This window comes from Haliotis rufescens, unplaced genomic scaffold (genome assembly GCF_023055435.1).
Source record: "Haliotis rufescens isolate VD_foot unplaced genomic scaffold, xgHalRufe1.0.p SCAF_4, whole genome shotgun sequence".
NCBI lineage: Eukaryota > Metazoa > Mollusca > Gastropoda > Lepetellida > Haliotidae > Haliotis > Haliotis rufescens.
In genome coordinates, this window is record NW_025964112.1 from 51052647 (window position 1) to 51124735 (window position 72089).

General features: G+C 39.6%; 1 protein-coding gene across 1 annotated transcript; it reads left to right on the forward strand.

Moving 5' to 3' along the window:
- The first annotated feature begins 11053 nt into the window (after window positions 1-11053).
- Window positions 11054-30141, forward strand: LOC124150930. The gene is made up of 5 exons (XM_046523134.2): window positions 11054-11210; window positions 25671-25790; window positions 26490-26847; window positions 27921-27984; window positions 29085-30141. Exons 2-4 carry the CDS (start codon window positions 25686-25688, stop codon window positions 27980-27982), a joined length of 525 nt encoding a protein of 174 aa, XP_046379090.1. The 5' UTR covers window positions 11054-11210; window positions 25671-25685; the 3' UTR covers window positions 27983-27984; window positions 29085-30141.
- The last annotated feature ends 41948 nt before the right edge of the window (window positions 30142-72089 follow it).

Below are 72089 nucleotides of genomic sequence, written 5' to 3' on the forward strand. Positions count from 1 at the left end.
GTTTCACCGAAGTGGTAAACGTCTGAAACCTGCATCACTTCGGGCTTTCCTCCCACATCAAGCTGACACGCCGTGATATAACTGGAATAATGTTAAAAGCGGCGTTAAACCAAACTCACTCACTCACTCCAGCTATATGAAGGCGGTCTGTAAATAATCGAGTCTGGACTAGGCAGTCTAGTGAATGACATGATGAGCATCAATCTACGCAACTGACCGCCCGATCCCGTTAGTCTCCTATTACTACGCGCATAGTTTGCTGGAGATCATTTCAAACTCGGATCTTCACGGGTCCATCGTTAAGTAAAGTTACAGAACCTCGCCATGGACACACCGATATCCATATGCAGAACGACGGTAAAGCATGGGAAACAGGGAGTGTCAATCTTGTGTTCTAAGAGTGGAAAAGGAAGCAACCATCAATCCTCATTTTGGGCATTCATAGCAGTATGAAGTTATAGCTCAGTGTGTCAGTTTAAATTGACGTTCATTGCACGTATATAAATAGATATTGGATGATTCGTCGCGCGTACATTAATAGATATTGGATATCCTATTGGTAACACCTTTACATACAGACATAAATAACCCGATTCACACTATAGGAGTATTTACAAAAGATCCTTGATTATTATTGAATGTCCCCCACGACGCTCCTCTCAGTCTCCTACAAATACTCGTAACGCAACAAATACGGCAATCACTATTGTTTCGGATACCTTTGACCTATGCGATACAAATAGCTGAGGTGGATGCTGGTGTTGACAAATGACAACTGCCTAACCTTTCCTGACTCATCTCGGTTCTATTGATGCGCCCGATCCTTAAACTGTAGCCATGTTATAAAGCCATATTTGATTGATCGATATATTGGCCTCCAGAAGCCGAGCGTCGTATCATTGCCATTGTAACATGATTACTGACCTCATTACATCTTTGTACATGTGCACGGGCATGCCATGCGTTTATTGTGGTGCTAATGGGTGTGCATAGTGTGATAAACAGGCAATTCAGACAGCCAGTGCCCAATGACTGCAACTTCCGGCGTGGATCAAGCCGGCAATCGCTGGTAGATCTAGTCTGTTGCGACATGTGAGAACCTTCTCTATTTCTAGCCCTTGCTTCTCCGGATCAGATGTGCCAGACACACGACCATTTTCATCATTTGATATATAACGTATCCCCTTTAAATTACGGTAATAATTTAGAACTAGAAATCGTACTCACCAATTTTCAAACTTAAATCGACGAGTGTTGATATATTTCATATCAGGCGACACAATGGTTAGATTATTTATCATACAAAACCATTCTTCCAACTATCTCAGTTTGTAAACAGTAAGAACAGTGTATGGAGTGAAAACCGTTCAGGTAACCAGCTTCAGCAGAGAGATTAGCCATGGCATGTTAACTGATGTCTCCCGCGGAAGCCAGTTTTGGATGACATATGTCATTAGTATGTCAACGAAATTAATGTTACCCAGTATGAATCTTCACTATGCCGTATAAAACATTTTATCACATTTTACGAAACTTATAATTCATTTTATAAAGTACATTCCTACATACCAATCACTTTATTAAGTTCACGATATTCGAAACAACATTTATCATAGTATGTCAAATGGTAAAAACTATTTTATTTGTTTTTTGTTTGAGCTTGTACATATATATTTGAAAAGTATTTCCCGCTACGTATATCTATGTCTCAAATTAATTTGACATGAACATAAATGAACGGATCATACAGTCCTTGCTTAGTTTCACTTTGAACGCCTATGTTGTTATATTTCGGTGATGCCACAGCGTTATAACACACACACACAAACACACACACACACACACACACACACACACACACACACACACACACACACACACACACACACACATGTACTCCTCATATGTTAAATGTACTCTTCATATGTTATATGTACTGTTCCTATGTTACATGTACTCTTCATATTTTAAAAGTACTTTTCCTATGTCATATGTACCCTTCATATGTTAAATGTACTCTTCATATTTTAAATGTACTTTTCATATGTTACATGTACTCATCATATGTTAAATGTACTCTTCATATTTTAAATGTACTTTTCATATGTCATATGTACCCTTCATATGTTAAATGTACTCTTCATATTTTAAATGTACTTTTCATATGTTACATGTACTCCTCATATGTTAAATGTACTCTTCATATGTTACATGTACTCCTCATATGTTAATGTACTCTTCATATGTCATATGTACCTTTCATATGTTAAATGTACTCATCATATGTTAAATGTACTCTTCACATGTCATATATACTCTTCATATGTTAAATGTACTCTTCATATGTTAAATGTACTCATCATATGTTAAATGTACTCTTCACATGTCATATATACTCTTCATATGTTAAATACTCTTCATATGTCATATGTACTCTTCATGTTAGCTATACTCCTTATATGTTATATATGCTCTTTATATCTCATCTTTAAATGTACGCATCGATCTTCGTCACATTTTACATCATGATATTATGTCCTCAGTATATGTTATCTGTACTCTTTACTTTCAGTCAGATGCTATGTGTACTCCTTATATGTTATACGTGCTATTCACTCGTCATCGGAAGGCACGTGTACTCCTCATCAGATAATACAAGCACATGTACTATAATATATACTCCTCATAATACATTATGTGTATATGTACTGTGTACTCCTCATTAAATATTATGTAAAGATTTACTATGTTTTGTTTGTTAGTTTGTGTGTTGTTTAACGCCACACTCAGCAATATTCCAGCTATATGACGGCGGTCTGTAAATAATCGAGTCCGCACCAGACAATCGAATGATTGACATCATGAGCATCGATCTACGTAATTGGGATACGATGACATGCATCAACCAAGTCAGCGAGCTCTACCACCCGATCCCGTTAGTCGCCTCTTACGACAAGCATAGATGTGCTTTGTACTCATTATGCCATATTATATGTACTACATACTCCTCCCAATATATTATGTGTACATGTACTATAAACTCCTCATAAAATATTATGTAAAAACATACTAGTCTATTTACTCCTCATAAGATGTTATCCGACATGTACTATGCGATTTATTGCGATTATTGTGTCGTTCCTCATCCCATTGGTTCAATATACAACATCAACGATTAAAGATGCAAGTTGATCTGAAAATGTTGTTATGCACACATTGTAATGGGAATGGTATTGAAGAGTGTTCCATTTCTTCCGTGTATGTCCGCATTATGTCAAGCAGATAAAAAACGTTATACCACTTTTTTTATTAAACGTATCCTATCAGAGATAGAGTTTTGCAGCTTATGCTATCAACAAAATCTTGTCTCATTAAAAGTTTCTCCTTATATCTAAAAAGCAATTTACCAATATAATAATTGGGAACTGTATGTACATGAAATGTGTCAATAAACTTTTTTGGTGTATCAGTATGCGTATCAGCGCACCGTAACGCTTTGAACATGCTTTGGGTCAAGAGGCCTGCAATACAGATAAACTTGTCACTTGTCTCATATTACTCCTCATCGGGGTTACGGGGGTCCAGTACGGGTGGAAGGCGCCGTGATATAACTGAAATGCAGTTAAAAGCGACTTTAAATCAAAACCCCTCACTCAGCAGGTGAGACAGACATCGTATCAGTATGTTACTTCTCTAAAGATGTTTTGTCTTTGCACCAAGTGGAATCTATTTCGGCAGATGATCGAAACTGGTTAGTTACTCTCTGGCGTTGGCGTTTTGAACTCACTTGAATTGGGCCAATGTTCTCCTGGTGGGCTGAAGTCCCCGAGTTTCAATATAAGCTCAGTGATCTTAATCACTGACGTTTCGTACAATACCTATGCCCTCATCACAGATGGTATAAAGTATACCCATGGTTTGTTGAGAGAGGTTGAAAAAAGTCTTAACGGACAGACATTTACGTTTTTTATAAATAATTTACAAGGCTTTGTCAAAGTTAAAGGACATATTTACAAACAAAGCCATATTGTCTCGGTTTTGTGATCATTCCAGTATTGGATCCATGAGATTAATGGAATGTCATAACATTGATTGGACACATGAGTTGATAATGTAATAAATGCTATATTTGGGATAACACTTCCTTAGTAAAGTACATATTCCAAAACTATTTTGGGTTGAATCCCATTCGGGTATTATCCCAAATATAATATTTGTTACATTTGACCTCTTTCTAAATGGCATTGTGTTGTCATAGCTTTCGGTCAAGGGGACCAAGCCAACTGACACTTATCAGAGGGGTACAGAAAGTACGTCATCTAGACCACCAGTTGTCGGATTTTCACTTTTGTGGAACCCTCGGTGAATGAGAGGGATACATCGCTGACCTTGTTTGCTGGCGATTTGGCGCCTCACTCTGAGAGTGTGGCTACGAATCCCAGATGGGACTTTTCTAAGGAAGTGTTACTCCAAATACATGTATAACGCCTGTTACATTTAACCACTTCCAAAATGGCATTGTGTATTCATGAGTTTATAAGTCAAGTGAATCTCTTACACAACTAACGGAATGAAATTCTAAACAATATTCTTGTGTTCTCATTGTTAAGTCAGTGATACCTCCAACATATTATGATCACTGAAAACGCCATTTGAGGTACCAGCGTTTTCATTTCACCAAGCTGCAATGTCACTTTATCCAGCATTAGAGTGAGTTAGTGAGTAAGATTTTACGCCGCTTTTAGCAATATTCGAGCAATATCACGGCGGGGGACACCAGAAATGGGCTTCACATCCAGCATTAGAAAGCTACTGTCATGAGATGTATGTATTACTGATTTTCAGGTTTCGTTTCCTCTAGCTAAAGCCCATAAACAATAATAATGATAATGATAATATCAAGGTCCACTTAAAATGCTACAAGTTAATACTATTGACTTAATAATATTTCATATTAAGGAGACCAATCTAGACAGATTTATTTTACATTGATACGTGCAGTATAAGATGGATGAAGATAGCGAAAGAGCGGCTTGTATTTGGTTCCACACTGATGTAGCAACTCTGACCGAAGGCCTAAAACCAAAAAGCTATAGCTATATAAGAGGTGTATCTTTGTCTTGTTGATAGGCCATTCAAAGAATTAGGAACTCAGATACAGCACTGCCAGTGTCGATATGGTATTTGGCCGGGTCATTGTGAGAACATGAGTTTCCCGCTGAATTATGTATGGCGCACAGACACATACTTTTATATTGTCCAAGTCATTCTGAGACCTTAGAAGAGGCAGGCGTTGTTTCTCTGCTTCATTCTGAGAGGAGAAGCATAAATATATGGTTAACTAATCGGTTGTCAGCAAAATATTGACAGTTGCCTACACTAATGAAACTCAGGCCAGTTCATTATTTATTGGTACTATTTGTGAAATTCAGTAAAAAAAGGAAAGTACCCGATCTCATCATCTTCATTTCGAACTTAATACATACAAACCATATCGATTCAGTTGTAACCTGGAAGGATTAATGCGACTTTGCAGATCGATAGCGAGAGAGTAATTTGACGTGACAGTCGCTTTCACTGTAGAACCGTTTATAACCATCTATGGGCAGCCGATTCACAGTAATATTACTCAATGGCTTTAACAACTGATGAGATTTAACAGACGGAAGAATGTGAGAAATAAAAGCTTCTTCAAAACAAAATTATTGGTTTTATGATCTTATTACTAACTCAACTGGTTTCACAATAATAATAATAATAATATGCAAATCGGCCCAGACTTTCATGGAAAGGCTTTCTGAACGACCACTGCATCGACTTTATGCGCAGGGTGTTGAGAAGATCAGCAATCCTGCAGAGTCCTTCGCTTGAATGAAGTCGTCTGGCCATGCTTGTGGTTTTGACTCAGAGGTCCATCCATGGTACGACCCTTAATATGTAGAAAATGACAAATACAAACTCCTTTAGAATAGACCCGTATACAGCCGCCGACGTATCCAGGCCAACAAACCTGATCTTGTCCTTTTTGATAAATTCAATGAAATAATTTATAATATTCAATTTTCTGTCCCTTTTGACTCCAATGTGATTGACAAGATTGAGGAAAAACATGACAAATATGCAGACCTTGCTTTCGAAATGTCACACTTGCATCCCAAGTACCAAGTTTTCCGACTCCCCATTGTTCTAGGTGCCTGAGGTTTGGCACTTCCCAATCTATTGACTGACATCGGGAGAGTTCCCGGGTTTGCTGCCAGGAATACATCCCTTCTGACAGTCTGAGTAATGCAGAAGGCTGCAGTGTTAGGAAGTCTTCACATTCTCCGAAAAGTTCTGGGTGGGTTTGACTAGGCAGCGCTTTCTGGGAGAAGTTCCGTTCGCTGTCTGGGCTGCGTGTTTAGGAGGCAATGGCCCTGAGCTGATGATGAGCCTAACCAGCCTGACTGTATCAGGATCACCTAAACCCTCTTTGCTTCATTTTTTTATTTTACTCTGTAAATAATAATATTAATAATAATAACAATAATAATGAAAATCTAGTGTTCAGAGCTGAACGCTCGCAATAAAGTCAAAGCCACAAATACTTATGCTGCTCCCGTCCTTCCGTATTCTTTTGCTGTTGTTGATTGGACGAAACAAGAAATTTTGGGTATTGACACCCTCACGCGAAGAATCATGTCATACAATAGATCCCGCCACCCTCGCTCTTCCATCAAGGCTTATATTTACAAATCATTATGGGAGGGCGTGGTTTGATTAACGTGGAGGTTCTTCATGATAGAGCTGTATTGTGCACTTTTGCACACATTTATTTGTCTGATAATCCTCTTGTAAAGTATGTCATGATGAAAACTAGGCATTCCACAGTTTTCTTGAACGAGCCAAAGATGTTGGACATAATCTCAATGTCAGTGTTGATTTTGTTGATTGTTCTGTACTGCTAGGCGGTAAAGAAATGAGTGTCAATCAAGCGAAGTGCCATATCCAATCGGCCCAGACTCAGTTCTTCAAGGAGAGGCTCTCTGAACGACCACTGCATCGAGTCCTTCGCTTGGATGAGGTCGGCTGACCTGAAAAATGAAACATTAGGCTTTTTTGTTTGCTGCTCAGGACCAGTCACTTCCAACTCGAAACCGTCAATGTGTGATTTTGCATCAAAATGTAAATATGAAATGTAGATTATGCAATGAATTTAATGAGACTGTCCATCACATCAGTGGATGCCCCGCTTTGGCACAAACACAGTATCTTAAGCGACATGATGGAGTGTCTCGTTCATGTTATTACAGTCTTCGCCATGCTTGTGGTTTTGACACAGAGGTCCATCCATGGTACGACCCTGAATATGTAGAGGGCGGCACTGAAAATGACAAATACAAAATTTTTCGGAATAGGGCCGTTTACAGCCTCCTGCGTATCCAGGCCACCAAACCTGTTCTTGTCATATTTGATAAATCCAATGAAATCATTTATAATATTTAATTTTCTGTCCCTTTTGACTCTTATGTCATTGAAAAGATTCAGGAAAAACATGACAAATATGCAGACCTCGCTTTCGAAATGTCACACTTGCATCCCAAGTACTAAGTTTTCCGACTCCCCATTGTTCTCGGTGCCTTAGGTTTGGTACCTCCCAATCTGTTGACTGACATTGGGACAATCTCAATGTCAAAGGCTGATTTTGTTAATGATTCTGTACTACTGCAGGGTACAGAAATGAATGTCAAGTAAGCGAAGTGCCATCTCAAATTGGCACAGGCTCGGTTATTCAAGGTAATGCTCTCTAAACGACCACAGCCTCGAGTTTATGTGCACTTTGTTGAGAAGAACAGCAACCCTGCAGTGTTCGCTTTGATGAAGTCAGCTGGCCTGAAGAGTGAAACAGAAAGTTTACTGTTTTTTGTTCACTTCCTACTCGAAAATGTCAATGTGTGATTTTGCATCAACATGTAATTATGTAGATTATGCAAGGACTTTAAAGAGACTGTCCAACGCAGTGTCAGTGGATGCCCAGCTTTGACACAGTTCAGCGACATGAATGCGTGGCTCAGTCATCATATTACCATCTTCGCCATGCTTGTGGTTTGCTCAAAGCGCTGTCATTTTTCCCCGGTCAGGAGATCACTGTGCACTGAATGTTTGATTCTCAGTCCCCAAGGGAATACACATCCCAGGGTGCCTAATGAAGCGCCAGACGGTTAACATTTACCTGTGCGCTGTGCGCAGTTCCACGTGCCCCCATTAACTATTTCAAGATCAATATTATTCAACGAAACCTTGACATGGATCCAAATACATTGTATATGTTGTGCACTTGACCTATCGTGTACGTTTGGTATTTCTATTACTGACGAGACATCCGCGAACACCTATTGCCATCACTGATTTTCAGGGATCCATTCATATATTTTTATCACTATTTTGTCTTTTACGCGCAATAGAATCTGTTTCGGCAGATAATCGGGACTGGTTACTCTCTGGCGTTATGCGTTGTAGTCTATTAACTAAGTGTAAAGCAATGTTTGGATTACTTAGTTAAATGGTGATACAAAGATTCATTTCTCCAAAATGTGTGGACGGTTTTCATTTCTGATATTTTTAACACATATATTATCGTTTAATATGTCAATCGGTGGCTTTATAAAGCAAGCATGAAAAACACCTGGATGTAAATTAATGTGAAAAATCATAACATTTTTTTATGTAATTATACAACAAATAACGAAATACTCTGAGAAAATGTCTGGACGAATATTTACACTTGTGCTAGGAGAATGTTGTGGGTCCACAAATGAATAACAAATCAAACTAAAACACATTTGCTTTTCTCTTGTTTTTCCTTGAAATTTGAATCCTGTACAATGTAAAATAAGACGTGTCTAGGTTTGTCAGCACCATACTCGGGGGCACGAGGGGGGGGGGGGGGGGGGGGCAGTCGCCAATTACGCCGCAATTCGCTGTGTTTTTCTAGGTTTATCAGCACCATACCCATGCTCAGGGGTTTCACCAAAGGGGTAAACGCCTGAGATTTGCTCCACTTGGGGCTTTCCTCCCATATTAAGCTTACACGCTGTGATATAACTAGGATACTGTTAAAAGCGTCGTAAAACACAACTCACTCACTCACAATAAGACGTTATCTTGATTATAACTTCAGACAAATACCTTACGTTACATATTCCAGAAGAAGACAAGACCCTTTCCACAGTCTTAAAAAATAGATTTGTCCATTGTAAGATTCAGGCTGTATCATGAGCATGTGTTCATGAATCCTTATCAAATAGTGATGATACCAGGTGTCCGCGTAAAGGCGTTGCTATTATTTCACATTAACTGTAAGCATTACCAAAGTTTAAAGAACCAACACAGGATGCTCGAGAACATGGGGAACTGAAATCGCTATGTGGGCCATGCTCACCTCGGAAGGACAATTATGAAGTCTGTGGTATGTTGTAGAACAAGAACGATCGCTTAACCTTAGAGGTATCCATTATAAAATTAGTAGTCCGTAGATAGTGCTCTGGAGTGACAGCAGTGCCTTCTAGGAACATAATTGCTGACATACAATCACACAATGTGTGACGACGCTAGATTAGGTTGCGAGGGGGAGCATGACTATTGAGAAGAACATTCAGCGCTTGTCAGGAGGTGTGACACGAAGAAGGTAACTTGACATTAATATAAATGTGATCTCTGACAGAATTCCACGACGACAACGCGGGCGGCAGCTAACGTTATTGTCGTTGACAGTAGAATACGAATTGTTGCAACTTAATCTTTAAGAGACACGTTGGTACATGAAAGCAAATGAAGTGTCAAATTTTTAGCATGATTGAAGTGTGACTGGTATAGCCATGACGGATTTTGGCAGCATTCTGTATGGGTCGTGTACATGTCCAGGAAGGCCTGTATATACTTTTAATTATTATCACTTTCACTGCCGCTACTACTATGACTACTACTACCAACAACACAACTAATACTACTACAATTACTACTACCTCAACAACTACTACTTCTTCTACTACTACTACTACTACTACTACTTCTACTACCAACAACGACAACTACTACATATACTACCATGACTACATGCTGATTTGAACTTTAGCAACTGTCGTCAGTACTCTTGGCCACAATGATTATTTTCTAACCAATAAACATAAATGATATCAACCCAAGAGCCAGTCAATGAAACGTTAGTTCCTATAATCCATTAAAATACATTAATTTATGCCGCACCTGTTATCACTGCCGCTACCAAGGTAGCACAAAATTCGGGCTTGTTTCCCTGCAAGGTTTGTTCCATTCACCATTTGAAGCTTTCTAGGCTTGCATTATAACACTTTTACTCGTTTAAACGCCCACTGAACCTTTCTCGAACCTATTAACCTCAGGAATTATTGATTTTTACCAGAACTCTGTACATGTCTTGTGCAAACATTTTAAATGTGTCCATTATTTATTTGTACGCGTCAAATAACATACCTCTACGCAGATACTTACGGTACTTTAATATATCAATCATCATTTGAATGGTAAATGTTTATAATACACCATTCTTTGGGACAGACGAAATCCGCACCCAAAACCAAGTCCAATCCAAGGAAGCAGATATGTAAATGGTGAAATAGCACCGAAACTATTCCGTTTCGATATTCGAATACGACCGTCATGCACTTAATACAACTAGGTGATAGACACAAATGATCATTATTCTAAGGTAGGAAATATCAACGACTAATACGCATTTATAAAGTACTTGTTCCGAACACGTATAATTACATCCCAAAGTAATGATATTGGTGAAATCACTTTCCGTTTTCAGCTGTCTATTCATATTCATCGTGAAATGTCACATGTATATATCATGGCGAGTCCTCATGTTTGAAATGATCACGGATCCATAAGTTAAAACGGCAAATCCCGAAAGGTTTTGAGTTGGCATACGCCACATTAGTCTTGTCGAATTGTCGATATCACTGCGATTGCAGCCAACACAAGCACTGTGACCACGCCCCCTGCGTGTCTCCTAGCCTTGCGTGGGAAAACACCTCAATAGCGTGTGTGATCGATGCCTCTCTGAAAGCATTGTATAAAGACTGTCACTAGTACAGAATCACCGTCAGACTCGAAGGAACGTCTGTCCACTCATCAAGGGAACCGAGACAACTACCGGCTAACGCCACATTACCCCTCAACGTTTAAAGGTAAGGTTTAATGCTTAACATAGAAGGGGGTCCTTAAACCATGCGAACGTGTTAAGATTTCAATACAAACAGGTTTAGATAGTGGATATAAAATTATAAAGTTACTTAAAGTTATCTAATATTAAATATTTTGACATATTTCGTTTTGTTCCCGGATTCAAAACTTTATTATTTCAAAAACAATTCATGTTCTTTTAAGGGTGCGATGACTTATCATCTATCTTAAAGGCGTTTGTTTTGTGAAGGTTTTATATTTGCAGATGTATGAAGATCCCGTTTAGATTACTAAAAGTATCAGATGTCCGCTACTTATATATTAGCATGCATAAAATAAATATCACGAAACAAAAATATTTCGGATATTGTCAGTTCGATAATAACGTGTAAAACATGACAATGTTATTTTTCACATCTTCAAGAAGTCATGTTGTTACACAGAATAGTTGTTTCTCCAACCACTTGCACAGAGAATGTCATTTAAATGTCAATGTCGAGTGTATCCATTCAATGCACTTCTAGCAGACACCGATGCAACAAGAAAAAGAGAACTGATTTTTATATGAGCGGCAACATTGTATGGCAGACTTTTACTTATACTAACATAGTAATTACTCACAACAGGAAGACTCTAAGATAAGGTGAAATATGAAACTAGGCATCAGGAACGTCTATTATCCGCTGTGAAGCATTCTCCTGGACTGACAATCCTAAAGGGTATTATGTTTGGCTCTTTTTGTCAATTATGGATGGACAAATAATCGATTTTCTCAAAGTTATTAAGGTGCGTCTTGGGTAGTCGGATGGGTATGGCGTTCGATCGTGATACTGAGTGCCTCATTCAACTCCCACATTCTCCACATACCCTGCAACGCTTTAATGATCAGTCTGCTAAAAGCGACAAACAATATGAGTCAAACTCATCCAAATTAATTATTACTTGAACTAGAACGCTTGAACACATAGAAAAAGAACAACCCGAATTTAACCAATGTTAAGTTTAAATGGAATGTCATCAAAAGTGTTTTGAAAAACATATCATAGTAGAAAGTGATATAAACCGCTCCGTTTCTCGTTAATGATATGTCAATGTCATTAGTTTACAGTGAATCAAGTTCACACTCACAAGAACCCGGGATGTACTTATTCCCTGGGGAAGTTGTGTGCACTTCCATTTTATTGCAGTCTATTAATACCTATGCCAATCAGTTCCTTTGGGTGTCAACCTATTCAATAATGGCACCAGGCCCATGACAGATTAGTTAACTGCTGACAAAGAAACTTAAAGTCACAGGCGATTTACTATAATTACACTTGAACACATTTTAGAAATAAATGTTGCTAGTTTATGTAAGAAATACACATGTTGTATTGAACGTTCAACCATGTGAACACTTTCCTAGCTCGTCATGACGTCTTCTTCACTTAAGGTTACTGTTGGTAGTAACCAATATTTGAAAGGTTATGCAACTCGTCATGACACCGAGAATGTCGGGGATACAATTATTCCCTTTACAATTTGAAGGACAACTACTTTGTGTATGTAACAATCCTTGCCATATGAATACGTTTTAGGGCAATCGCAGGATACATGCAAGGGTATCCTTATTGTATGAACTCATCCGTATGATCATTTTAGTCATATCTGAACCGTAGCTTAAGCATGTACGTATACACAGTTTTCGTGTAAAGAGATATGATTCCTGATGTTGGTTCATATTGAAATGTCATTCACGTTATGACCCGTGAAGATTCCGGGATAGAATAGGTCTTCAGCAACCCATACTTGCCGTAAAAGGCGACTGTGCTTGTCGTAAGAGGCGACTAACGGGATCGGGTGGTCAGGCTCGCTTACTTGGTTGATTCATGTCACCGATCCCAATTGCGTGGATCGATGCTCATGATATTAATCACTGGATTGTCTGGTCCAGACTCGATTATTTACAGGCCGCCGTCATATAGCTGGAATATTAAGCTGAGTGCGGCGTTAAACAACAAATCAATCAACCTAATCATTCACGTTATTCCCCGGTGTGCTGAAAACTGCTTAAAACCAATTATTGTAAATACTGTCAACACAATTGTAGTATGATGACTAACATCCTAAGATCATAACGGTGGTAATCATGGATTAAACCTGAGACCAGCAGACCCTGACAAAACTCTACACAGGATGTGAAAAGGCAAATGGGTGAAAACGTCCCCAGAGCAGACAACATGTGAGTTCTTCTGTACCCAGAAGACGTCACCACTCCATCATTTTATATGCCTTAGCGCCATGGTAGATACATCTTTTTTCCAGATTGCAAACTGACGCTTTCGCTTTACCGCAAGACCAATACAATTCGATCTTTCTGCTTCTACGATATTTATGACTACACATTTGTATAAGTCACCTGGTTCATGGAAGTGATACGTGTATGTAAATAGTTCCTAGAGAGAACGCCGACTACGAACCTATTTATTTAAATACGTACCCTTCCCTACAACAGTAGAGTTACCATCAATATAGCACTAAATAGCCTAGATGTCATTCATCACAGGAAAACCCATTAAGATGTTGCCAGAGAGTGAACGCTATCTCTTTTATCGTGATGTCTTCTCGTGTTCGAGTTCGTTAATAACCAAAAAAGTTAGAGATGAAATATGTTTGTTTAGTTAGTTACGGACTCGAATCTTGTCATCTTCCCTGTGTTATCTGAATATTTTGATTTACATATTGACCTTTTTTCATAAATGTTTTATTACAACAAGTTTGATGTTAGTTTCTTGGTTACGAAAACAAGTCAGTTGTTACGGATTTATATTTCAATCAAAACCTAGCCAGGCAGTTCCTCCATTCCTTGTATCTTCTTACCGGGTTATAAACTTCCAACACATGGGACTACTTGCCACCATGTAATGCATTACATAGATCATCTCCACTACCGGCTCATGTGTTGAGAATGACTAGTTTATGAGGAGAACTGGCCCATTCACTCTGTCAAAGGATCACTCACTTGACTATATTTTACATCAGCACAGCCACAGGGAAGTGTTCACAGATTATAACATTATCACTGTCTAAGGATTCCCTTGTTGGGGTAAATCCCTATGAGCCCCAGGGGGCAGGACAATTTTGTTGCCAGGATCGCTGTTTCAGTACATCTTCAGTTGATTCTGTATACGACGCTCACAGCTAGCATCTTCAAGCTGAGATAACAGCCATTGCTATCGGGTGCCACTTTATAGGTAAAATGAGTAAGTGAATTGAATGCAATGCCTTCTTGAGCCGAATTTTCACTTCTATCACCACGTGTCACTAATGTTGGAAGAGACCCGTGAAGATCCGAGTTAGAATAGGTCTTCAGCAACCCATGCTTGTCGTAAGAGGCGACTAACGGGATCAGGTGGTCATGCATCGTATCCAAATTGCGCAGATCGATGCTCATGATATCAATCACTGGATTGTCAGCTCCAGACTCGATTATTTAGAGACCGCCGTCATGTTGCTGTAAGACTGCTGAGTGCGACTTTAAACAATAAATAAACAAGCAAAAAACATGATGTGAAGGGACATCATGTGATGCATGAAATGATGCAGGTCTTAGATAGTTACTATTTAGGTGAAACCTACAAGCATGGGGACGATGGTGATTATCAGCTGTAAGTAAGGGACATAATAAGGGTGAATCTGGGATTCGAACCCACGATCGTCGGATCCTGGTACGAGTAAAGGACAGGATTTCACACTTCGTAGATTTCTGAGCCTAAGCCGCCCACTCTCCGTTTGACACAACCAGAAATAAAGGTTGCAGAATTGTTGACAGTGCAATTGTACAAAGCAAAAAACTGTTCTGCCGTTTCCCCTACTTTTCACCATGAAGTAATTCATCTTCACGTACATCCAATCTAAAATAAACATGGACGTCAAATCATTTTGAAACGAAAGCTCCTCTTAGCCTAAAGGGGAATGATGTTTTTATTTACTTTATTTGATGATTGACATCCAGAGACAAAACATTAGATACTCTAAACGCATAACTTGGCATTTGTGCGAACACTGAATAGCTACAGGTAAATCAGTATTGCGTCGACTATACAATTGTTCTGTTGACTAGGGAAACCGGCCTTTCTCAGAATCACCCACTCAGTCTTTCAGTTATAACTGGAATGTAATCATTGACCAATCTCTTAGAAATCTCCCACGGATGAAAAGACCCCCATTAAGTCCATTTAAAACTGCCCTCTGCGTTCTAGAAATCCCATTAGATCTAAAGTAATATATTACAGCTGCCCACCTAAACATAAAATAATATTTTGTAGGTCTTCATTAACAAGGATGTTTACAATTACATAGCTGATAAACATGTATTTGCAATGTCGCCATTTCATTTTTACCCCTCTGAAAGTAATCCCTTTGAAATATTCTTAGTGATCTCCAAAACAGAGTTCTCGAAAACATCCCTGCGAATATGTGTGGGTGCTCGTTACCTTCTTGTTACCCACGCAGCTGAGAGAATGGCAACCTTCTAAGCCCAACGCTTACCAGTTAAGCGGTGTATTGAGATGGCTGAGCGTGCCTGGTCCTCTTGTCCCATGTCATCGGGCGCCAGCTTAACTCTACCAGACGCTACAATCCTGTCAAAGAAGGTGTTGGGGCCGTGACATATCCAGACGCCAAAGCTATTGTTGAGACAATGCTTCACAAGAGATACTGTGTCTAAATTACATGCTGTATTGCCGATTTCCGAGACTAGATTCTGCAGCATTCCTACGGGAAGATGTCAGGATGAAAGTGAAAAAAACGTTCAATGTCAGTTACCTCAAACCCCAGAGCTTACTGTATTGGGAAAGGTTCACTCCTCCCTTCCCTTGAAACATTCAGCCCCTTTAGCTATGTAATGGAATATTTGAGGAGCATTGAGAATTATCATCTTTAACACCCCTCTCTTCATTGCAACTTAAAGCAGAAGGGGGTTGTGACAGTTTCGGGATTATGTACATCTTAAATGTCTTTGAATTTTATAGGCATTTTAACAGGGTCCTTGAATGACAAATTAACATGTCACATCCAGGCGACGAAATGTAAGAATGTGTGTGTGATATGGTTCTAAATTGTCAGTACCATACAAATTGAACAATAACACAAAAAAAGGTAAGATGGAATCCAATGTTTAACAATTAGTGATTATAATCACACAAGTAAAGGATGTTTCAAAAGAATTCTGACTCGTTCGTTTTCATTCAGATTCCCTGAAAGGTCATGAGAATGCCAAGGGGAAGCTGTTACTTGTCTTTTCAAGTGAGCGATGATATTATCTCTGATTTGTTTTTCGCCGATGAGATTCTTGACTTGGTTCTTCTTCAGGCTAAATGTGTCTTCTCACGGAAAAATCACGGCGTTTAATTCAATTGATGAAGTGATTTAAGGATAATAACGTCGGGTAATTACATTTAAGTGTTACATAACATATCTGTGGCTTCCTTTGGCATATAGAAACGTAGAAAATCCTATTACGAATAGAATTAATGTGAAAATGAGGGTTTAGTAATGGATTTCAGTACTAGTGATTAATATTCCAAATTTGTCTATTACACCCTTTTCAATCTTGTACTAAAAATATCCAGGAATTCATTTGGATTTAGAGGGGCTTTAGGGGCCCGGGTACCCTAAAGATAAAGCATTTGCTGGTCACGCCGATTTTCTTCGATGCTATAATAAGGTACAGTATGTGGATGATATGAACAGATGTTTTGTTTACCCCCATAGTGCTGGAACAGTGGCGTAAAATACCCCCATTCACTCTTAGATTTAAATGAAAGCATTTTGGACCTTGTTGGACCCATAATATTTACTTTTGAAATAATAACAGTGCGCCGTGAGCACAACACACATGTCTTCCTCACAACCAAATCAATAGCGGCATAAACAGATAAGTGATGGGCTTTTAACACATCAGCCCCTTGTCCTTCTCCGATTTGATTTGACTTTCCCCTTCACACGGCAATCCCTTGGATCTGATGCCTAAGCCTCGAGTGTCTGGGTCCACATTAATAAATGGGCACTTGCTCCAAGGTATGCCTTATACTTTCCTTTGAAATGCGTTCCTGATATAACATCCTCTTCTCTTTTATCTGTACCTCAATAAGATTGTTGGGTGAGAGAATGTTAGTGGAAACAGGTTTATAATTTTACTAAGAAAGGTATTTGAAAACAAATCATCCTCAAGCATGTTATCAAATCATCTGCAGAAGCGGATGTTTTCCTTAAGTAAATTTATCTTTGGCTGATTCCTACGTCAACTGAATGCTGCTGTGGTAACGATGTAGAAATACCCAAACCTACCAACGTATAGAAGCCGAGTAGATCGATCACTTTGATAAAACAACCAGCATTTCAAAGGTTTGCGAAGCCTCATACTTGGCGCTAACCACCAACCAGGCAGTTATCTGATTATAACATCTTATTAATACCTATTCGTGGTTGCAATTCGAAGACAGTTGGTCACAGTGTACAAATGGTGTTCGAGATTGTCTATTTAAAGTGAAAATCCACAGAACATACGTGCTAATTCATCAGGCGTTTTAACTTTCCAACATACAGTTATACTCTCCAATGAAATCACGTGGAACAGGCATACCGTGTGCGTAAACATTGTTCCATTTGCAGGGAAAGGACAGATTGTTTATCAGCTTCGCGAATTCATTTCATTATACCTAACAATTAAATGACGGAAAACACATATATTGCATTCCAATATCTAAAATAGTTAAACATACTTCAAGACACGTTTATATTTTCGTTAATTCCGAAATTCATTATTCACAAAGAAAACATTGGCATCTTCTGCTCTTGTAACAGATTTGTCTTCATGTGAGCAGTTTGTTCATACATTAGAAGCGGATACACGTGACAACGTCAACATACCAGATGCACATATTGCTCAAAAGACAAAACATGTTTCGTATTTACATTGTCCATCGATAAACATTAAGCAATTGATTCAGTTGATAACACTAATGCACGAGATATGGACAATCTCGAGAACTATATATAAGCTGGACTGTCACTAAGTGAAACTCGGAATTATTATAAACCGATTACACACTTATCGTAAATCCATCAAACTATATTTTAGGGGTAAGAATAGTACAGGTCCGGAAAATGTTTGATATTGAAGGGATTCCTGAATACCTTAATGTATGAGGCTTAGGCAATGGCCAGGACGCTCTGTCGGAGCCAACACTGTGGTAACCGCATGTTTGCCTATTAAGCGCGCGTTTGTGTGCATGTAAGTTTAGCCGTTGGAGACTATTAATCAGCGCTGGCTCAGCATATATTCTCAAATGTCTTTCAATTAATGTACTTTATGGATTTTCAGAAATAACGTTTCATTGACCGGCTCCGGGTTGGATATTATGTATGTTCCCTGGTAAGAAGATAACCATTGACGTCAGGAGTACGGAAGTCAGTTAAAGTTCAATATCAGAATACAAAAGTGTTGGTAGTGGTGATAGGAGGAGTAGTAACAGTAGTAGTACTCGTGTAGTCATTGACGTAGTAGTAGTAGTTGCGGTAGTAGTAGTAGTAGTAGATGGTAGTAGTAGTAGTAGCAGTATCCAAGTAATCACAGTAGTAGTAGTAGTAGTAGTAGTAGTAATGTTGTAGTCATAGTAGTAGTAACAGTTGGTGTGGTAGTAGTAGTTGTTGTAGTAGTAGCAGCAGCAGTAGTAGAAGTAATAGTAATAGTATCTCCTATTTTTCAGCACCAGAAAAGTTCTTGTGGTTGTAACAGAATATAGAATATACAAGAGTTCATACATCACAACAAAAGAAGTTTTTAATTTGTTTATAAGATGTATAAAGTGTAATCGAAGTAGTAGCAATAGAAGTTGTGAAAAACAATCAGCGGAGAAAGGGCATATGTATTTTGGATGAAGTAAGCAATAGATAAATCAAAACCTCCGGCCATTCAATATGGAAGCCTATGCGGAAGGGTATGGCTACACTTGACATTTACCTATTCACATTTCTTATTGTTGAATGATTATTTACAAGTGCTGCGTCCTTGATTGGCTCAACTTATATTATGTGTCACATTTCAACTATTTGGGACAAGATAATCGCCAAATTGTCACTCAACTCTGAGCAAACAATGTACATGTGCCATATTCGAATGGTGAAACAGTCTTACATCTGTAAACAAAACGGCAAAACCCTTTCCATAATCAAAGGAAAGCTCTGCTTAAAGCAGTCAGATTTTCTATTCCTACTATTCCATGAAATGTATATAATGAACATGTGTTGATGAATAACTATCAATTTTTGACGACACCAGGTGTTCGAGAAAAGGTATATGCATCCTTTCACATAGTAACACCGTCACAAACACATTCACAGTCCTGTCAAGCGTTCACCTGAACAAACATGGAAACATATGGTACAAGTTAAAATAGGGAACTCCACTTGACATCATTTATGTAACTGGAAATATCTACTACATATCTGCTATAAAACATTTGGAATGTTTTACTGAGGTATTGAATCCTGTAACTCTGATCACAAAACATTAAGCAATAATCATACTATACTCTTCTTGTTTATTGATTATAAGGCAATAACACCGACAGTTACTAGTATACATGGTGCCTGTTTTCATAGAATGCACGTTTATTTCTTAGTACCTTTTGGGAAGTGGGAAGTTGATTGTTAAGATGTTGTTTAAGGAAATCCAAATTATGCATCTCGAACGTCGCTACGTATCATGTCTATCCTCTGTAGTTAAGTAGCAGCTATGAACATGTCACATTCACAAACAGGGGTTTAGAGATATATTGGACATGAGACTTTTGAGAAAGAGTCGTATGACTCTGCTTTACATCTTCCTACAAAAGAGCATGCTCGAGTTATCTTCACGAAATGTGGAGCTGGAGCTGCTGGAATATAGCTCGACATAAAGCGAAGGTTGATGATAGGAAAATTGACGTCATCCCTCTTATCACACGGTCTTGTGGACAGGTTGACACGCTGAATCTTCATGCATAGATCTAAAGTGATAGATTCAAGCGTGCCGATCGCGATGTATTGGTAATGTATAATAATACAATCGACTTAACCCTTTTCATACTCATAAGAAATCGCTGCTAAAGCCAGATTCCGACTACAGCATGTGCATGTGTTTATAAATAACAATCAAACAGTGAAATGGAGAGCAATAAACAATGACACAGACAAAGACTTGTGACTTAATGTGTCGCAAGATGCGTCTTATATTTATCTAGGAGTCCGACATGATCGACCATCAGTAAGCTTCTTGTTGATTCCAGATACAAATCATGACAAATAACCATTGCTCTCTACGTCTTGGCGTTGGCGGTAGCACATTATTAGATAATTGTCGTGTCGACGTGTCTGCTCTGCCTGACAGGGCGAGAGAAACACAAGAAGAAGAAAAATAGTGAACGAAAAGGATGGGAAGGATGGGGAATTGGGAATGGTTTATGTAAGACTGCAATAGGAATGAGAGTATATGGCAAGAGAGACAGCAATTTTTGAGAGAAGAGACAAAGGTGTAATCAGAGAGTCGCTTGTAACCTATGAAATTCCTAAGGAATAAAACCAGAGAAAACTGATATGGTATAATCGTTGCAGAATTACAAAATAATTAAGAAAGATTTAAAATTAAAAGAACGAAAAGGGTTCAAAAACAAAATTTATTGACTTAGATTGATAAGGGATAAACATGTTGTGCTCGGAATTGTTAAAAATGGAAAAGGAAGGACCTTGGATTATTTCGTAACTACTAGACATTATTTGGACCAAAGTAGCGTAACAATGTAACTCGCCGATTTCCTGTCATGTATGTTTCGCTAGGTCCATTGAATAGGAGGCACGATCATAAGTGTTTATGCCGACATGGTTTGCTGCTTTTAGTAACCTTGATTTCTACATAGAAATTCCATTTGCGCTAAATAAAGGGCTTTAGCTTGAGAATTAGGATATGTTGCTGTGTGATTATTTGAACTAAATATATAACACTAAAGTCACTTGTCGGAACATTCGAAGAGTCATACAAAAATTCACCAGTTTCAAAACATGTCAGAATGGCGCTTTATGAGAGACCATTAACGACCGTGTTTTCATTCGGTTCCAATACGTTTTAACGTCAAAGGAGGACCCGAGTATTTAAGTCTTAAAAGGTTTTATAAAAACAAATAAAATTACCAAATGGAGCAGAATGAATTACGTTCAAGGTGATTGATGAGAGTTTGAGCACGAGGCTTGGTCAAACATTTGTCAAATCAACAAGTTCTGTTTGCCCACATGTTTGAAGGTTTTCTAATCCACTATGGCTTCAATTTGGGCAGAAGTTTCCAATAGCAAGTAAACTATTGTCTGTCCTTAAGTTGCACGTCTTTGCGATGTGGTTAGCACACGCTATCCTGATTCCAATGGAAATGAAAACCAAATGAGTTACAGAGCTTTTGTTTTTATATGATCATAATCTACATCTAGAGAAATGCGGGTTAAAATAACAGAAAAACATAATATATACGACTGCATCAACTGGAATAATTTGTTCTCATTGCATGCACGAAACCTTAAGATAACCTTGTTCTTTCAGTGCATTTCTTTAATATATAGTCACCTGCAGACGGACGATAATCTCTCTGCTTTGCAAATATTGGCCAGAATAGGCCTTAAGAACGGTGATCTATCCCCTGCGGTAGTGTCCGCAGGAAAGGGGGTCCTTTGTCGACTTGCGCAACTATGCGTTCGATTAATTTGCTTCTTACTTCACTTTTCCCCAGAAGGATATATAAAAATTGACGATGGCTGGCAATCTATTGTCCTGTAATCCGCCTCTTTGAGCCGCTGGGTATTTTTGATTCATCCTAGGTGCCCGGATGAACTTCCAGGCGACTTGAGTTGTTAGTGCTAGATGGTCCAGCTTAAATCGGTGAAAATGTGTAGAAGTGTTTTGCCTCGCAATCAGCCGAGTAATCACCAAGCAACCGTATACACCCAGAGAGTGCGGCGCTGATTTGAAATCTTTGCAAAACGAGCTCAGCACATATAGGCGTCAACTTTGTTGCAAACCTAGATAGCGCTGGTGTTGTATTCGAAATTACGTCCTTGTGAATTGCGTCTCTGAAACTATAAACAGCAACAAGTAATTACTTGTATGCGTCTGTACCTTTAAATAACACTACACCTATTATCAGCAACTTAATGTGTTTGTTTGATGGTTGTTTAACGCCACACTCAGCAATATTTCAGCTATTTCACGGTGGTCTGTAAATAATCGAGTGTGGACCCGACAATCCAGTGACTGACATTATGAGCATCGATACATCGATACGATGACATGCATCAACCAAGTCAGCGAGCCTGACCACCCGATCCAGTTAGTCGCCTCTTACTACAAGCATAGTCGCCTTTTACGACAAGCATGGGTAGCTGAAGACCTATTCTAACCCAGATGTTCCAGGTCATTGAGTATACAGTGATACATGCACCTTGTTAACTCGAAGATCATCGAGTCATCCATAGTTCGTGACAAACTGAATAATCGTTTTGGGTCATGATGCTGATGGAGATTCTGTCACGATTATTTACGGGCCTCCGTCATATTGCTATACTATTGCTGGTGAGACGTTAAACAAATAGCAAACAGAACTAATTAAATTTTATGCACGCCCCTCTTGATCCTCATATGGGCATACATATTGTCAATCGTTTATGGTATGGGTTAGTTACATTTTCCTAGAACAAACATCATTTTTTAGCTCTGTTAATGCCACTTAAAGCTTTTATGAAATGAAAATTAAGATAAAGATAACTGTACCTCACATTAAAAGCAGAGGCTGTGTTGATTAGTTTTCTATGATGACTGAACGGAATTTACGTTCATAGCTCTGTGGCGCTTCCTTTACAGCTACTATTACACAACAATAAAACCCGTTAATTACTAAATCATCTCACATGAATAGAAAATACTTTTATGCCAGACTAATATGTAATAAAATAACAATCCCCGCTTTTTGGATCGATTATTCGCCCGCATGACTCTAATTGAATTTCTTTGTTCACGAATTAGATGAGAAATCAGATTATAAGGAAAACAGTGCTGCAGACTTTCTACAAGTTTTGAATACAAAGAAGGTAATCACAACGACAGCAGCGCAAGCTCATCAGAATAACAGAGAATCATAAAAAAATGTTTTACACCTGATTGATGTCCTATGGAAAAGCACTAGGGGAACGCAAGAAAACAAGTTAATGTCGTACACAGCTGAATGTATTTTATGCATGCAGCGTGCCTCATGGAGAAGTGGGCGAACCTTTATTGTAATTGCTCCTTTGTCGTACGCGTTTAGCAACATTTAGCACAATGGTATAAACAACATAGAGATCAAAACAACAGACCTAGGTGGGTACTGTTAACAGTGTACACACATTTTCAGTTTGAAGGTCGATGGTATATTTTTCAGCATGTGCTTACTGGTCCGTGTTAGTTCGTAGTTCCGACATGCTCTCAATGAAGATCATGGTACGTGGTGAAGGTTTATGTACATACACTTGCGCAGTTAACCGTGAGCGTCCTGTACATGTATAATACGATTCGATCGACTGGTTTCATTTGCAAGTAGAATTCAGCAAACACGATGCTATGTTATTTGTGATGAACACATTTATTCTTTGTGATATTAATTGGTTTGATGTGTGTGTCAACCAGTTCATTACAAAACCATTTACATATGTTTGTAAAGTCACAAAGCTTTTCACAGACATACATATTGGTCTTATGGAGTTCATTATATTAGTGTTGCTATCATTATGTATTAACAATATGGGTTGCTGGGAAACAAAGAGCACACATCACCAGAGCTACAAGGGAAAGCCTTGTCTTTTGTATTTTGTGTTTTAAAAAATGCATGATTAATGCACCTATTATAGGTTCACTCCGCACAAAGCGTTTTTTTGTAGCAACTTTTATGTAAGATTACATTTTACCCATATTATAAGCACATCTGAAAGCATGCCTGGGGCGGTCGGGTAGCCTAGTGGTTAAAGCGTTCGCTCGTCACGCCGAAGACCCGGGTTCGAATCCCGACATGGGTACAATGTGTGAAGCCCATTTCTGGTGTCCCCCGCCGTGATATTGCTGGAATATTGCTAAAAGCGGCGTAAAACCATACTCACTCACTCACTCACTCACTGAAAGCATGCCTAAAGGGCTCTTACCCAGGTCAATGGAAAAGTGTGCACTCGATTTTCATTCTCAGCTCCCCGGTTAGTAAGCAGCTTAAGCTTACTGTGAGGCGCCATCAAAAGGCGGTTAACAGTCACACTACCATTCATCCTACCGGGTACCCATTCACATCGTGATCCATTTGTGATCGCGATTATGTTATGACCATAATATAAGTGTGAATTTGTAAATCTTTAAATCACGTAATATACTCTATAACGACACAATAAATATTGAATTCATTTATTTGGAGACCAGGCGTTGATGTAATCATGGTATTCACATCAAGTGCTGTGTCTAAGGACGTGTGATTAACTGGTGGATATGTACACGGATTTAATGGTTCAAATACATGTATTCTATCCTTTGATTTAGATCCATTTTTCTGTCTGTGCATTTTTCTTGTCAATTCGTATTCTCTATGAATGCACCCGTTGGCATTTGTCGCGACATGTGTTGGCGGCGTGAGCTAAACAAGTGCCACAATGTCAACTGCCTGTCATTCTTCGAGCTATAGGGGCGATGTGGGAGCTTAGAGGTTAAAGCGTTCGCTCGTCACACTGGAGACCCGGGTCCGATTCCTTATGGGCACTATGTGTGAAGCCCATTGGGTGGTGTCCCCCGCCGCGATATTGCTGGAATATTGCTAAAAAAAAGGGGCAAAACTGTACTCACTTACTCTTCGAGCTATGGTAAATATATTTGTAAGGATTGTTGTATGCATCAATGATATCAACGTTTGATGGACTAACATTGCAGGGTCCATTAATTTACTAATTCATTCATCAATTAATAAATACCATGGGGATACTCAAAGCAAATATTTTGTATTTTTGTTTTGTTTGTTGTTTAACGCTGCACTCAGCAATATTCCAGCTATATGACGGCGGTCTGTAAATAATCGAGTCTGGAGCCGACAATCCAGTGATTGACAACATGAGCCTTGATCCACGCAATATGGATACGATGACATGTATCAAACAAGTCAGTGAGCCCGACCACCCGATCCTGTTATTTGCCTCTTACGACAAGCATAGTCGCCTTTTACGGCAAGCATGGATTGCTGAAGACCTATTCTACCCCGGATCTTCACAGGTCCTTTATTTCGCTTATATATGTTCTTTTTTCAGATTTCATTTCTGTCAAAACATTTGATTTTTCACCATGTACTGCAATAGTATTCATACTACCACATTTCACTGATTCCGTTTTTCTCCTCTTCCAGCAACCTTCAACAAACATGTCCTCAAGCCAAGGTGTGATATTTGTACTGGCAGGATTTGCTCTTCTCGCATTGGTCAACGCAGAGGCATTAGATGATAACACAGCTGCAAGTCTATACAAGGTAAATTACATGCACAAAACATGTTGAGAAATAGAAATGAATGTGAACGCTGCTTGTACAGTATTCCAGCTATATCACGTTGTGTCAGCTTGATGTAGGATTGAGTGTGAGTGAGTGAGTGAGTGAGTGAGTGAGTGAGTGAGTGAGTGAGTGATCGAGTGAGTGAGTGAGTGAGTGAGTGAGAGAGTTGGGTTTTACGCTGCATTTAGCAATACATGTATTTCAGCTTTATCACGGCGGGGGTTTCAGAAACGGAGTGCACATTATACCCATGATGGGAATCAAACCCGGGTTGCGGGCCTGACGAGCGAATTCTTTAACAACCTGGTTACCATACCGCCCCCGACCCCCTCCCTTGATGTAGAAGGAGTTGCCGGAAACCTAGAATCATAGCGAATCTGGGATTCTAACTCACGATCATAGATTTCTGTCACGTCTAAAGGACGCAACTCGGCGAACTGTAGCGTCTTAGACAATTAGGTTAGTCCTGTTCTGCCCTTAATCTAAAGTTGAGTTTGTGGGTGGGGGATGTTAGTGGGGTTGGGCACAGATGCAGAGAAAACGAATCACCGAGAGAGACAAAGCGAGATGGACAGACAGGGGATAGTGCGAAGGCTAATTTCATTTTTCTTTTATATGTGACCTATAACATACTTCCAAAACACATCACTGTGACGGCTTTATAATCTTACTTTGCAGTTATTACAACCAGCCTATCAATCAACAGTAGCAGAGAAGCGGGAGGGTGACCTCAACCTTGCCTTCGATGCCCCACCCGATCCCAACTGGAGTGCGGGTCCTTCAACCTACGGCTTTGGGTCCCTACTCAGACGAGCACCCGCAGGCTACAGGAGGAACCTCATCGAAGACAAGCGTTTTGGATACGTTGGCAGCAGAGGAAAGAGGACAGAACTAGGATTCGGATATGTTGGAAGCAGAGGAAAACGCACGAATCATGCCACCGCCTTTGTTACGTTAAGAGATCTTTTGGATATGTACGAAGAGCGAGCTAGAGGATTACCCTTCCGAGCATCTGATCTCAACAGCCTCAGCCAAGGTGAGTTGTTTGACAAAGCACGACAGTATTGGAAACAATTCTAAACGGCTGTACATGCCCCTGTGTGTTTACTTCTCGTTGTAACATATTTATTTATTTATTTATTTATTTATTTATTTATTTATTTATTTCAGGAATTGTATATTCAATTAAAAACCTTGTTAACTCGAAGTCAGGGGGACCATCGAAAATGCATTCAGTTATCCGCAGTTCGAGACACATATCCTGGACCCATTATAGCTTTGTTTTGAGTCCGGTTCGGATGACACGATGTCAATAATAGCTGCTAATCAAATTACACTTACAGTCGATAGAAGTGCAGTACTAAGTGATAAGATAGATGGAGGGGTGACGTCGCACCCGAAACGAAGCTGTGGTTGCAAATGGATTCAGGGTATTTGTTGCAATGTAATAACGATACAATTCACTGGATAATCGAGGGTGTGTCAAGTGTCGTTATTGCACCATGTCATCGATGAAGATCAAGAATGAAATGCTGTGAACGGCACAAACGAAATATCGAGATAAGGGGTTTGATTTGACGAGGTTAAAGGAGGTCGAGTTGACGAGGTTAAAGGAGTTCGAGTTGACGAGATTAAAGAAGTTCGAGTTGACGAGATTGAAGTAGTTCGAGTTGACGAGATTGAAGTAGATCGAGTTGACGAGATTGAAGTAGTTCGAGTTGACGAGATTGAGTTGAAGAGGTTAAAGGAATTTAAGTTGAAGAGGTTAAAGGAGGTCGAGTTGACGAGGTTAAAGGTGTTCGAGTTGACGAGGTTAAAGCTGTTCGAGTTGACGGGGTTAAAGGAGTTCGAGCTGACGAGGCTAAAGAAGTTTGAGTTGAGGTTAAAAGGAAATTCAGTATACGAGGTTAAATATGTTCCAGCTGACGAGATGTCACTATACATAAGTGCATGCTGAACTGACAACCGTGTTTGTTTGTTATAAGTAGGTGCATCCTCATCGTCTATCTCATTAAACTTTTAAAGACTCACTCATGTACAAATATCTGACCTTCTTGCAGAATATCGTGAAGAGGGCGGTTCCTTTATGTTTTTTGCTACCTTTTTCAGATTCCGCTTTGCTCAACAGTAAACGACAACCACACTTCGGATTCCACGGTGTAAGAGGTTGAACGTAAGTAGATGTGTATTTTGCTTCTTCTCTTGTGTACGTATCTGACGTTACTCACTCAGTGTTTGGTTGGACGCTGGTGCGATGTTCACCCTTTGTGTCCAGTCAGTTGGACGAGGGTCGCCAGTATGATTGCAGCAGCTATACATTAGCTGTTCCACTGCTTATTACCCGAATCTGTCCGGTTGTTTTAACCACAGTAGTACTCCCGTGGTGATACTGGGTTAGAATAGGTCCACAGTAACAAAGGAGTTCTTAGGTTCGGTGGGCAGGTTCGGTGATTTGGCTGATTGCATGACTTTGTTCATCAATCGCTTAGTTACGGACGCTGGGGTATGACTGATTGTGACGTGAAATAACATTCACATACATTTGTGGGGCTGACCAAATCCGTTGATTTAAATCTTAAATATTGAACCTCACAGTCTGATGGGACAGAGACTGGTCCAGTCATTAAAGTCACCGTCACTTGCTGAGAATAATTGTTTGTCCTAGTCGTGCCAGAATCTACTAATCGTGGGTTCCAATCTGATTCTTTGTCACTTATCTCAAACCTGCATCATTTGGAGTTTCTCACCTTCATGACACGCCCCGATAACAGAAAACAAATGTTCAAAGCAGCGTTAAACCCGTCTCTCTGAAAGTGTAAGCGTGTTAATGTATGTTTTGAATGGGATCATGGATCAGCTAGGAGAACACCTCCAGCTGGTTCAGGCTGTTCCCAGCAATAACAGCTGTTGGTAGAACCAACAACTTACAACTACCAGCGAACAACCAAACTCAGAAAATAATTGATTGCTATGGAACCGACCATGTTCAGAGGTTTTGAATGAGGATGTTATGTTTGAGTTATGTTTAAAATATGTTTATAAGAACATTTACTAAACAAAAAAGTTTATGATAATGAATATTTTGAGGATATTATTTTGTAGTGAAGAATGAGTTTCTTTAAATTTGTCCTATTAAAAAGATAGTTCGTGATCCCTAACTTGTTTTGTTCAATATATGTTACAAAAACACCAAGGAACTTATGGGAATTTAGTTATTTATCCATTCCTAATTAGTTTTCAACTCCATGTTCTGATACCCCGTTTCTTCTTCAGATACTCACGCCTAGTGTGAGTGGAACTTTGATGCTGAAACTGACAACATACCTGTAAATGGAATGCAGTGTTTTGACTGAAGGCGGAAATTCAAGTGGAACTGCTCTTACCACAATGCGGGATATTACCTTACAACAGAGGACACGTGACAAAAAAAATCAACATTTTTTTCAAGACTCGTGACAAGATAAACAGTATCCTTGTGTGACATTCATTATAATATGAAACGTAGGACCGTCAGCCGTACAAACATTCTAAGTTTACTCTCATTTATTGTAAATAAAATCCGTGAAAGAAGAAATGTTTTATTGGTGCATCACGTGAAATGATGCATATGGCACGTGACAAACAAGCACTTCCGTCCGGGGATACAGATAAATTCCTTCAACTAACTGACAAGAAAGAACTATCATGATCATGCTGGTGTCCACCTGGGAGGGAGAGAGCCACTTAACCAAGGAATTCAACTTCATGAAGTGTGATATTTGAGAATAGACAATTGTACAGAGATTATGATGTTCATTTCCTTTTTCATTCTTCGTTTGTATCACAATGTAGGTTGTCTGATAGAGATTGTCCATTATATCAATTCAGAGTTATACATTCCCCTATTTTCATAATGATTACTTTGTTATTTCGTTTGCTTGTTAGAATTCATTTTGTATGAAAATATCAGAAGCATTGGACATGTTGTTTATTTGTTCACTTTATTTAATGCTAGATTCATGAATACACACCATCAGATTTTGCCTTTGAAACGTAACGCCTGATGCCAATACTATATATACTGCACATAAAATAGGTACGGAATTACGAACTTCGATTCTGGCTTGTTTCACCCCTTAAACATATTTATGTGGCATTTCTGGCGGTGTATATTCTTTTTAGAGCTGCGGGTGATTATACGCTTGTACATTTCATTATATTTCTCGTGATATATCCGTTTCTTCTATTTTTGTCTCTGCAAATAGAAAATATTTTAAAATAAATTTGTCTTCAAAACTAATCGTCCGTGCTCCTCTGTGGTAAATAAAAATCTAAGAGTTGCACACAGAAACCCTGTTCTATATTCTATGGGCGACACATGAAGAATGTAGATGGTAACACGAGACAGACACACTTGTGTACTGAAACCATTACATATTCCACTTGATATACATGAAGTGTGTTGATGGCTGCTCGAGACAGACACATTGGTGTACAACAATCGTGTTCTGTTCTACATGATACTACACAGGAAGTGTGTTGATGGTAGCACGAGACAGAAACACTGCTGTACAATATACGTGTTCTATTCTACATGATATACAAGAGGTGTGTTGATGATAACACGATACAGACGCACTGGCCGTACATGGTGTACAATAACCGTTTTCTATACCACGTGATATACAAGAGGTTTGTATATGGTAGCACGATACAGACGCACTGGTGTACAATAATCGTGATCTATTCCACGTCATATACAAGAAGTAGTTTGATGATAACACGATACAGACGCAATGGTGTACAATAACCGTGTTCTATTCCACGTCATATACAAGAAGTAGTTTGATGATGACACGAAACAGACACAATGGTGTACAATAACCGTGTTCTATTTCACGTGATATACAATAAGTAGGTAGATGATGACACTGGTGTACAATAACCGCGTTCGATTCTACATAATATGCATGAAGTAAGTTGATGATAACACGATACAGAAACACTGTGTACAATAACCGTGTTCTATTCCACGTCATATACAAGAAGTAGTTTGATGATGACACGAAACAGACACAATGGTGTACAATAACCGTGTTCTATTTCACGTGATATACAATAAGTAGGTTGATGATGACACTGGTGTACAATAACCGCGTTCGATTCTACGTTATATGCATGAAGTAAGTTGATGATAACACGATACAGACACACTGGTGTACAATAACCGTGTTCTATCCTACGTATATGCATGAAGTAAGTTGATGATGACACACCTGCACACCTGCTGTACATAGACTTTGTGCTATTCTACGTAATATACGTGAAGTACATGTATGTCGATAGAAACACGAACCAGACACATTGGTGCCTGGAAACTTTGCTGTAATCTTCGTGAATATATACATGAAGTTTGTAGATGGTAGCATGAGACAGACACACCGGTGTACATAAACCGTGTTCTGTTCTAGGTGATATACAAGAAGTATGATGATGATAACACGAGACAGACACACTGGTCTACAAAGACTTTCTGCTACTCTTCGTAATATACATGAAGTTTGTAGATGGTAGCATGAGACAGACACACCGGTGTACATAAACCGTGTTCTGTTCTAGGTGATATACAAGAAGTATGTTGATGATAACACGAGACAGACACACTGGTCTACAAAGACTTTCTGCTACTCTTCGTAATATACATGAAGTTTGTAGATGGCAGCATGAGAAAGACACACCGGTGTACATAAACCGTGTTCTGTTCTAGGTGATATACAAGAAGTATGTTGATGATAACACGAGACAGACACACTGGTCTACAAAGACCTTCTGCTATTCTTCGTAATATACATGAAGTTTGTAGATGGCAGCATGAGACAGACACATGGGTGTACATAAACCGTGTTCTGTTCTAGGTGATATACAAGAAGTATGTTGATGATAACAGGATACAGACACACTGGTCTACAAAGACTTTCTGCTATTCTTCGTAATATACATGAAGTTTGTAGATGGCAGCATGAGACAGACACACCGGTGTACATAAACCGTGTTCTGTTCTAGGTGATATACAAGAAGTATGTTGATGATAACACGAGACAGACACACTGGTCTACAAAGTCTTTCTGCTATTCTTCGTAATATACATGAAGTTTGTAGATGGCAGCATGAGACAGACACACCAGTGTACATAAACCGTGTTCTGTTCTAGGTGATAAACAAGAAGTATGTTGATGATAACACGAGACAGACACACTGGTCTACAAAGACTTTCTGCTATTCTTCGTAATATACATGAAGTTTGTAGATGGCAGCATGAGACAGACACACCGGTGTACATAAACCGTGTTCTGTTCTAGGTGATATACAAGAAGTATGTTGATGATAACACGAGACAGACACAATGGTCTACAAAGACTTTCTGCTATTCTTCGTAATATACATGAAGTTTGTAGATGGCAGCATGAGACAGACACACCGGTGTACATAAACCGTGTTCTGTTCTAGGTGATATACAAGAAGTATGTTGATGATAACACGAGACAGACACACTGGTCTACAAAGACTTTCTGCTATTCTTCGTAATATACATGAAGTTTGTAGATGGCAGCATGAGACAGACACACCGGTGTACATAAACCGTGTTCTGTTCTAGGTGATATACAAGAAGTATGTTGATGATAACACGAGACAGACACACTGGTCTACAAAGACTTTCTGCTATTCTTCGTAATATACATGAAGTTTGTAGATGGCAGCATGAGACAGACACACCGGTGTACATAAACCGTGTTCTGTTCTAGGTGATATACAAGAAGTATGTTGATGATAACAGGATACAGACACACTGGTCTACAAAGACTTTCTGCTATTCTTCGTAATATACATGAAGTTTGTAGATGGCAGCATGAGACAGACACACCGGTGTACATAAACCGTGTTCTGTTCTAGGTGATATACAAGAAGTATGTTGATGATAACAGGAGACAGACACACTGGTCTACAAAGACTTTCTGCTATTCTTCGTAATATACATGAAGTTTCTAGATGGCAGCATGAGACAGACACACCGGTGTACATAAACCGTGTTCTGTTCTAGGTGATATACAAGAAGTATGTTGATGATAACAGGAGACAGACACACTGGTCTACAAAGATTTTCTGCTATTCTTCGTAATATACATGAAGTTTGTAGATGGCAGCATGAGACAGACACACCGGTGTACATAAACCGTGTTCTGTTCTAGGTGATATACAAGAAGTATGTTGATGATAACACGAGACAGACACACTGGTCTACAAAGACTTTCTGCTATTCTTCGTAATATACATGAAGTTTGTAGATGGCAGCATGAGACAGACACACCGGTGTACATAAACCGTGTTCTGTTCTAGGTGATATACAAGAAGTATGTTGATGATAACACGAGACAGACACAATGGTCTACAAAGACTTTCTGCTATTCTTCGTAATATACATGAAGTTTGTAGATGGCAGCATGAGAAAGACACACCGGTGTACATAAACCGTGTTCTGTTCTAGGTGATATACAAGAAGTATGTTGATGATAACAGGAGACAGACACACTGGTCTACAAAGACTTTCTGCTATTCTTCGTAATATACATGAAGTTTGTAGATGGCAGCATGAGAAAGACACACCGGTGTACATAAACCGTGTTCTGTTCTAGGTGATATACAAGAAGTATGTTGATGATAACAGGAGACAGACACACTGGTCTACAAAGACTTTCTGCTATTCTTCGTAATATACATGAAGTTTGTAGATGGCAGCATGAGACAGACACACCGGTGTACATAAACCGTGTTCTGTTCTAGGTGATATACAAGAAGTATGTTAATGATAACACGAGACAGACACACTGGTCTACAAAGACTTTCTGCTATTCTTCGTAATATACATGAAGTTTGTAGATGGCAGCATGAGACAGACACACCGGTGTACATAAACCGTGTTCTGTTCTAGGTGATATACAAGAAGTATGTTGATGATAACAGGAGACAGACACACTGGTCTACAAAGACTTTCTGCTATTCTTCGTAATATACATGAAGTTTGTAGATGGCAGCATGAGACAGACACACCGGTGTACATAAACCGTGTTCTGTTCTAGGTGATATACAAGAAGTATGTTGATGATAACAGGAGACAGACACACTGGTCTACAAAGATTTTCTGCTATTCTTCGTAATATACATGAAGTTTCTAGATGGCAGCATGAGACAGACACACCGGTGCACATAAACCGTGTTCTGTTCTAGGTGATATACAAGAAGTATGTTGATGATAACAGGAGACAGACACACTGGTCTACAAAGTCTTTCTGCTATTCTTCGTAATATACATGAAGTTTGTAGATGGCAGCATGAGACAGACACACCGGTGTACATAAACCGTGTTCTGTTCTAGGTGATATACAAGAAGTATGTTGATGATAACAGGAGACAGACACACTGGTCTACAAAGTCTTTCTGCTATTCTTCGTAATATACATGAAGTTTGTAGATGGCAGCATGAGACAGACACACCGGTGTACATAAACCGTGTTCTGTTCTAGGTGATATACAAGAAGTATGTTGATGATAACAGGAGACAGACACACTGGTCTACAAAGTCTTTCTGCTATTCTTCGTAATATACATGAAGTTTGTAGATGGCAGCATGAGACAGACACACCGGTGTACATAAACCGTGTTCTGTTCTAGGTGATATACAAGAAGTATGTTGATGATAACACGAGACAGACACACTGGTCTACAAAGTCTTTCTGCTATTCTTCGTAATATACATGAAGTTTGTAGATGGCAGCATGAGACAGACACACCGGTGTACATAAACCGTGTTCTGTTCTAGGTGATATACAAGAAGTATGTTGATGATAACAGGAGACAGACACACTGGTCTACAAAGTCTTTCTGCTATTCTTCGTAATATACATGAAGTTTGTAGATGGCAGCATGAGACAGACACACCGGTGTACATAAACCGTGTTCTGTTCTAGGTGATATACAAGAAGTATGTTGATGATAACAGGAGACAGACACACTGGTCTACAAAGTCTTTCTGCTATTCTTCGTAATATACATGAAGTTTGTAGATGGCAGCATGAGACAGACACACCGGTGTACATAAACCATGTTCTGTTCTAGGTGATATACAAGAAGTATGTTGATGATAACAGGAGACAGACACACTGGTCTACAAAGTCTTTCTGCTATTCTTCGTAATATACATGAAGTATGTCGATAGAAACCCGAGCCAGACACATTAGTGCTTGGAAACTTTGCTCTAATCTTGGTGATATAAATGAAGTTTGTATATGGTAGCACGAGATTGACACAGTGATGTACAGACACCTTGTTATAATCTACGTGATATACGTGAAGTATGTCGATTGAAAAATGAGACAGACAGATGAGTTTCTTCTTGGTAGATCTCGATGATAATATTATGCTTATTTACTAGAAATAATCATCGCATCAGGAACTGGCATATCAAAAGACAGACAGAGTTTTGCGGTGGCACGTTAGTAGAGTAATGTATTTCCAACATTTGCACAAAATAATGATGTGTTAGTTTCAAAGCCAGTGATAATTATAATCGCGTTTTATTGACCTATCACATACTTCTCGAATGAATGGGAGTTTTACATATGAAGAAAACCTGCACAGATCTAGACGTTAAATAAAGCGACGAAAACATTTCCATATCCAGAGAAAACTCTACTGAAAGCAGATTACATAGTTCAATTTCGACTATATCATGACCATGTGTTAATGAATCACTATCACTATCAAACATCAATCAGTCCTATCCCACAAACATGATGTCTGATGCAATTCCCTATTTTGACGTGGGTCATATGTTCCCGTGCATTTTTCAGGTGAAAAAATGCCTTTGCCATTGCATGTGTTTGTGACAGGTGCCACTGCTGGGGCAGGATACGATGACCTTTTCGCGAACACCTGGCATCATCAATAACTGATAATGACGTATAAATGTAGTCGGAATAGCACAACGGACTGCATTTAACACGGATTTCTTATTATAATGGAAATGGTTATGTCACTTTTATTGAAGCAAACTAGGACTACATATTAACCTGAGCCTAAAGGGTTTTGTCGCTTTTATTTTGAAACCCCTTGGAATATTTATGCATTTCATTTGCCGTGTTCAAGATGTCGAAAATGTCATTAAGACATTTCATGCAAACATTGAGAAAACGACATCTTAAAAACGATAAATTGCAAGGTAGCAAGGTGCATATCTGAAAATCATGATCCGATATTTCTGAAATACCTGTTTGGTTAAATGCCTTCACAAGTAGGTATATGTAGAGTTCCATGTTCAGGTTGCTTGCATTTACTAATTACCAACATTGTATGACGCTTGGACACTTCAAACGGTTCATCTGGTACATGACCATTAAGACGCAATTATCCACTGTTGCCGGCCTCCAGGTTTACATCACGTACTTCCTGTTAATCAGCGGTTTTACCTGAAGAAGACTCAAAAACTAATTCTACCATGAATTTGGAAAACATTCCATTGTGATTCTCAAATCACAGTGATGATTCAATTATTGAAACAGCTGATTTGACGATCACATCACCGCGGAAACTAATATTAATAGAAAGGAATTTCTCAATTACTTTCGGAAGGCATTTTGAAAAAATGACATTTACAATAATTATATTAGAGCCTGTATATTTCTTGTCTTTGAAAGGCATTAAGAAGTGATACACATAAGAAAGAGAATTTATGGATGTAAACCTCTTTATTATGGTGAAGAAGTAAGCATATACCCCGAAACGTGTTCCTCATAATAAAGACGTTGACATCCATAAATTCTCTTCTTTATGTGTATATTTCTTGCTCACAACTAAGTATCCGCATTACATTATGTTGCTACGTGTCGACTTTATGATAAACAAAAGATTATGGAAGGTGTTTCACAAATATTTTTTTCAGGATTCCCCCCCCCCCCCCCCAAAAAAAAAAATTAATAAAGACGCTTTAGTGAGCTAATACGACATCTAAAGTAAACAGTCATTTTCCCATCATATCAATTCAATTTAACAAAACGGAACATCTACAAAAGCATGATATCAGTGTCGCTCTGATAACGGGAACTCGACAATATGTTATGTTGTGATCGATTCTGGCCCACGGTACAGGCATGATAATGATTAATAAGTAATTGAGGACAACCCATCTACACATTTATCAAGGCATCTTGAATGATTGACCAGAGTGTTTTCTTTGTTATAATGGGCACTGACCTTTCTGTGCCAGGATATACTGAAGATGACGCCCACTGTCCTTGAGAGATGGCATGTACAAATGGGATAGTGCTGGAAAGGTGTTAACAGCGGCAAAAAGCCTACTCACACATTCTATATAAGGTTTGTTTGTTTGATGGTTTAAGCCGCTATCAACTATATTTAGAAACTATTGATACTACAATACTACAGGAACCAATTTTAAGAGGGAATTCAAACAACTGGATAGGTTGAGAAGTAATCAGGGGAACAGTAAACGACAGCTAATATACTGCTACTTGAGACATAGGGAACTAATTTTAAGTCTGGGCCCACGTGCTTCTTAATGAAAGGACTCCGTGATCACTGAATTTTATTCCTTAAATTAAAATGCCGGGCAAAAGAATGTATTCACTTGAAAATTGAGTTTCACCAAAACATTGCAAACGTTATCAAAACGTTACTAGACTGTGGCAACAGTCGCCGAAACACTGCAAACATAAGGTGATACCCGTTACGTTATCAAATACATCACAATCAAATAACCATTTCTTGTTTCTCTATATTTAGCTACCATCAAACATGGGTGTAAATGCACCAGCGCCAGCGTTTACATTACTGAAAGGTCAAAACAATATATTTGACGCACCAGGAGAAATGGGGCCTTAAATGTGCTAGGATTCAATTGTGCTGTTACGTCATACAGACGTTTGACGTCAACTTACTTCAATGACGATCGGAAAAATGTGCGGACTGTACAAAAATGAGATACTGTAATTTTAAAATATAATGAAAAGTCAAACTATGAATTTTCACCCATAAGGTCCCTTATCTCATGGTTGCTCACATATTATAATAATAATGTTTGAGCAACACCAAAGATGTAAAACTTTGGGGCTCGACTGGAGGTCAAGAGAGGTTTAGTGTGTTAATATATAGTACTTGCTTGATCTTGTGGCAGCTTCATAGCTGCCAACATATTGGTAATAAATATTTATGATAACTGACACTTTCACTCACTATAATTAGAAACATGACAGAATCGATATCAACAGAAATCGGTTTGTTTGACGGGGACGGCTGGAATAGGCAATAGGAATCATGATGATCAAAGGTTAATAAATTGAGTATGTACTCTTTGAATAAAAAAATGTAAATCCACGATTCACCGTCATCGTTTCTTCCATCAGTTCATCCGTTTGAAACTTGTTTTCAAAAGCTTTTAGTACTATTCTAAAATACTTTTGCGATGTGAGTTTGTTTGTTTGTTTGTTTGTTTGTTGTTTAACGCCGCACTCAGCAATATTCCAGCTATATAACGGCGGTCTGTAAATAATGAAGTCTGGACCAGACAATCCAGTGATTGACATCATGAGCATCGATCCACGCAATTGGGACCGATGACATGCATCAACCAAATCAGGGAGCCTGACCACCCGATCCCGTTAGTCGCCTCTTACGACAAGCATAGTTGCCTTTTACAGCAAACATTGGTTGCCTAAGACCTGTTCAAACCCGGATCTTCACGGGTTTTTTGTGATGAAAATACGAAACTACGTGTATGTGGAGAATCAGGTAACGTTACGCATTAATAAGGTTCGGATTAAATGCTTCTGTGAACGTAAGTACCCTAGACCGATTCGCTCACCAAAGCTTCAGTCATTAGTCTGGTTCAAATGACACGACGCTATAAATGGAATGTTAGATTTTTGTATGATTCAAAGATACAAGGGGGCTACAACTAGTAGTCGACTCGTATTTTGACTCCCGTCTCAAATAAAACTGAAACGTCTTGTAGCTAAACGACTACAAAGATTATATTAAATTCAATCTTCTAATAGCTCAGACTAGGTTCGGTTCAAAAGAGGCATCTTGTTTGACTCGAAGGTAATATATATCATAATAACAGAGATAGGATACGAAGGATAATTCTCAAACGGGAAATGCTTCTCAGTCAGGGGCGTGTCGCATGTATTATTGCCAATAATACAAAAAAAACAAGTCATATGAATCATAATCTGTTATTCATAAAATAACATTGTATTAAACAGCCGAGTGTGATGCTCATGTGGGGAAAAATGAAAAGGTTTCTTTACGCATCAATTGGTTTCACCCATGCACCCATGCAAACTCTGGATCCGCATGTTCACCTATTAGTGGCAGTACCGTGGGCACAGATGTGCGATTCCGACAATATCATATGAGTATTTGTTATATACATCACTATCAAATAGTGATGACACCAGGTGTTCACGAAAATACGACCCGTGAAGATCCGGGTTAGAATAGCTCTTCAGCAACCCTTGCTTGTCTTAAGAGGCGACCAACGGGTCAGGCTCCCTGACTTGCTTGATGCATGTCATCGTATCCCAATAGCGTACATTGATGCTCATGATATCAATCACTGGATTGTCTGGTCCAGACTCGATTATTTACAGACCTCCGTCATATCGTTGGAATATTGCTGAGTGCGGCGTTAAACAGCAAACAAACAAAACAAACACAAGCAAATGCAGGTCAAGTTATCGCCCGAACAAATACGGGAACATTGGGTATGATTCAAAATATGTAATTGCTTCGGACATCATGTTGGTGAGTGATGAGTCGAATTATGTTCACATGTCTAAAAAAAAAACTTTTTGAAAGCTTTACAAGGGCCGTGATTGCTGTAACCCTGAACAAACAACTATTGTATCGCAAACGTTATGAAATGACACTAAAGGCTGGAGCTGCTGGAATATTGCTCGACACAATATTATGGGAAAAGTTTACTTTTGGAAAGTTGAAGTCATCCACTTTATTGTCAATCTTTATACAAACATTGTAGATCTAAGTATGAAACCGAGCAGGCGATTTCACTGGTGTCGTTTATTTCTCGTTCGGGTAAATCAGTGTGAGGGGATTGGCTATTTGAGAATGATTGAACGATATCAAGTTAAACGTCTTGGCAAAATTACCATGTTTTGATTTTGCCAATCCGAGCCGAAATTTCTATTCATGTGCTTCAAGGAACATAACAGCGAGCGCTTGGGGGTGCCTACTTCTTGTCTTAATGTCATATTTACAAATTCCACATCGGTATCCTGTAAACCATATCCAGTATATCTATGTAGATTATATACATATATTACTGTAGATGTACATGTTTTAGAAATCTGAAAATCATTCAGATCTTTTTCGAGGATTTCTTGTTATTGACCATCAATGCTGGTCTATGTATGAAACATATATTTGTCAAAGGAGGTCAATATGATGTGGCTGCTTTCGTACAGAACGATATTTAGTTCTTCTAAATCTATCATTATAAATCAATTAAAAAATCACATATATATAATTGAAGAATGATGTTATATTAGTCCTTTTACAGGTATATATCTCATTATCAATCGATTAAAAACTTGTATACATAATATATTGATAATATACATCACGATCAATCAATTCAAAACTTATAGTGATATATTGGAGAACCATACCAGTACGTATTATTCACATTATTTTTATCAGTCGATTTTAAACTAATACATATATCTTTGTTTCAGTTACTCTCATGGCCATTAGCCTAAAACGCCCTTTCAACAAATTTATAGACTAGAAACGCATTAAAAATACATCTTCTTGTTGTGATGGTTAGTGAAACACTTAAGCCTATAACTTATTTAAGGCAAATCGTGATGGATGTAAGTATAATACGCCACCCACCCGCCTTCGGGCAAATGTCGTACTTTTGAGTCATTTGTCAGTGACAAGGACAAGAACACTTGTTTGTGACTAATTACTAAAATGACATTTACCACAAATCGTAGTCCCAGCTACTAATGATGCATTAATCTAGTGTAGCATAAACCGTCATTTTCGATTCTGACTCTTATATGTATTAAATATGTGTGTATTGTTTAGGAAAACGCCAATTTTTTTATAGTTTCATAGTTATGATCTGGGAGATGAAAAGCAAGTCCAGCGACACTGCAATCGTTATCAGTGACGTTTGTTTGAACAGTAGTGTACTCATATTGCGATAATGTACTGTCTTTGTTGCTGTAGATCAACCGTCACATACACTGGGGAGCGAGTGAGTTGGGTTTAACGTCGCTTTGAACAGTATTCCAGTTTCAATAGCTTGATATGGGATTATTTGTTAAGGTTAACATAACTGGAAGTTTGTTTCGTGTTACGTTATGTGTTGTGATATGATTTGCACTTGTGCAAACAACTGGTGGATATGATATAATTTTATAATAATATAAATAATAAATAAATGATAAATAGATAGTGCTGCAGACCTTTTGCGTTTACCACTTTTCTGTTACCAATTGCAACGAGCAAGGGTATGGTCTTGAGAAACCTGGAACATTAATAGGACGAATTTGGTGTTCGAACCCAAGATGTTAGGTTTCTGGCACGCCGAATGGACAACTACATGACATTGCAAGTGTTGATAGAATGTCGTACAGGGTACAACGTTGAAAAGGATAAATTTGCACTTCCATCAGCTAACCGGTGTGTATACAGTCCAGTATCGATGACTACCAGTAACGATCACCACAACACGTATAACGGAATGGCACTACACATAATCATTGAAAGTACTTCCACATGCCACAAAGTGAACAATTAGCAACTGTATTATCGATGTATTTTTAGCGGCAGGCATGATTTTATCTCAGTTTCTTCATACATATTACTTCCAGGAACGACATAATTATTTGGTGTGAATGGACAGCAAATGTCTTGTGATTGATTACGATATACAAGGTCACGTATTTGTCACGCAAGGTAAATATGGAGTTAGATTGACATTATCGTATATCAGTTCCATATACAGAGAGTATAAGCCGAGTGTTTTTATCCCTAAAATGAGTGGAGCTGAAAAGAAATCCTTCTAGGTCGCCATTCCATACTTATCGGATCATGATTCATTAAATGATCTTTACAGATTAAAATAGAAATTGCAGCAAAGAGGATTTGGGTGATTCTGGCACAGTCAAGCTGGTTAGGCTCATCATCAGCTCAGGGCCCTTGCCCCCTCTACATGTAGCCCAGACAGCGAATGGGACTTCTCACAGAAAGCGCTGTCAAGTCAAATCCACCCAGAACTTTGCGGAGAATGTGAAGACTCCCCAACACTGCAGCCTTCTGCATTACTCAGATTGTCAGAAGGGCTGTATTCCTGGTAGCAAATCCGGTAACTCACCCAATGTCAGTCTACAGAATGGGAGGAACCAAACCTAAGGCACCGAGAACAATAGGGGGTCGGGCAACTTGGTAATTGGGATAATGTACAGATTAAAATTAAAAAATGCAACAAAGAGGGTTTGGGTGATCCTGCCATAGTCTTTCTGGTTTGGCTCATCATCAACTCAGGGCCCTTGTCCCTTCTACACGCAGCCCAGACAGCGAAAGGGACTTCTCCCAGGAAACGCTGCCTAGTCAAACCCACCCAGAACTTTTCGGAGAATGTGAAGACTCCCCAACACTGCAGAAGAATTAGTTCCCTTTCTGACGACAGAGTTAGGAATATTCTTCGTGAAGTCTTAGCTGCTTTAAAGAAAGATTATGATCCATAATTCTTGTCTATGCCCAGTGCTGTAATTACTGTCATGTTTGAAATTGAGACATCGCCTTTGGTAATTCAGTTTCTATGATCCGCAAGGTTTGTAGAAATTGTTACAATATAAGTTAGTGAAGACTGTATGTCCAGCCATATTTCCACATACCCTTTTGGTGTCTACATTTCACAAGTTTTGTCTGAAATGTTTTGCCACACTTTGAGTATACCGTTAGAGTTTATGGTTTGGTTTGTTGTTTTACGCCGCACTCAGCAATATTCCAGCTATATGACGGCGGTCTGTAAATAATCGAGTCTGGACCAGACAATCCAGTGATTTACATCATGAACATCGATCCACGCAATTGGGATCGATGACATGCATCAACCAAGTCAGCGAGCCTGACCACCCGATCCCGTTAGTCGCCTTTTACGACAAGCATAGTCGCCTTTTACGGCAAGCATGGGTTGCTGAAGACCTATTCTACCCCGGTTAGAGTTTATGAAAGAAGTGCATATAAATACATAGTTTCTTTCGCGGTGATGCATGATCTTAAAATGTTATGTTAAAATAGTAAATAGATTACCTGTTTGTATTCTGCTTGGTTCAGGAATTGGTTTTCGCAAGTTTTCAGAAACATACACTTATCCCAATGAATTGACAAGACAAAACGGATGACTGCAACTTTCCAACTGTCAACTTCCCCTTCGTGTCGAGCAATTAAGTACTTACTGTATAGCTTGTCGAGTTGATTAATTTAATGGTCAGAGGCCTATTTTTATGTATACACATTTTAGCAACATTGAGATTCTGTCAAGGCACTCATAATGCCATTTCCTCAGTTACAAGGAAACATAATCCGACTGAGGACGTTAGGGTGTAAGATTAGTTTTACTGTAATTTGTGATCGACCAAATATTTTTACATTTGTCACCAGGGGCTCCTGGTCAGTCAACAATTATGCACAATTTCGCATAATTGCAACATTTTCTTAAAAGAAATGACAAATATTGATAGTACCGTGGTACCGTGTCTATTTCGGGAGATCCACAACTAGAAGTTCTTAGTCATCTGATCAGTCCATTTTAACTCGGTAGTGGAATCCAAAACAGTTGACATAAATATTTCCATTTGTAGGTGTCTTATAGGTTGGTTGGTTGGTTTGTTGTTTAACGCCGCACTCAGCAATATTCCAGCTATATGACGGCGGTCTGTAAATAATCGAGTCTGGACCAGACAATCAAGTGATTAATATCATGAGCATCGATCCACGCAATTGGTATACATGTACGAAGACATGCATCAACCAAGTCAGCGAGCCTGACCACCCGATCCCGTTAGTCTTTTACCACAAAACCTATTCTACCCCGGAATCTTCACGGGTCATTTTATCCCGGAATCTTCACGGGTCGTCGTATAGGTAATGGGATTTCCGGAGCAATCGAGTCTAAAACTGCTATACATAAAATTCAATACATAACACATAGTCTCCAAAATAAGGTTTTCTATAAGGTTAAATAAAAGTAATTCAATAAGGAAAGCCTCGACAAGTAAGGAATGTTCCAGTCTCTTCATTTCAGCACTAGCTGAGAACGTGATGAGCACGGTCTGGTAGGGTTGAGAAGGGATGGAGGTGGACGTGTGGTGTATACATACATACTCTGGTGTTGGTTGGTTACTGGACATGTGTAAGAACACGGGTAAACACAACGTTGTGTATAAGTACGACTGTGTATAGAACAACTGTATACTACCTGCGTAACACTTTTGTTTGTTCGTTTGTTGTTTAACGCCGCACTCAACGGTTATCCAGCTGTATGAAAGCCGTTTGTAAATAATCGAGTTTGGACCAGACAATCCAGTGATTGACATCATGAGCATCGATCCACGCAATTGGGATCGATGACATGCATCAACCAAGTCAGCGAGCCTGACCACCCGATCCCGTTTGCCGCCTCATACGACAAGCATAGTCGTCTTTGTAAATTGGGGTGGCCAGTGCGTTGAATGCATTCATACAATGAATGCAGCCTTAGGTAAGTACACAAATAGGCACACATCCAATAGAGCTCCCTACTTCATTGACAAACGTGTATTCGTACTTCTCCTGCTGGGTGCCCTTGTACAAAACAACCTTAGCGCTGGGACTGTCGTAAGTCTATGTTAAGGTATGGGAGTTACGATCACCCAAGCGCTAAGATTGCTTTGTACAATGGCACCCAGGTCACTTAATATTTTTGCACGGAATTAAAAAAGCCCTTCATCCGCCAGAACAATAAAGATGCTTCACAACGAGGACCTCTTGCTGAGTATAAGATCACATTTGATTACATCTTTTACTCTATATTCTATGTGCAGGTGTTAATATCGTATACTTTGGTGTAATTTGTCAGGCGTAACTTAACACACGGCATATTTGACCAGTGGAGTTAACATGCCGCGTTTATGTCAGTGTAAACGCGATATATCTAGGAAATCGCAATATTCCGAAACATTCTCCTTCAACAATAACTCGGTACGTAGTTTTGTTTTGTTTGTTTGTTTGTTGTTTAACGCCGCACTCAGGAATAATCCAGCTACATGACCTGGGTCTGTAAATAGTCTGGACCTGACAATCCAGTGATTGACGTCATGAGCATCGATCTACACAATTGGGATACGATGACATGCATCAACTAAGCCTGACCCCCGATCCCGTTAGTCGCCTCTTACGGTACGTGGTTTTAAGTCTTTATACATGTTTCAGGGATCATTGGCATACTTCAAAACTGAAACATCGTCAGACTGCACAGAACATGGACGAACAGATCATATGTTGGTACTCATGACGTCATAGGACCGCCTCCGTGGTCTAGTGGTAGAGCGTCCGCCCGGAGAGCGGAAGGTCCGGGGTTCGAACCCCGGCCGCGTCATACCAAAAGACGTTAAAAGATGGTATTTGTTGTTACCCTGTCTGGCGCTCGGCATTAAGGGGCTAAAACAAGGACTGGTCGGCTCGGAGTCAGTATACTGTGTCTGAGTCGGGTATTCATGTTAAACTGCGGCATGGTACCTCAGTGTGCTAGCACTATAAATCGGCATAAGTCCGGACTAGTACAAGCAGCCACACACACACATACGTGCATGCACGTCGCTATATAAGTGCAATAATCTTGGACGCGACGTTAAACCCAATTTCACCTCACCTCATGACGTCATATAAAAAGCCGATACATCATGTACTGTTTTAGTCGTTCGGCGAGCACAATCGTTGTTGTTGCGTTGTTAGGTATTGGATTTACTCGGTTACGCGTTAACGTGGGCGCACAATGTAACGTTAAATAACCATTTAAACGACTTGAAAGAAGTACAGTAATCACCTTTCCGTTTAGTTCGAGAAGATGTTCCTATTTTTATTAACTTGCCCTTTAAATGACTTCCGCTCAATGCATAGTAGACGAGTGGATTTTAAATCAGCTTCCAGGGATAATTTGACAAGAGAATAAATATGCACAAGAAGATAGGCTCTTGCAGAGATTTCCAGCTTCTTGATAGAAGAGATATTCAGATCCAATAGTGCCCCGTTAGTCAAGGCTGTTTATCAGGACGTATTGGAGACTGACCCCATCTCACTGCTGTAGTGTGCATATGTACTTATAGTGCAGTTTGTTTCGTCAAGAATCTATATTCTATACGGCACCGAAAACCCATTAACGTAATGCGTTTCGCGTACATTATTCTGAACGATGCGGCATTTTGAGCGTTGGTACCAAACAATGGTTTGGAAAGAGCTAAATACATAACGTCGATGAAACAGACAAAACACGATGAGGGTCAATGTGAAAAAAACATCACCGACAAGTTCTTTGAAGACGTTTCATGTTTGACATGTCCCTGTCCCGGATCGGATAGACCCGTAAAGATCCAGGGTAGAATAGGTCTTCAGCAACCCATGCTTGCCGTAAAAGGCGACTGTGCTTGTCCTAAAAGGCGACTAACGGGATCGGGGGGTCAGGTTCGCTGACTTGGTTGAAGCATGTCATCGATCCCAATTGAGTGGATCGATGTTCATGATATCAATCACTGGACTATCTGGTCCAGACTCGATTATTTACAGACCGTCTTCATATAGCTGGAATATTGCTGAGTGCGGCGTAAAACAACAAACCAACCAACCCGGATCAGGTATGACCACATTGGTTACCCTGAATTTGTTAACTTTATCATATCTTACAAAAAGCCTGTCTTTTCGCCTCCCTTTAATGTCATTACGTACAAGACTTGTTTGTTTTTAAAGGAAAACTAAAATGTCCATAGATCAGTAACTTTAATTGCAACTGGGAATGCCCAAAGCAACATTGTGTTTCCTTTCAGACTGTAATAACATTTGTGCTTAGTGCACACCTGCGACATTAATTCATTGTGTTACACCTATCTCGTGGGGTGTCTAGTGCGCGGTATCCCAGAAGACAAAATTAACAACTTCACATTCAGAGTAACAGAGTTACAACAGACTCGGTGAACTGAACATCAATTATTAACGCTTCAGAACAATGTCATCAAGTACAGAGAGATGACAACGACAAGGAAACAACTTCACGGGAGGTCATGTGGTTGATACTTGAGTGGGAGGATGGGTGTGTTATGACAACTCTGTTACCGAGTTAACGAGTTCGTAATTCCGGAAATACGTAAGATCTGAAGATTTGATTTACAATGGTACCGTGCGGAATAATCAGGCTCCATCCGGGGTAGAATAGATCTTCAGCACCCCATGCTTGCCGTAAAAGGCGACTATGCTTGTCATGAGAGGCGACAAACGGGATCGGGTGGTCGGACTCGCTGTCTTGGTTGATGCATGTCATCGTATCTCAATTGCGTTGATCGATGCTAATGATGTCAATCACTGGATTGTCGGGTCCAGACTCGATTATTTACAGACCGCCGTCACATAGAAGGAATATTGCTGAGTGCGTCGCTAAACAACAAACAAACAAACACAATCCATGAAGGATAGGGTACAGTGTTTATCTGTTCTCGACAAATTCTTGAGACCCGGAACCCGGAAGGTTTTGGAACCCGGAACCTTCCGCTCTCCGGGCGGACGCTCTACCACTAGACCACGGAGGTGGTCCTTATGGGAGGGGAAGAATCACCTCACATTTTACGTTTGTCAAATTCTTATCATAAATATCCAATGCGAGGCGTGCTCTGACAAGCCATTTAAACACCAATACAGGTAGATTTTGAGCGATTTTCACATGTAGTGTCTTCCCACCATAAACCAGAAATGTTCTTCAGAGGTAATGGGCGGTATATCAGTCTCTAACATCTCTAATGATGGATGAGAAAAATAATAAATCCAATGGCAAAAGTGTGTGAGTGAGTGAGTATGGTTTTACGCCGCTTTTAGCAATATTCCAGCAATATCACGGCGGGGAACAGCGGAAATGGGCTTCACACACTGTACCCATGTCGGGAATCGAACGTGACGAGCGAACGCTTTGACCACTAGGCTATCCGACCGCCCCAAAAGGGAAAAAACCCTTTACGATACGTTTGTATAATTGGGACCATCCTCTCAAACAGAAACATCATGCACTCAAACAACAAATGCCCTATCGATGATATTTCATACCATTACTTCACCGTGTATATGTAAGTGAAAGGCCTTGTAAAATTAGATTCGATTTACATTTGAGACATTTTGAATCGGAGCTGGCAAGCATTAATAGCCACCGGTGGTTCATTATATATATATATATATATATATATATATATATATATATACACTCACCTTTACACGAACACCTGGTGTCATCACTATTTGAGAGAGATTCCTAAACACACACTGATTGTATGTCGGAGTTGTACAGTGAACTCTTTTAGCAGAGATTTATTATGATTAAGGGACGGGTTTTTTACGTTGCTTTTATTGACGACACTGCAGATTCCCACACAAAAAAACGTGCGCAATTGTGGTGAAAATTGGGAACTTGTCCACAGGTGTATTATCCCTGTGACTCCGTGCATTGCACGTTGACAAAACTTTAGGATTCAATCATAATAATTAAAAGATGAAAAAAAATCGAATGATTCACGTCGTTTTGAAATCGAAATTTCGATAGATGAAGATCTTAAAAACATCAAACTCATATTTTAACTTCATAAGTTTGTGAGATAAAAAGTTCTCAACCTTGTAATTTTATACAACTTTCGTTTTTTTATGGAATAACATAAAATATGCAAAGGCATTTTCAGAAAATGTGTGAATTATTTTTTCTACCTATCTTCCTATCGATTTAGTCCAGCATGTAGTACTACTCTTCTTGATTATGTTTCGTCCTGCATTAAACTGACCCGAAGTGTTATAACCGATATACTGTCCCAGGTGGTGTTAAACAAAGTTCACTTACTCTTGTAGGTACTGTATAAACACTGTAACAAATATAAACCGTCAAAACCAGAGAAAGGTAAGTCTCGATCATCTGCCAAAACAGACACCATTGGACGCAAAAGGACACAGCGGCGAAAATTATATGAATGTATCACTGAAAATCAGTGGTGACACTCTGGGTTCGTAAAATACTGTAAAACATACCTTTCCCTTGTTTGCCATATCTCACACAAATAGGTCAACGTTTATTCGCCGCCTTAACAGTAGCCCTTTTGACATCTTTAGTTAGTAATGGGCGTATTCCCAGGAGCAGATAATCCAATCAGATGGTCTCCAAGCAGTTTATGCACAGTTGAGCGAAATGATGAAGCTGGTGAGTAATGCATTTTCTTGCACTTCAGCAGACATCATAGCAAATACTATTTGATTTCCCAGAAGAATTGTCTCGTACCATAGTAATGGCAAAATATTAAAGGTTTCTTGAATCACTTTAGTACAGTGGATATGTGAGAACAGAAAGGACTATCTAATGTATACGAAATAAACGATGAGTGAGAGTTGTTTATCGTACAATAAACCACTGTTGGGAGAATAAACCATGAGAGGCGCAATCTCCCTGCAGTGTTTTTTTGTAATATACTCACCGACCACAATTATTTCTTATATGAGATCTCAACATTATGTACAGCCTCTTTAAGTATGTTGATATTATGTACAAGCAAAGATTTTTACCCAAATTTTAATAATAATGACTTCCTAAATAAACCCGGCCTCATTTTACGAAAAGGTGGTTTACGGTTGGTATTTTCGGCATATACTCACACTCCTCACGTCGATTATCTGCACCTTTTCACCTAATACCGATTGTCATATGTCTGCCACTTTTGGAAGCAATCGTTCGGCCATTGCGTTTATCAACGTTGCCAAGCTACACCTAAGGGTTAAACTCACAAAACACTTCCCTCTCAAAAATAACGTCGTCCAATTTACGACGTCATCAAGCTGCGAGCGCTTGTTCGAATCTCGAGAAATGACGTCATGATAGAACAATGTTTTATCGTGAAATCAACCACGCTTCGTTCTTTATTGTTCTTTGTTATTTATCGCGTAGTTATCTTATTTATATTGTAGAGAATGTATAAAACTTTTAGAGAATACTCCACGAGATACGACTGATAACGGAAAATATGTCCCGGATGAATTTAGCTTATACTTCGTTACGACCTTTAGCTGGGAACAAAATACATCAAATTCGCGAGGGACATATTTTCCATTACCACGAGTATCAGGTGGGGTATTCTAATTATTAACCAAAAACATCCATGCTACGCACGTTTTGAAAGATGAATATGAAGTGAAACCGGGTATAGTTTATGTTTAAAAAAGTATAAATAATCAAGACAGAGACATCTTTTCACAAGAATTTAATCAGTTTGATTAACAAATCAATGAAATAACATTACACACAGTGTAAAGATCTTGGGAGAATTTTTCAACAAATTTGATTGACACATCGCCATATACGTAGGTAGTCTCTATTGACAAGGGTTGTCTTTCAGTGTCAATCAAGGGTCAATCTGAGTTGCGTACCTTCGACACGCCAGACATACATGATTGTGGGTTCGAATCCCGGGTCGCCCCGATTATGTTCTTAGGTTTGTCAGCACCAAACCCGTGCTCGGGTTCATATGTAGATCTATGCATACCCATTCAGATTGATAAAAAAAAAACTCTCCACAAGATTGTATGACAAAAAGGGATGACTTCAGTTTTTCAATAGTCAACTTTACTTTATGCCTCACAATATTCCAGCAGCTCCAGCCATTGGTGTCTACATTTCACAACGTACAAGTGAACATGCTCTTTCTACGAAGATTTCAAAGAGCGTTATACGACTCTTGCACAAATGTTTGATCAGGGTAACAACAGGCAAGGCTCTGCAAACCTTCAAATTGTTTTATAGTCAAGATGTGGAGGACATGTCCAAGTTTGACTCATCACATGTTTCCGTGTTGCTTTTTCGGTTAACACTTTAATTTACTTTGCATGTGTTTGTGACATGTGCAGCCGGACGAGCAGGATACGCTGATTAACACATCCTTATGATATAGTCGAAGGCTTCAATCGGAAAATACGTAATAATACACATCAAAAACAATAATATATACTAGTATATATAGAAAAATATAGCTGCAAAGCAGCAATGTCGGGCTCCAAGTTACACTGTGCACAAACGTCCATGTTCGAATCCTCAAAGGGTTTCCTTGTACCAACTCTGTCAAAAGATAGTCACCGTTTGCAGGACATCGCCGCTACGAAATAAGCGTGTTTCAGGGGTGTCCCAAATATTAATCAAATATTACCGCCAAGTATTGTTACTTTTTCCTTGCACCCAAGAACAGAAAATAAGATGCATATGACACACTAACGTCATGTAAACTTGCAATAGTTTCTGTCAACAAACTGACAAGATATGATCTTTAAAGAAAAATTTCGGTAAAAAAAATATCAAAATCAAAATCCAATATGGCCGCAACTAAAACAGATATCCAAAAACGGCAATTACAGTTTGTTGTGTTCTATATGGGGACAATTCCAGAAAGTCTGGAGGCATTTCACGCAGTGGACACTGTGAAAACCTTGAATCCAATATGGCTGCCAAACCACGTGACCAATGACCAAAGTCAAAGAACAAAAAATGACCTACATATGGCACACTAACTTCATGTAAAGTATCAACACTTTCTGTGGAGAACATTTCAAGATATGGTCTTTAAAGTAAAATTTCGGTGAAAAAAAGATCAAAATCAAAATCAAATATATATTGCCTAAAAAGGATATTTGTTGTGTTCTATATGGAGGCAGTTCTCAGAAAGTTTGAAAGCATTTAATGCAGTGGACTAAAAGTTGTTTGCATTTGAAGACAGGTACCAAAAAGACGCTGTGAAAACCTTGAATCCAATATGGCTGCCAAACCACGTGACCAATGACCAAAGTCAAAGAACAAAAAATGTCAAACAGCTCAAGCAGCAGATACATGCAAAGTAATCGGATAAGCGGTTGCGGAGCAATAGGGCGAAATACATCTTCAAAAAGTTCTTGTTTTTCAGTTATATGCCCTTGGCATTTGGGCCTACGGCTTTGGGATTTTGTCGGAATCTATTACTCAACGGTCTTCATATACATACAAAATTTGAACAAAATAAAAAGCCCTAATAATTTATAAACATATGTATTTACGTATTTTTGGATGACAAAATATCCACTTCTGTATCCACTTCAAACGGTTTTAGGGGGCACGGATGGCTCAGTCGCTGTGCAGAGTTGCGTCCCTTGGGCATGCCAGAAACCTATGATTGTGGGTTCGAATCCCGGTTCGCCCCGATTATGTGTCTAGGTTTGTCAGCACCATACCCGTGCTCGTGGGTTTCACCGAAATGGTAAACGTTTGACTCCTGGAATTACTTCGGACTTTCCTCCCACATTAAGCTGACACGCCGCGATATAACTGTAATACTGTTAAAAGCGGCGTTAAACCCAACTCACACACACTCACTCAAAAGGTTTTACCTTGATCCTTATAGCCTGGTCTGGTTATCAAATCAACATGTTTATTTTGTAAATAGGGATATAGTCGCCATGATGGATGTCATGTTACCGTTCAATGATAAATAGCCTACTTAACTCGATATGTTGCATAAAATACCTTACGCGAAATGCCTCGGAATCGTTAAAGGAAATGTGTGATACATCCTCTTCAAATAGCTACCACATTTTTGTCTGCCTTTAGAAATAGTACTCTCGTATTACTTCCTGTCCTGTCTGTGCTTTTGATTTAGTAATCAAGGAGAGTTCTTCTGAAGGGACATTCTTCTGAAACTGTCTGGCAGTTCGTTTAACTTGGCAATGCTCTTTCCGCGCTGGGTTCGTAATACCCTCTACAAGACTGTATGACAGAAGGGATGACTTCAACTTTCCAATTGCCACCTTTCCCTTTATGTCGAGCAATATTCCCGCAGCTCCTGCCCTTGGTGTTTACATTTCACATTTGTTAGGAACAATGGAGCTTGCACTTTCTACGCAGATTTCAATGAGCGTCAAGGGCGATTCTTGCTCAAAAGTTTTTTGATCAAGGTTACAACAATCCGGGCCCAAGTAAAGCTTTCAAAATGTTTTATGGTAGATATGTGGAGGAAATTGCAAAGTTGACGCATCACTGTCAAAACTAATGCCTAATGCCATTCCCTATTTTGACTTGTACTTTATGTTTTTCCATGTGAACAGATGATTTGCCTTTTCATGTTTTTGTGACGTGCAAAAAGTCTTTTGTTCAAGGTAACAACAATCTGGGCCAGAGTAAAGCTTTCAAAATGTTTTATGGTAGATATGTGGAGGAAATTGCAAAGGTGACGCATCACTGTCAAAACTAATGCCTAATGCAATTCCCTATTTTGACTTGTACTTTATGTTTTTCCATGTGAACAGATGACTTGCCTTTTCATGTGTTTGTGACGTGTGCCACCGGGGAGGCTGGATACGCCTTTTCGCGAACACCTGGTATCATCCCTAATTGATAGTGATTCATAAACACATGCTCACGATATGGCCTTAATCGTACAATCAGAGAAAGGGTTTTGTCACTTTTATTTCAAAAGTAACCCCGAGCTCGTATAACGGACTTGGTTTTTTTTAGAAAGCAAGTACTAACGACGAGGTAGAATCAGGCCAAAATATGGATATATTATAACACTTGTCTAAAGTTTTCCATTGTTAAACATGCTAGAGACTTAAGGAGAATTTTTTTATTATGTCATTCAGTATATGTATCGTAATTTTTTATTCATACATTAATACAATGTATATATACAATTGTTAATTTCTTCCTGTGGGTTTTTTTCCTGAATCTACTCGTGGATTAATGTTGAAATGTGCGGTGAGGTGAAGTGAATTGGGGGTTAAGATTATTGCTCTTATATAGCGATTCGCGCGCGCGTGCGTGCGTGCGTGCGTGCGTGCGTGCGTGCGTGCGTGCGTGCGTGCAAGTTTGTGTGTGCTTGTCCGGACTAACGCCACAGTTTAACATAGGTACACCACTCAGACACAGTATATTCACGCCTTTTTTATGTTCCTTAATATCGGGCGCAAGGCAGGGAAACAACAATTACCATCCATTAACATCTTTTGGCATGACGCGACGGTGGATCGAACCACAGATCTTCTCCGCCAACGCTCTATCTACGAGACCACGCTGGCAGTGCTGAAATATGTATACTTTACAAAACAAAAACATTAAAATTCGCCCTTTCTTGAGTCCCCGAAGTCCCTCGGTTAAAGTCTCGAAATGAACAAACATAATCAACAAGAGAAACATTATGAACAGACCTTCGTCGTGTCAGCAAGTATTTCTTTTTTTGTGAACATAACATCGACACAAAGATCACCTACTTCAAATGAAACGAGATACTCCTTGCAATATAATACATACCCTGATAACCAACTTTGTAACATTATACATCCACCTGATAATCAACAATACAATATAGTACGTACGGCTGATTACCAACGTTGCAATACAATGCATACACCTGATTATCAGCATTGCAATACACTACATAACCTGATTATCAACAATGCAATATAGTACGTACGGCTGATTACCAACGTTGCAATACAATGCATACAACTGATTATCAGCATTGCAATACAACACAAATATTACCAAAACTGCAGTATAATACGACCCGTGAAGATCCTGGGTAGATAAGTCTTCAGCAACCCATGCATGTCGTAAAAGCGACTATGCTGGTAGTAAGAGGCGACTAACTGGATCGGGTGGTCAGACTCGCTGACTTGGTTGATGCATGTCATCGTATCCCATTTGCGTGAATCGTTCCTCATGATATCAATCACTGGATTGTCTGGTCCAGACTCGATTATTTACAGACCGCCGTCATATAGCTGGAATATTGCTGAGTGAGGCGTAAAAGCAACCAACCAACCAACCAACTCAATATAGCAATATAAACACATACACTATCGAAGTATGGAGAAAACGTATGTGATTTGGCCTTTAAATCGTAACAGTATTTACAACGTTAGCAGAGACGGGCTGCAACTAATGACCGCCGTCACATAGCTGGAATATTACAGAGAGCGGTGTTAAACAACAAACAAACAAACATTAAACTGTGAGAACCGCTGATTAGTGACATAAGACAAGGATAAGGCCTTTTCAGTGCATCAGTCGACTGACAACTGCATGTGGCTGAGGAAGTGTCGTGGTGAACTGTAGACACAACTTGCGGCGTTTCCTTTCTGAAATAACAGGTTTTTCTTGAATACCTGATACATGTACGTTCAGGTGTCTGTTTCCTCGATGCATTTTAATTCCACAATCAATTCCCCGCCGGAACTCATGTTTCATCGAGTTTTATTACCAGCATTGTCATGTTGACGAGCGGAATTCTATCAACATTTCCTGTGCTGGCTATGCAAAGGAATAAATAACAAAGCCACCACACACTAGTGCTAATGGGCAAAAAATACTGCGTAGAAGGAAGTTTGATAAGAACTTTCTATCTAAATAGTTAATGTACCTCGTTATACATGATGGATTCTTTTTGTAAATTATATATGTAAGTTAATTATCAAATCTAAATAAGCTGTCCAAAAATAGCTACATCGCTGTTCGCCTTTCGACTTAACACATTGTACTTAAATCATTTATATGCTTTATAATTAAATACGTGCCTCAGGTTGTGAAACCAATGTGATACGTGAATGAACGTTATAAGGGCGTTATTGTTCCAACTATTATTATTACGTTATTTAAAGAAGGTACATTAACCATGACGTATGTCACTGATGTTGTGTTTAACAAACACGCATATTAGATCATTGCAAATGCAAAAAACATAATCCGTCGATGATCATACAAAATTTCGTCTGAAAGCAGAGTCCATTGTACGATTCTGGCTGAATCAAAAGCATCTGTCTGTGATATTACACACTCCGCAATAACATTAACCTTAAACTAGACATTCGTATCATGTTTCAACTGATGTAGATACCATTCAGTCACTTAAAAAGGGCTACAATTCATCATATACTCATTCCTTAAAAATATCATTAATTTCCGTACAGTGAGTAAAATAATGCAAACTGTCATGATTAAAATGAATTGTAAAAATGATGATCTTATCTCACAACGGCTCTGCTATGTTACTGGTGCCTTAGGTCATGCTAATGCTCCCAAGGCAGCATGGTATTATCTCTATGAATGGAAATGACTTCCCCTTGACGCCATGGATGAGGTAATGGAATTTTAATGGGATTCTGATCGCTTTGTTACAGGTACAAATTATTCCGTTTTTTTAATGGACATTCTAATATAATTTTATCTGACACTGTACACAAGACATATTCATTCACCTCTACGGAATACAAGCAGCTACAGGTAAAGTCAATACATTGACACAAATCACTAATGTCTTCTTATATTCATTATCGTTTCTACAATCACATTTAATGGATGAGCATGTCAGATTTCTAATACGCACGCGGCTTTGAGAACACAAGATACGTGGAAGGGCATGAATAGACCAAAAAGAATCATCACACATTAATAGGAAAATTAATTTTCTTGCGATTGAAATCTCCATTTGACACTTAATACATTTCGTGGGTGACATCAGTCATGATGATCTGACTAAAGTTTCATAAGGCCTCCTTGAATCCATACGGAGGCGTCGCCTAAGCCCTGTATCTTACTCCAAGGTAGATGCGGTCTTACATCTTCCCGAGGTTTCCAATAGTGACTCATCCCCTCCAAGGCTACAAGGTCCATCCACGAGATGCAATCAACTACTGGCGCGGATTGATTTGTGAACATCTCACAGCTGAGTTAAGGAAAATAGTCTTTATTGAAACATGTGATGGAATGACTATTACCAACAGCTTGAGGACGCTGCAACCTCCCGGAAACCACCAGCTGATGGTTGTGCTTGACCGTGACTTCGATTCACCTTTAAATTGAGTGATGCCATTCAGTATTTAATTGTATTGAGTGATAATTGAGTTCAGTGAAGGCACTGTGGAATGATTGGTTGGTTGGTCTGTTGTTTAACGCCGCACTCAGGAATATTCCAGCTATATCACGGCGTTCTGTAAATAATCGAGTCTGGACCAGACAATCCAGTGATTGACATCATGAGCATCGATCCACGTAATTGGGATCGATGACATGCATCAACCAAGTCAGCGAGCCTGACCACCCGATCCCGTTAGTCGCCTCTTACGACAAGCATAATCGCCCTTTACGGCAAGCATGGGTTGCTGAAGACCTATTCTACCCCGGGTCATGTTTTGATGATCTGCTCCGAAGGTCGTTAGTCGAAGTCCTACGTGATCATTTTAATTTTTCTTGGACGATTTGATGGATCGAAGTGAAGTGTCTTGCAGGATGTCCTGGCTCAAGAACTCAAGTCGGAACATCAAAATTGTGACAACTATTTTATGTTTAAAAACTTAAACTTTGAGAACATGATCGTAAATAATTTCAGATCTATGAATCAATGTCATTCATTTTGAAGCAACGTTAAAAGAATTAATTTTAATTAGCTTAATAATATTTAACAATAACAATAACACATTAACTGGCCACAAAAATGTGTCACTGCAACGTCTGAAGATTAATAATTAGAATATTGTCCAGAATGCCACCATAGTCAATTGTGATGTAGCGCACGAATGACGTCAAATAAAATATGTCGTCATAGACTAGTAATTGTAAAGAGCTTACCACCCGTGCGGTGTTAAGCAACAAACAAACAAACCACACTTGCCAAAAGGGAAGATATATTCTATCCCATATAATATAAAATATGTAACCAACTGTTACAGCAGTCCATAAATTTCCAACAGAGGCTACAAAAGGCTAAGTAACAAACGAAGATCAGCTGGTTTCAGGTATGTTCTTTTCACAGACGCATCAAAGTACTTTCGACGACGTTTGTGATGTGATCTCAAAGAATGTATCGTCAATAAGTTTAGGATTCATATCAGTTTATGATGGTGCATATATGTTCATGGTGCCACATATCTGACAAACATTGGGGACGAGGTTTTAGCTGGTATTATCCCCGAAGATGACTCGCACTATAACTGTTTGACGTTGTCTCGGGGATATTAGTCCCAGGGTACATATTAATGTGTAACAATAGCGAATAAATACTTTTCAAAGAGGCAATATCGACAGGATAGAGTAACAACCCTCTTTTACAGACTTATATTGTACCAAACATGCTTTAGGATCTAGGTTTAAACTGCAAAATTAGCGCAACGTAATTGATGATGCATTGGCTAGTGAATGGAACAATTAACAGTTCCTTGCGAATGTGAAAGTCAGTACGGTTTAACACTGTTTTCAGCATGATTCCAGCAATATCAGGCCAGGGGACATCAGAAGTGGGCTTCAAAGATTGTAACTAAATTTATGTTGAGAATCAAACTCGGGATATTAGCGTAGCGAACGCTTTAACCACAAGGCTACACCTGCGCCTCCCCACCCTGAGTTGATGAAGCTTCTCAGAATCGACAGGCGAATATACGTTCGTGGATTCACCAGAATATCATTTTGAATATTATAAAACTTCAAATCTGTTAAATAACAATTTTTGGCTCGTCGATTGTATCATGTTCACGATTCTGCCTACATACAACATCCAAATAAAGTGTGTTAAGAACCATTTGCTTTAGTTATTTCCCATGTACAACAACTTTCCTGGGAGAAATTGCGTAATAGTATTTTGCTTTTAATGTTCAATAGTTTTAAATGTGAATGTAATTGTGATTAAAATATTAGAGCTGCCACTGTTTGTCTTACTCGTCCCAACGCTCTTGGTTATATATGCCATTTAGTGAATGATGACAAATACTTCTTATTCGTCTGCAAAGTGGCTGACTGGCTGGAGACCGCTGGACCTCTGTATGGGGAGCCATCATGTGCGTGACATGGCACCATCTAAGTAGTGGTGTCGTATGATACCGCATTTACAACAAACATACATCAGGAATCTAGTGTTGCCAGACACACAGTCTGTGTTGAGCTTGTGCTGCTGCCTCGTGGAATCAAACACTTTTTGTGTTGCCAAAACATGGAATAATTGACAATACAAAGCCTCTCCGGCATTGCAGCCTACAAAACACAACCCCGTCTCTCATGAAGTACCCTGTGGGATTACTTTAATACGAGAACTGTTTTGTTTAACCCTAGCCCCAAGCCAGCTGGTATTAGCAAAACGCTCCTGAATACATTACTGATATTATTGTAGGACATGTATTTATGGAGATATAATTGTGTCCATGAAACATCCGAGGAGCCAGGATTGTGTCCAGGAGACATAAGAGGCGCCAGGATTTTTTTCGTAAGACATGCGAGGAGCCAGGATTGTGTCCAGGAGACATAAGAGGAGCCAAGATTGTGTTCATTTGACATTAGAGGAGCAGAGATTGTGTGCATGAGACATCAGAGGAGCCAGGCTTGTGTTCATTAAACATGAGAGGAGCAGGGATTGTGTCCAGGAGACATCAGAGGAGCCAGGATTGTGTTCATACGACATGAGAGGAGACATTATTGTGTCAAGGAGACATCAGAGGAGCCAGGATTGTGTCCAGGAGACATCAGAGGAGCCAGGATTGTGTCAAGGTGACATCAGAGGAGCCAGGAATGTGTCAAGGAGACATCAGAGGAGCCAGGATTGTGTTCATACGACATGAGAGGAGACAGAATTGTGTCAAGGAGACATGAGAGGAGCCAGGATTGTGTCCAGGAGACATCAGAGGAGCCAGGATTGTGTCAAGGAGACATCAGAGGAGCCAGGATTGTGTTCATGAGACATGAGAGGAGACAGAATTGTGTCAAGGAGACATCAGAGGAGCCAGGATTGTGTCAAAGAGACATCAGAGGAGCCAGGATTGTGTTCATAAGACATGAGAGGAGACAGGATTGTGTCAAGGAGACATCAGAGGAGCCAGGATTGTGTTCATAGGACATGAGAGGAGACAGAATTGTGTAAAGGAGACATGAGAGGAGCCAGGATTGTGTCAAGGAGACATCAGAGGAGCCAGGATTGTGTCAAGGAGACATCAGAGGAGCCAAGATTGTGTCAAGGAGACATCAGAGGAGCCAAGATTGTGTTCATAAGACATGAGAGGAGACAGAATTGTGTCAAGGAGACATCAGAGGAGCCAGGATTGTGTCCAGGAGACATCAGAGGAGCCAGGATTGTGTCAAGGAGACATCAGAGGAGCCAGGAATGTGTCAAGGAGACATCAGAGGAGCCAGGATTGTGTCCAGGAGACATCAGAGGAGCCAGGATTGTGTCAAGGAGACATCAGAGGAGCCAGGATTGTGTTCATTAGACATTGGGGGAGCCAGAATTGTGTCCAAGTGACATTAGATTAGCCAGGATTGTGTTCATAAGACATTAGAGAGGACCGGGTTTGTGTCCACGATAAACAAAATAGATATATTGTATAAATTCAGTACCCAGCAATGAGTGGGTACCCGGTAGGATGAGATGGTAATGTGGCTGTTTACCTTCAAGCGCCTCACAGGAAGCTTGGGTTGTATACTCCCCAGGGAGCTGAGAATGAAAATCGAGTGCTCACTGATCCATTGACCGGGGTAGTAATAGTGTAGCGTTATGAGCATCCACTTGGTGAATGGAATCTGGCGCAATATAAATGAACTAATTATTCTTCTTCTTCTTATTATTATTATTATTATTTCAGTCCCATCCGACTCGTAAGCAACATCTACCTCCCAAAAGGCATACACTGCATACACTACTGCACTGCACTTCACCAACACAAAGCATTCATAAATCATGTTCACACATCATCATGAATTTACGACACTAAATCGTCAGTACTTTTACTTAATAAAATATTTATATTAAGTGTTTAACACCATGATCACGTCGTCAAAGTACAACATTATTGACAAATATTGCAATTACGGTAGAAGCGTGATGTTGCGTTCTCTGCACTAAAATTGTAATGTCGGAGTTTCATATCGACCAATTCTCATGGAATTCCTCGGCCCCTTTAAGAAACGTAGAGGAAGGTGTAATGAACTGCAGTATTATTAAAATGCAGAGGCAGCTGTAGACTGAAGTTAAGATCCGCCCGCGGCTCATCCATACAAATCCTGTCATAATAAAGATACGGTATAGAGGTTTCCACTCCGATTGCGCACCAGCGTGTAGCGATACGAGGCAGTGTATCTCGTTCACCTCGCATTATTCAAGTCATTAGTTGCAGCCCGTCTCTGCTAACGTTGTAAATACTGTAACGATTTAAAGGCCAAATCACATACGTTTTCTCCGTACACTTCGATAGTGTATGTTTTTATATTGCTACGCGATTAATCGCAAAGAACATTGAGTTGGTTGCTTGCTTGCTTGCTTTAACGCCTCACTCAGCAATATTCCAGCTATATGACGGCGGTCTGTAAATAACCCAGTCAGGACTAGACACTCCAGTGATTGATATCATGAGCATCGATCCACACAATTGGGATCGATGACATGCAACAAGTCAGCGAGCCTGACCTCCCGATCCCGTTAGTCGCCTCTTACGACAATCATGGTCGCCTTTTACGGCAAGCATGGGTTGCTGAAGACCTATTCCACCCCGGATCTTCAGGGGTCGCAAAGAACATTGAGTTCGAAGCGTGGTTTATCTCAACTTGATGACGTCGTACATTGGGCGACGTTATTTTTGAGAGGGAAGTGTCAAGTGTGAGTTGTTCTCCATTGATGTAGCTGGGCAACGCAGATGAACACAAAAGCCGGAATGTGGGAGAAATGGTAATCGGTATTAGGAGAAATGTATTAAAATGCAGAGGCAGCTGTAGACTGAAGTTAAGATCCGCCCGCGGCTCATCCATACAAATCCTGTCATAATAAAGATACGGTATAGAGGTTTCCACTCCGATTGCGCACCAGCGTGTAGCGATACGAGGCAGTGTATCTCGTTCACCTCGCATTATTCAAGTCATTAGTTGCAGCCCGTCTCTGCTAACGTTGTAAATACTGTAACGATTTAAAGGCCAAATCACATACGTTTTCTCCGTACACTTCGATAGTGTATGTTTTTATATTGCTACGCGATTAATCGCAAAGAACATTGAGTTGGTTGCTTGCTTGCTTGCTTTAACGCCTCACTCAGCAATATTCCAGCTATATGACGGCGGTCTGTAAATAACCCAGTCAGGACTAGACACTCCAGTGATTGATATCATGAGCATCGATCCACACAATTGGGATCGATGACATGCAACAAGTCAGCGAGCCTGACCTCCCGATCCCGTTAGTCGCCTCTTACGACAACCATGGTCGCCTTTTACGGCAAGCATGGGTTGCTGAAGACCTATTCCACCCCGGATCTTCAGGGGTCGCAAAGAACATTGAGTTCGAAGCGTGGTTTATCTCAACTTGATGACGTCGTACATTGGGCGACGTTATTTTTGAGAGGGAAGTGTCAAGTGTGAGTTGTTCTCCATTGATGTAGCTGGGCAACGCAGATGAACACAAAAGCCGGAATGTGGGAGAAATGGTAATCGGTATTAGGAGAAAGGGTACAGATAATCGACGTGGGGAGTGTGGGACTATGCAGGAAATACCAGCCGTAACCCACCTGAAACTTATGACGTCATAAATTGGACGACGTTATTTTTGAGTGGGGAGTGTCTAGTGTGAGTTGTCCCCCGTAGTTGGATGACGCAGATGAACACAATGGCCGAACGATCGCACATAATATTGGGAGAGATATGACAATCGGTATTGGGAGAAAATGTGTAAATAATCGACGCAATAATTGTGAGAATACCAAACTAACCATGTATTCAGGGAGTCATCATTATTTAAATACGGGTAAATGTGGTTTATTCTCCCTGCAGTGTTTTATTGTACGAAAAGCAATCCTCAAACGTCAATATTTCAACAAGCCATACCAAAATAAAAGTAAAATCCCATAATTTATATGCAGCTAGATTCTTACACACTCAAGAATTGTAATAAAAATACGTGTGTTTTTCTCCTCGTCAGTCGTTTGAGCAAAATACTTTTAATGTCCCTTCGTAACAGTAACAGGATAGGTTTTAATATTTCGACACATTGTAAGATCTTTTTCCATTCAGTGTGAAGCGTCCCGATAATGAGATTATGAAAAAAGACCATTACTCATTATCATGTATAATAATATGCTGGCAACAGCTGTCCCTAACACTAATGATAATGAATAATTGAGATGAGTGGATATGTACACAAGATCCCATGTCATTCCCCGTTCGCTCTAATGACCTGGTGACCATTAATTGCTTTCAGATAGGGTTGTCAGGACAGGGATAGATGGCTAAGCCAGGGGACAAATATCTGAGCCATGGCTGATTCAAATTAATTTGGTTACATAATTACATGATTACAGGCTTTGATTACAGGCGTGTGTTTGTGAAAGTGCATGTGATGAATCAGTGCGATCTGGTCACTTAACCAATACAGGCGCATGTTGTGTGGCTGTTACTGAAATCTTTTTACTGTCGCCAGATATCAAAGTATGTTACTTGATTGATTCTGTGGCTATGAAAATGTGTTAACGCGCGGTGAACATTGGCTAATTACGTTCAGAAAAAATGAAATTTGACTTGATTTGACTGATAAAAGTATCGATTTTCTGGTCCGGTTAATAAACATATTCCTTGATCATTGAATAGCGTTTATTCAAACCCAGGCTGCAGGCTATTGTGTTTTTCAAGATTTATTATTAGATAAGAAACTGTTAATAAAATGAACGAAACACTATTGTTATTTTTTAATTAACATTTATATGTCATGTGTGCATTTCATTGGCAATTTAAATTTTTGAAATAAAATTATAAGAGTCTAATATACAGTAAACTGCTTTTATAACGAACTGACGGATATAACGAACGGTTTTTGGATCCCGTCCATTTGCTGTAAATATGCTGTATACATGTATATGCTTATAACGAACTACGGTTATAACGAACGAATATAAGTGGTCCCTTTGAGTTCGTCATAACCATAGTTTACTGAAACTACGAAAATTTCAAGGTGTTCGTGGCCGGTGAACAAGATCAGATATAGATTGATGCTGAAAAGCTACACGTGTTGAATTCGCTGACGAGTATCACTGAACTGTCGTATTGCTATTTTTATTAATGAACCCTATTGCCTGACAATCGAGATATATTAACACTGTCACCATATTGACAAACACAAAGAGGAAGTACAATTTATATGCTTGAGGTGAGGTTAAATGGGATTGTACGTCGCGTTCAAGATTATTGCATTCACATAGCGACATTTGTGTATTACCTATACATGTTTAAAAACAGTGTTGTTTTTTCAGGTGAACATTTGACTTGCCGTTGCATGTGGTTGTGATGGGTGCCACCGGTGGGGCAGGATACGCTCTCCTTTTCGCGAACGCCTGGTATCATTACTATTTGAAAGTGATTCATAAACACATGCTCATGATATAGTCGGAATAATGAATCCTTTCGAAAACAAGTAAATATATTTATGTTTTATATTGTTGTAACTTCTAGAGGATTCTCTCTTCGAATATATATTGCAACTGGTCTTCATTACACATACTCGTCGAAAAGGCCGGCTAAAATGGGGATCGGGTGGTCATATGGCCTGGCTGATCTGTGTGTTTCATCGTACCCAAAAGATGTGGATCGTTGCTTGTGCTATAAAGAAAAGTTTGACTGGTCCAGATTCGACTATCTCCATCTCTTTGTTATCTAGCTGACAATTTCTGACTGCGCCGTAAAACAGCATTCGTTCATTTGGCTGAATTTAAAACAAAACGAAAATATGAAGTTGTTCGCCCATTTCATCAGACGAAGTTGTATGCATAACAGTGGCTGCAAAATCAATCTCATCTTTTCTTCCTTGCTAAACCTCACGGATCAATTACTTGACATGTTAAAGCGCATTAATGCCACACCATTTGCAGTAGGAGGGCCAGCTATCAATAATCACTGATCGTATAAGGAAGCTCGCATCGCCATACACTAGGGAAAAATGAGGTGGAAAATGTTTATACGTCGTAAATACCAGCATTGGGGATCGTTTATGTGCATTATGGATCAATTCTGTGGAATCAACTGAATTATCGGGACCAAAACAGACGTGTATGTCAATTTATATTTATAGTGAATCCCCTTGGTCGTTTGAAAAAAGTGCTTTTCGCTCGTAAAATGCGAAATTCATTACACGAATTTGTATTTGTAGCAATTAAATCAACGAAATGTTGATGTGGAGCCCTAATCAAATGACATTAAGATTTGTTCTTCGGTTGTTAGGCGTTGATGTAAATACAAATGTGTCTGTCACGCCGGTCCACCACGATACGCCGATACATTCACAGGCACTTCCAACATTTAGTCAAATAAATCCCTTGGGGGACAATAAACATGCATGATTCATGTCATTATATGGACGTATATGTTTACAGTTTATTTGTCAAAGGCCTTAATGTCTGAGGTTCAACCAGTTGCGTCGCGAGCTATTGGAATTGCTCTCGTCGCCGAAGTATAGGGGTGTTACGATTGATCGACTATCGATTCATCACAAGTGTCCATGATCCAATGTCATTACATCGATGACTAGAGAACAAAATGGTAATTATTTACTTTTAATTCTGGTAGTGGGTTAAAGCGTTCGTGCGTCACGCTAAGGCCCGAGTTGGATGGGTATATGTGAGTTCGATGGGTATACACTCACTCACTCACACACTTACTCACTCACCCAACTCACTCACTCACCCACCCACCCACTCACTCACTCACTCAATCACTCACTCACTCACTCACTCACTCACTCACTCACTCACTCGACCATAGATGTAAGTTAATATCTAGCCATGTGTTCAACAGCGTATTTCTTGATAAAAATATTCTTAATTATCTTATCCCATTTTCGGGACACCATAGTACTACCATTTTCACGAGACAAATGTCCATTGCTTTTGAAAGATTTGTCCTCTGAAGGTAATTGTTTAATCAACATAAAGTTCACAACATATTCACAGCCCTCAGATCACAACCCAGCATATCCCTGCATATGATAAGGTTGCTCGTTACTTAAAGGTAGTTACAGACCTTGTCGCCATGTCTGTTATTATTACACTCATATTGGTTTAGGCTGAATTATTTATAACATGAAGCAAATTGCCTTGGTGTATAACGTGCTTCCATGGGGCTCCCATCCTTTAAGACACCGTATCAAGCAGACTGAATGATATAGTTCTCATAAATATAAGGATAATATTTTCCCATGATATTTTTCAAATATTTTATGATTAGGTCTCGTTGTGTATCTGTCGGTCGGTGAGTGAGTAAGTGAGAGGGTCGGTCGGTGAGTGAATGAGTGAGAGGGTCGGTCGGTGAGTGAGTGAGTGAGTGAGTGAGAGGGTCGGTCGGTGGGTGAGTGAGTGAGTGAGAGGGTCGGTCGGTGAGTGAGTGAGTGAGAGGGTCGGTCGGTGAGTGAGTGAGTGAGTGAGTGAGTGGGTCGGTCGGTGAGTGAGTGAGTGAGAGGGTCGGTCGGCGAGTGAGTGAGTGAGTGAGTGAGTGAGAGGGTCGGTCGGTGAGTGAATGAGTGAGAGGGTCGGTCGGTGAGTGAGTGAGTGAGAGGGTCGGTCGTTGGGTGAGTGAATGAGTGAGGGGGTCGGCCGGTGGGTGAGTGAGTGAGTGAGAGGGTCGGTCGGTGTGTGAGTGAGTGAGTGAGAGGGTCGGTCGGTGGGTGAGTGAGTGAGTAAGAGGGTCGGTCGGTGTGTGAGTGAGTGAGTGATAGGGTCGGTCGGTGAGTGAATGAGTGAGAGGGTCGGTCGGTGAGTGAGTAAGAGAGAGGGTCGGTCGGTGAGTGAGTGAGTGAGAGGGTCGGTCGGTGGGTGAGTGAGTGAGAGGGTCGGTCGGTGAGTGAGTGAGAGGGTCGGTCGGTGAGTGAGTGAGTGAGAGGGTCGGTGAGTGAGTTAGTGAGAGGGTCGGTCGGTGAGTGAGTGAGTGAGTGAGAGGGTCGGTCGGTGAGTGAGAGGGTCGGTGAGTGAGTGAGTGAGTGAGAGGGTTGGTCGGTGAGTGAGTGAGTGAGTGAGAGGGTCGGTCGGTGAGTGAGTGAGTGAGTGAGAGGGTCGGTCGGTGAGTGAGTAAGTGAGAGGGTCGGACGGTGAGTGAGTGAGTGAGAGGGTCGGTCGGTGGGTGAGTGAGTGAGTGAGAGAGGGAGTGAGAGGGTCGGTCGGTGGGTGAGTGAATGAGTCGGTCGGTGGGTGAGTGAGTGAGTGAGAGGGTCGGTCGGTGTGTGAGTGAGTGGGTGAGTGAGAGGGTCGATCGGTGAGTGAGTGAGTGAGAGGGTTGGTCGGTGAGTGAGTGAGTGAGTGAGTGAGAGGGTCGGTCGTTGGGTGAGTGAGTGAGTGAGAGGGTAGGTCGGTGAGTGAGTGAGTGAGAGGGTCGGTCGGTCGGTGAGTGAGTGAGTGGCGTGTCGAACCTAAACCTCTGGCGTGATGAGAGAAAGCTTTAACCACCAGGGTGCCCTTGTACAAAGCGATCTTACTGCTAAGGTGATCGTAACTCCCACACCTTAACATAGACTTACGACAGTCGTAGTGCTAAGGTTGTTTTGTACAACGGCACCCAGGTTCCTAACAGTCCGACGTATTAGCTTACATGCTTATTTACTTCCCTTGATTCGTTTTCCCTGGGGTCACTGAATCCTTACATGCAGACACGAGTTGATGAACTGTTATCTCATCTTACCACCTGTATTAAACCTTGCCAAACACGCGCATAATAATCCAGACAGATGTAGGTGTCATATATGCATGTACGTGTTCTCGTGAGTATTATTTTAATACATTGTATACAAAAAGCACCATTTGGCATTCATTATTGTCAAACAGATTTATATGACATAAGTTATGACACGACTTGGTGATAATCAGTGACTGAGAGAGTGAGTTGGGTTTAACGCCGCTTTTTACAGTATTCCAGTTATGTCACGGCGTGTCAGCTTAATGTGGGAGAAAAAAAAGCCCGAAGTGATGCAGGTCTCAGGCGTTTACCACTTCGGTGAAACCCACGAGCACGGGAATGGTGCTGACAAACCTAGAAACATAGAATTGTGGCGCCTAAGACGACTGGGCGACCCGTGCCCCCTTGTCAAACAGATTTATATGACATAGGTTATGACACGACTTGGTGATAATCATGTTCATTTCGTTATATACATGTATACTAAGATGGAGATGTCTAAGATTATGTGTTCCTTTGAAAGCATCCATATTTCAATTTTCAAATATACTGCAGAACTGATAATCGAAATTATCAATAAAACTTGGGCTCACACTGGGGTTTAACTTATATATATATATATATATATATATATATATATATATATATATATATATATATATATAAGTGTGTGTGTGTGTGTGTGTGTGTGTGTGTGTGTGTGTGTGTGTGTGTGTGTGTGTGTGTGTGTGTGTGTGTGTGTGTGTGTGTGTGTTGCTGCTGCTTGTACTCAGACACAATACTGACTCCGAGCCGACCAGTTCTTGTTTTATTGTTTTAGCCTTGTTGGAGCCCCGCTCTACCACCAGTGAGGAAGTCGGCTCACACTGAGACATCGTTTGATTCATACACATACATAATAAATAACTTTGGTCCAGAGGATCAACACGGCGCAAAGAAATTGCTAGCAAACCTTGATGCAAGTGCCTAGTCTGTCATGAAGCGCACATGTGTAGCCCAAAGATAAAACAAATTGTAACTTGCATGTTGTACCTCCAGTATCAGGAATGAGAATATGGAACATTTCAGTTTCAACAGTTATGTAATATAAAAGAAGAAAACAAACATATTATGACCACAAAAACCAGTAATATGTCTTCACAACAATCACTTCCTGGAGTGAGTGAGTGAGTTTGATTTTACGTCGCTTTTAGCAATATTCCAGCAATATCACGGCGGGGGACACCAGAAATTGGCTTCACACATTGTACCCATGTCGGGAACACTTCCTGGAACATTTGTTATTGTTTTCATGGAACATGGGGTATTAGGCTGACACAGTTATAGTGGTATACGTGATACTGTTGACATTGAGATAGCTACAGTGATAATGTTATTAATATTTTTCAGAATTAATCTTCACAAAGTTATAGCTTCATTGTTGTAATATTATTTTATAATGAAGTAGATATGTTGAGACATGCCGATAATGTTAAATTTGGAACCCACAACGTTGTGAGCGCGTAAGTTATTTTTAACCATGAACCATACTTCTAATGAGAGTAGCCTCCATAATGGTTATATGTTTACCCCTGTAGCCTGACACCTCAATTATTCACAGTGTTCATGAAGTGCTAATAACTCGCTACTTGGTCAACGTTTTCCGCATAGCGATATGCTATACGCCTGTCCCCAGCCCTCTCGACAGCCAGACTATGCAGTACGGAAATGGGCCAACGTTTTTCGCATAGATCTCTTTACACGGAAATGGGTCAAAGTTTTCCGCATAGCGATATGCTGTATGGGGAAATAAGTCGGATAGAACTGGACTGGTACCCTGCCCCTCGCCTCCTAGCGGCTGCAAGCGAAAAGCGCAATCGCTATAGAGCAGGTAAACCAGTCTAGGACAGGACGAGTCTCTCTCTTATAACTTGCCGAATACCATAAACATGCTTTGTTAAATACGTTTTATTTAGGAATGTTTTAAAAAATATTTTCATAAGTATTTCTGTTTTTCTGTACGCATATTATTATACATCTATGAGACAAAGACTAAAAGCTTGGTCAATGGAAACATGCATAGATTGTTAAAATTTACACCCGCAAGGTTGTGATTGTGTATTTTTTATATAACCATGAACTATACTTCCGTGTAAGAGTTACCTCCCAAATGCTAAGCATACTGTATGTTTAGTCCTGTAATCTGACCCCTCAATTATTCACGCTGTCCTGTTCGGAAGCTAGGTCAACGTTTCAGGCCTGTCCCCGTGGGAGACCTTGTCTCCCTTCCATCATTGTCCACGACAAATATACACCTTTCTAACGTAAACATTTACAGTTAGGTTTGTATTAAAAAAGTTTCTGATAATTAGTTATGTATTTCGTATGTATATACCATTAAACATGAGTCAGACAAAGATAAAGTTTCTTTTAAAAGTTTGTTTACATCTTTCCAACGTTTACTCATCCCCATGTATTGAAACTCCCTCAGATGATTGTCGACGACAAAAACACACACATTTTCGTGTAATTATTTACACGTTTGTTTCAAAAGACATTCTCATAATTATTTAAGTATTATTTAAATATATTTCGTATCTACACACACCATTATGTACATGTGTGAGACACAAATAAAGTTTCATTAAACTTTGTTGAGGTTTTCCCAACGATTACTCATCCTCATTTCCCAACGTAATTTTCTCAAACCCATAAGAAATAAGGCACTTACTTTAACCTAATGCATGTACAATTGGACTGGACTGGTAATAATTGAATACTCACTCATATATAGAACAAAAAAAAGATTATACATTTATATATAGACACACAAACACTCACACACACACACACACACACACACACACACACACACACACACACACACACACACACACACACACTCACACTCACACTCACACACACACACACACTCACACTCACACACACATGCCAAAATCCGAATTAGAACACACCCTTTCCTGAATAAAAGCGACAAAAATCATTTCCGTGATCATAATTGTATGATTCCGACTAGATCATGAGCATGTGTTTATTAATCCCTATCATTTTGATATAAGGTATCATGCCCCAACGGGGGCACCTGCCACAAACACATGCAAAGGCAAGTCAACTGTTGACCTGAAACAAACACGGGAACAGATGGTACAAGTCAAACTAGGCAGTTGCATGGATTTGAACATGGACAACAATATTCTGTATCATATGTCATTTTATTTCGATAATGAAGCCTAAAGGCAAAGTACAATTGACAACATATATCATTTGAACATTGAGTATTGCAACATATCAAAGTAGTTATGGGTATGAAGATCGGAGATTGACAGCGTCTTCGAGAATTTGATTATTTTGTTTGTTTGTTTGTTTGTTTGTTTGTTATTTAACGCCGCACTCAGCAATACTCCAACTATATGACGGCGGTCTGTAAATAGAATCGAGTCTGGACCAGACAATCCAATGATTGATCTCATGAGCATCGATCCACGCAATTGGGATACGATGACATGCATCAACCAAGTCAGCGAGCCTGACCACCCGTTCCCGTTAGTCGCCTCTTACGATAATTTGAATAAATTCTTCAGTAGGATAACATCGGAAGATGGGAACGATCTCACCAAGACATCACATATATATCCTCGTCGGCGTAAAACCATACTCACTCACTCACTCACTCACTCACTCACTCACTCACTCACGTGATTCATACTATGAGAAACGAAGTCGAGGTCCAATGATACGCAATCAACCAAGTCACCTAACCTTGCCACCCGATCTATTAAGTCGCCTCTGACGAGCAGCATCGATTGATGGCGACCCAATGCTATGATAGAATATCCATCTGGTGGAGGTTTTGTATTTGCATATCAACTGCATAAAATGAGCGAAAAAAGTTACATTTTTAAACTTCGAAACAAATATTAATGACCACATGTTAGTAATGTCTTTATCTACATCTCTTAAGAAAATTAGTTTGGACTGTAGATTTGCTCATGTTCAAATATTTAAATAAAAGCAATAAAACACTTTCCAGTAATATTTCCTAAACACCTCTGAAATCAATCTGAAATAGGCTTTGCGTATACATTAAGTGTTGTTGGTCACAACATGTAAAATGTATAAATTTAAGTCCATCTCATTCACATACACACATATAATAGCGTTCAAAACAATTTCTAAAACTTTCTGCAATCATTCGGATCACGACTGCCAAAAGGGCATTTATCATACCTAGATAAGATTCCATAATTTTTCAC

What these genes read in the sequence shown, in the direction of transcription:
- LOC124150930 (XM_046523134.2), top strand. Translation starts at nt 25,686, where the DNA reads ATGTCCTCAAGCCAAGGTGTGATATTTGTACTGGCAGGATTTGCTCTT. An exon ending in CAGCTGCAAGTCTATACAAG is followed by an intron (nt 25,791 to 26,489) that starts GTAAATTACATG and finishes CTTACTTTGCAG; the next exon opens with TTATTACAACCAGCCTATCA. An exon ending in TCTCAACAGCCTCAGCCAAG is followed by an intron (nt 26,848 to 27,920) that starts GTGAGTTGTTTG and finishes TACCTTTTTCAG; the next exon opens with ATTCCGCTTTGCTCAACAGT.